This window comes from Amphibalanus amphitrite, unplaced genomic scaffold (assembly GCF_019059575.1).
Source record: "Amphibalanus amphitrite isolate SeventyFive unplaced genomic scaffold, NRLGWU_Aamphi_draft 000459F_arrow, whole genome shotgun sequence".
Taxonomy (NCBI): domain Eukaryota; kingdom Metazoa; phylum Arthropoda; class Thecostraca; order Balanomorpha; family Balanidae; genus Amphibalanus; species Amphibalanus amphitrite.
Window position 1 is genome coordinate 45,187 of NW_024881953.1, and position 60,948 is coordinate 106,134.

General features: G+C 48.8%; 4 protein-coding genes across 7 annotated transcripts; 3 read left to right on the forward strand and 1 right to left on the reverse strand.

The window, feature by feature from the left end:
• The first annotated feature begins 9,080 nt into the window (after window positions 1-9,080).
• On the forward strand, window positions 9,081-35,614 carry LOC122391875 (histone acetyltransferase KAT2A-like). 4 transcript variants are annotated; one of them, XM_043386185.1, is made up of 16 exons: window positions 9,081-9,265; window positions 25,750-26,062; window positions 26,570-26,696; window positions 27,187-27,332; window positions 27,812-27,946; window positions 28,190-28,320; window positions 28,665-28,856; window positions 29,053-29,147; window positions 29,384-29,583; window positions 29,958-30,163; window positions 30,956-31,076; window positions 31,446-31,545; window positions 31,936-32,096; window positions 33,220-33,328; window positions 33,978-34,184; window positions 34,478-35,614. In XM_043386185.1, the coding sequence occupies exons 2-16, from the start codon at window positions 25,898-25,900 to the stop codon at window positions 34,669-34,671; spliced, it is 2,289 nt and encodes a 762-aa protein (XP_043242120.1). In that variant the 5' UTR covers window positions 9,081-9,265; window positions 25,750-25,897; the 3' UTR covers window positions 34,672-35,614. The 4 variants fall into 4 exon arrangements, with proteins under 4 accessions (XP_043242120.1, XP_043242122.1, XP_043242121.1 ...); XM_043386187.1 differs by having other exon boundaries at window positions 29,408-29,583; XM_043386186.1 differs by lacking the exon at window positions 9,081-9,265 and adding an exon at window positions 14,684-14,721.
• A 141-nt stretch (window positions 35,615-35,755) lies between these two features.
• On the reverse strand, window positions 35,756-39,938 carry LOC122391877 (pyrimidodiazepine synthase-like). The gene is made up of 6 exons (XM_043386189.1): window positions 39,774-39,938; window positions 38,503-38,608; window positions 37,987-38,209; window positions 37,449-37,538; window positions 36,552-36,728; window positions 35,756-36,227 (listed from the first exon to the last, which is right to left on the reverse strand). Exons 1-6 carry the CDS (start codon window positions 39,808-39,810, stop codon window positions 36,093-36,095), a joined length of 768 nt encoding a protein of 255 aa, XP_043242124.1. The 5' UTR covers window positions 39,811-39,938; the 3' UTR covers window positions 35,756-36,092.
• A 1,073-nt stretch (window positions 39,939-41,011) lies between these two features.
• Window positions 41,012-43,485, forward strand: LOC122391884 (dnaJ protein homolog 1-like). Its single transcript, XM_043386201.1, has 2 exons — window positions 41,012-41,166; window positions 41,949-43,485. The coding sequence occupies exon 2, from the start codon at window positions 41,979-41,981 to the stop codon at window positions 43,065-43,067; it is 1,089 nt and encodes a 362-aa protein (XP_043242136.1). The 5' UTR covers window positions 41,012-41,166; window positions 41,949-41,978; the 3' UTR covers window positions 43,068-43,485.
• Window positions 43,486-47,075: 3,590 nt separating this feature from the next.
• Window positions 47,076-58,947, forward strand: LOC122391865. Its single transcript, XM_043386167.1, has 5 exons — window positions 47,076-47,224; window positions 56,543-56,668; window positions 57,645-57,722; window positions 58,212-58,331; window positions 58,658-58,947. The coding sequence occupies exons 1-5, from the start codon at window positions 47,158-47,160 to the stop codon at window positions 58,705-58,707; spliced, it is 441 nt and encodes a 146-aa protein (XP_043242102.1). The 5' UTR covers window positions 47,076-47,157; the 3' UTR covers window positions 58,708-58,947.
• Window positions 58,948-60,948: the final 2,001 nt, after the last annotated feature.

Here is a 60,948-nt window from a genome sequence, read left to right on the forward strand (position 1 = left end):
GTGCATTGGCCCCTTAGAATCCGAAAACTGCAGACTTTAAAATTTAGTATCTCGGTTTTAAAGCATTTCTCGATGTTTTGAGTGCCCAAACCGGTAATTGCAAGCCAGGGACCCCAATTTGGCTATCTCAACTAAAAACTAATGGTAAGTTGGGATGGTCACTTAACCCGCGCGGGGCTGGGGTCTCCAGCCGAACGCGCGGGGCTGGGGGGGGGGGGGGTAAATTTTACCCCCCCTGTTATCTCCCGAACTAATGGTCCGATTTGGAAAATTCAAACGCCAATCGAAAGCTCTCATCACGAACTACTAAAATCATGTACTTAATTTAAAGTTTGAGGTCAAGGTCAAGGTCAGGTCAAGGGTACAAATTGCAAGTTTCTACAGTATCGGCCTTGCACCGTAGTTGCCGAAGAATGGAGTCATGGACTGAGACTGATCGCCCAAAACGTGTTCTTAGGCTACCAAGACAATATTCGTTACATACAATATCATTCAGAGGTCAAGGTCAAGGTCAGGTCAGGTCAGGTCAGGTCACCAAAAAACAAAATATAGAAAAGGGCATGTGCGACACATGTTTTATGGGTCATTTTACTCATAGAATTCAATAGGCACACTCAATAAGTGATATGGACCACCTCTGGATGAATTTCAGGTCGAGGTCAGGTCAAGGTCAGGTCAAGTGAGGTCAAATTTTGAAGTTGGTTGTTAAGGCCTAAAAAGGTGTCTATCTGATGCAGTTTTTCACGGCAAATCGAATGGTGCTATTTTTGTTTCCGTACGAGGTCTAGAACTTCCAAAAAAGTCATTTTTCAAAAAATTTCTGCGTCGTGACGTCATAAAATTTTGAATAACTCCCACATTTTTGAACCGATTCTTCTAAAATTTGGTATGTAGGTGCACATAGACCACTTCTCTGACATATATTCCGGTTTTTTCGATAGACTCAAAATTTTGGATTTTATAATGATTTTCCCAAAAAAGTCAGTTTTTTGAAAAAAATTTAGGCCAAAATTCAAAATTTTCAAAAAACCGAGATAGCCATTTGATAGACAAAGTAAAATTACGTATAACCTTTTTTTGTTACGTCTTGATTCCTTTAAAAATGAAGATGTTAGCGGCGTTTGAACTTTTGCCGTTTTTGAGGCGAAAATGGCGAACATGACGTCACTAAAACGTCAATTTCTCAAAAATTTTCCGACGGATTTCGCTCAAATTTTCAGGGAACGTGTCAAATTGATGTAAGAAAAGGTACTGAAAGTTTGGCGGCGCTGCGCGCCGCCATTTTTGAGATATCGCAAAAATTCGCGAGGGGGGGTAAAATTTACCCCCCCAGCCCCGCGCGGGTTAAATGACTCTAGAGTACCGTATGAAACAGTTTACGTTAGCCAATCACACGTTTGGTGCTACATTTCATAAAATGACACATATCGATGAAATATTTCTACAGAGTTCTTCTGCGAGAAGCATTTTAAAACGGTTGGTAATATTCAGCGACCTTTCCTTTACAATTGGTGTCATTAGTTTACAGAAGTAGGGATACATGCTATGTCTGCTTGGTCAATCGCATGTGAAATTGACGTAAATATTGAGGTATGTAATCACTGGCGGATCTAGGGGAGGGGTATTTGGGGCAAATGCCCTTCCCTGCAGCGCCCGAAATCGACGAAAATGTGCGTTTTTTCGAAAATCAAATAAAACAAAAACTAAACAGCTTTTATGAACAGCTTAATTTAAATGCACAGCAGTGCGTAAGGAATCAAAATCTGATGAGTTTTAGGGATTCGGAGAAGCTTTTTTGGGAGTATGCCCTCTTCCTGCAGCGTCCGAGACTGCCTTTCTGGATCCTGCAGTGGACGTCATAGTTTTTTTTTTTTTGCTTCTATAAACCTATTTTGCTTCTATTTTTTTCTTCTATAAACGGCGTGGCGGCGCGGTCGCTGCTGGTGCGGCGCGGGCGTGCGTGCAGTGGTGAGGTGATCCGACTCGGGCGATAGCACGTAAGAGCCGAAAGGTGCTGCGATTTAAGCAAGATTGCTTTTGCACCAATTGGCGATCATTGTTTTGTACGTGTTCTGATTAATGAAATAAATTTATTCTACCTCTTTGATATTATTATTATTTCATAGTCGTATTGGTATAAATGGGAAATGCAAAAGGAACGTGTTGCTTTTATACACTGGCGGATCCAGACTTGCGTTTTGGGGGGGGCCAACTCCTGCAAGTAACCAAACCTAGGGTACCCCCAAATCCTGTTTTCTCATCGGATTTAGGCCACTTATTTTTTCGTCACAGCCCTGAAACGATATTTTTTTAAAACTAAAAATAAAAAAATATAGAAATGGTAGCCCACCCAACCCGAGCCTAAATATTACTTTGAAAACACTTCAAATTGCTTTTGTCGACCAATTAGCCCGCTCCGGGTCGGTGCGTGGCGCAGCCTTCGCGGGCTGGGAGGTGTCGGTACTCGGTTGGACCCCCTGCCGTTCTTCGGCCCCTGATTAAGCTAGAGCTCGCGGAAAAAAAACCAGGCGTGTTGCCCGTGAGTGACGAGACGAAGCCGATGATACCAGATTTTAAAGTCCTTGGTCATTGGTTGACCTTCCAGGGCGGTGTTTCACGGTCGTGCTGACAGCCGCTGACAGCGCATTCCGCGAGCTAAGGTCAGCCTTCGGTAGTGTTGTGGGTATAGGCTTGTTGATGTCTCCATTGAAACCAAAAGTGCCATCAGCGCTGGCAGCGGCTGGCAGCGTGCCGTGAAACACCGCCCAGGTCAGGTCACAGACCCAAAAGACGGGAAAATCAGGACCTGTCAGAACCTCCTAAAGTAAGGCTGTAATACTTTTTTGTGCTGATCACAAATTTCATGTTAGTTTGGATCATAGATAATGTCTTCATGCGTTTAGGCCATGTCGGGGCAGGTCAGGTCAGATCAACCAGTAGGGGTACTTATGGGCGTCCGTATAGCAGGTGTCCACTACCACTGGCAGCTACGTAACATGATACGAAGGCATCAAAACTACTTCGTAAATGTTCAAATGGCTGCAAAATGCTAAATTCAAAATCAGCTAAACGAAACTATCCTAGAAACATGTTAAACTCGGAAAAGTGCACCGAGGTCATCAAAGGTCAATGACCTGACTTGACCGTAAGGTGGCATTGGCATCCGCCCTAATGCGTGGGAGCAACATCATATCACATGTTTGAGCGTTTTAAACCACGAAAAGACTATAAAAGCGCGGATAATGTGAGCCGACATACGCCGAATCGCTATTCCGGCCAAACATGGCCTCCAACATGGCCAAACATATGGTGTGTTCGGAGAGGCACATTCCACGTGGAATCCGTTGAATATTCCATGCGCGCGGAATATTTCCGGAGATTAGCCGTTCAGAGAGATACGCCTCCGAACGCGGCACGGGGAATATTCCCGGGGACAGTGAATATTCCATGCTCTCCAAACGCACGGATAGTCTCGAGAAATAGGCCACAAGTCAAAGTTCACTTGGGTCAGGGTCATGAAATTTTCAGACTTTGTCACCATGAGGGTACGAAAGCTTCGTCGCGATCGGCTTCATGATACCTTACACGATAACTTCACACGTCGATCGAGAGTTAAAGCATGGATGAAGGAGAACCTGGGGATGAAGGTTCTTTCATCCATGGTTAAAGTGTGCAATAAGAACTTCTTGGGTGAAGACAAGACCAACACTTTTATCAAGCTCACAGATTTTTAATGATACGGTATTTTCTCTCTACCTACTACGCCCTTCTCACATTCATTTTTCTTAAGTGTTTTTGGGGACAAAAAATATATGTTGTTCCCCTTTCAGGCTTGGGGGCATGACCCCGTGGCCCCCCTGGATCCGCTAGGCCGAAACTAACTAGGTCGTTTTCAAACGGTCTGATATTTCAGGTCATAGTTTGCAAACGGCCGGTGTTTTCAGGTAGTTTCATATGGCCTGACTGGGCCAGGCCGTTTGCAAACGGACCGAATTTTCATACGGCCTGTAACATATATTCAGATTTCGACATCTGTCGTAGCATCAAATGCTGATGTGGCGCACTCAAAAGCCGGAATTGGTCCTTGGATGCCGTAAGGACCCTTTTAAGAAATAAGTGACCCGACTGACCCTTAGAGATTGGCCTGAGCTGTGACCGAAATAAGTCTTTTACCGTTTCGCAGGAAGGGACAAAAAGGTCCCTCATATGCTTCTTGTACAATTACGAAACAAAACAAGTTTTTTTTTCAACGAAAACTCAGTGAGTTTTCCTAAAAAATTTATTGCGCATATTCGGTATTCCGTGAATGAAAAGTTGCCGGGTCATGTCAGGTCAGGCTGCCACAGCAAGTTTGTTAACTTGACAGCTCAATCGATATTTATGCAATAAGACCTTCTCGGGTGACGATAAGACATGACGACACTTTATGAAGGAAGCTAGTAAACCCGGTAGTTTCTCCATAGGCGCGGGAACCGGGGGGAGGGGGCAGTGGTGGCAGCTTGCCCCCCCCCCCAACTCTGGGGCCGTGCGGGCGGTGCCCCCACAACTTTCAGACAGAATACCGCTCCTTTTTGCAAATGTTTTCTTTTTTGCCAAGGGATGAAAAATAAGTGGCCTAAAACCGGCGAGAAAACTATATTTGGGGGATCCTAGGTTGATCTCTATCATGGTGTGACCTCCCCCCCCCCCCCGTCTAAAAGTAGTTCCCGCGCCCCTGGGTTTCTCTACGCTATTGAATCACGCTGCTGATTCTAGTAAGTATCTACTACACAACCTTCTCACATTAATTTTTCTTCGAGCGTTTTGGGGGGCCAAAAGATATGTTGGCCCCCTCTTTCAGGCTTTTTGGGCCCATGGCCCCGGTGGCCCCCTTGAATCCGCCAGTGGGGGCGGTGCCCCCACAACTTTCAAACGGAATACCGTCCTTTTTTGCAATTGTTTTCTTTTTTTGTTGTTGAAAAAACCAAGGGATGAAAAATAAGTGGCCTAAAACCGGTGAGAAAACTAGATTTGGGGGGGGGACCCTAGGTTGATCTCTATTATGGTGTGCTCCCCCAGTCTGAAAGTAGTTCCCGCGCCCCTGACTTTCTCTACGCTATTGAATCACGCTGCTGATTCTAGTATCTACTACGCAACCTTCTCACATTAATTTTTCTTCAAGCGTTTTGGGGGGCCAAAAGATATGTTGGCCCCCTCTTTCAGGCTTTTGGGGGGCCATGGCCCCGGTGGCCCCCTGGATCCGCCAGTGGGGGCGGTGCCCCCACAACTTTCAGACGGAATACCGTCCTTTTTTGCAACTGTTTCTTTTTTTTGTTGAAAAAGCCAAGGGATGAAAAATAAATGGCCTAAAACCGGTGAGAAAACTAGATTTGGGGGGACCCTAGGTTGATCTCTATTATGGTGTGCTCCCCCAGTCTGAAAGTAGTTCCCGCGCCCCTGACTTTCTCTACGCTATTGAATCACGCTGCTGATTCTAGTAGGTATCTACTACGCAACCTTCTCACATTAATTTTTCTCCAAGCGTTTTGGGGGGGGGCCAAAAGATATGTTGGCCCCCCCTTTCAGGCTTTTGGGGGGGGCCATGGCCCCGGTGGCCCCCCCCTGGATCCGCCAGTGCTTTTATATTAAAATTGTTTGCACATGTGTTTCGGGAATTACCCTTGATCACACCATATAAAATAGCTATATCCAAATACAATCGAGGTCAAATACAATCGAGGTCGAACGAGGTCCACTCGACCCCGTTCGACCTCGATTGTGTTTGGATTTAGCTATCTTTATATGGTGTGATCAAGGAATTAGTCCCGAAACACATGTGTAACCAATTTTAATACCAGTACTAGAGGGACAGCATTACGCGCAGCGTAAAGAGGGACAGCATTACCTGCAGCGTAATAAATCAAGTTTCAATAAAATCGGCCCAGTAGCGGCCGAGTTATGGCCAGAATAAATTTGGCGTCTCCTCCTGGCCGGCGGTGCTCTGTTCCGGTATTCGTTGCCAAAGGTCAGTGACCTTCCGGCTCTGATTTCGCTCAGTTTCGCAAGCGAAGAAACTGAGGCTAAGGCGCGTGCTCTCTGATCGGCGACGGCCGCGGCCCAAAATCCCGCAAAGATGCGCCCGCCACGTGCAAACCGGCGAGCGCACCCCCACCAAAATTTAATACGACAAACAGATGCACGCGTCCGACTCGGCACCAAAGTTTCACCCCCGTAGCCCGCACCGTTCCGGAGCAATAGCCCGCCAAGCGTGACTGACGCGTTACATACATACATACATACGGACATTTTGATTTTTATATATGTAAACTAGAGGGACAGCATTACGCGCAGCGTAATAAGTCAATTTTCAATAAAATCGGCCCAGTAGCGGCCGAGTTATGGCCAGAATAAATTTGGCGTCTCCTCCTGGCCGGCGGTGCCCTGTTCCGGTATTCATTGCCAAAGGTCAGTGACCTTCCGGCTCTGATTTCCCTCATTTTCGCAGCGAACAATCTGAGCCTAGGGCGCGTGCCGTCTGCTCGGCGCCGGCCGCGGCCCAAAATCCCGCAAAGATGCGCCCGCCACGTGCAAGCCACCGAACCCACCCCCACCAAAATTTAATACGACAAACAGATGCACGCGTCCGACTCGGCGCGAAAATTTCACCCCCGTAGCCCGCACCGTTCCGGAGCAATAGCCCGCCAAGCGTGACTGACGCGTCACATACATACATACATACATACATACGGACGTTTTGATTTTTATATAAGTGAATAACGCCTTTTGGGGCGACTAACGGAGCGAGCGAGAGGGTGAGCCTTGCACGTGCGAAATTTCGAGGGGGTACCTCCATCTGACTTGTGCACGGCACCCTACTAACCGGTTTCTAGCGATGTGCCAAATTTGAGCACAATCGGCCCAGCCGTTCTCGAGATCTGGAAGCGGCACCCTGCACGTGCGCACGTGCAAAATGGGTCCCAACTGACTTTTGCACGGCACCCTACTAACCGGTCCCTAACCATGTACAAAATTTGAGCGCCATCGGTCCAGCCGTTCTCGAGATCTGGAATCGACCCCTGCACGTGCGCACGTGCAGCAGCACCCCAACTCTGGCACATGGATATGCAGTGCCTAGTGGGTGCCTACCTACATGCCAACTTTCAGCGCAATCGGCCAAGTAGTTACCGAGATATTGCAACAATTACAAAAGTGACACCTCTTCGTTTTGCACGTGGCACGTGCATAAGGGGTCACCCACATGCATCGGGAATAGTCCAATACTTGGTAGAAGGAATGATGCTACCCTACAAAAATTACCGCATGTAAATCGGTCAAGTGGTTGCTGAGATATAAGCGTCGCAGAATCGTGACCACGGCCGGCCGGCCGGCCGGCCGGCCGGCCGCTCATACTCAGAAATTTCCGTTATTCTACGTAAGACTCCGCTCGCCTCGCTCGCTCCGTAATAAAAACAACACGTTCCTATTGCCTTTCCCATTTATACTTCTTTGATAATGAAGGAAAATATAAATACATCTGCGCTGGCTCATGGGAAGAGGTTTTCCAGAGAAGTTGGTGGGACAAAAAATCGTCAAACCTACTATGCCGGATTGTTAAATTAAATAGGATGCGAGACTGAATCAATTATTTTCTTTACAGATATAATATTTTGCATTACCTACACAGACATTTCAAACCTCCCCATTGCGAAAAAATTATTTCCCAAAGCAACGAAGTCCTACAAATAAGCTAAAGTTTGAAGGGGGGGGGGGGCAAAATGCCTATAAGTGGGGCAAAATGTCAAGTTGGTGGGGCAGCTGCCCCACCAACTCCGCCGTAACTCAACTCCGTGTACAACTCCGTGTAGGAAACTCCGCCGCTGAGCTGACTTCAACCTGAACGCCATTTTTGTCCAACGGTGATCAGCATTTCATACCTTTGGACGTTTCGCTGCCAGCAATAGTACAGGGTGGCGCCGGTAAATAACCACAAATGTCAAACCTGTGTTACGAGGAAACTGTTTTGTGCATAGCAATATTTTTTTGCATTCATGTTCCATGCTTTATGTAAATTGTTGTCCATAGCAAAAGGGAACGTTACAGCTGAAGATGATAACGGAAGAGATGAAAAGACACGCGGTCATCGTGGCGCTTCACGCCGGCAGCGAGGCTTCCGAGGTCGCCAACTTCCTCAAGGTCGACAGAAGCCATGATTATAAAGTCGAGCGGAGCTTGAATGAGTCTGTGGGCGACGTCCCGTCTGTGGCAAAGCGGAAGAAACATCCTCGACGATCTGCTGCCGTCGGAGACGACGATTTCATTGCCAAAGTCGAGCACATCGTCGACGATGACACGACGTCGACGTCACCGTCGATGACGGTGACGTCGTGAAACCCTAGATCGACCGAGTGGCTGAGGAAGGCCCTATGTGTCCCAACAAGACTCTGTAACCGCCCACAAGGCCAGGGTGACGCAGGAGTGGATGAGCGGCAACGTGCACAGTCACATCACGCCCGAATTCTGGCCGCCAAACTTCCCGGACCTGAACCCGCTCGACTAAAACGTGTGGGGCGTAGTCGAGAGGGACACTAACAAACACCCACACAACAATATTGACTCTCTGAAGTCAGCCATCAAGCAGATGATGGTCAAGATGGACAAGACCATGCTGACCAAGGCCTGAGCCCGGTTCAGGCCGCGCATCGAGGCCGTCATCGACGCGGAGGGGGATTCATCGAGTGAAGTGTGCTCGACAGGTCGCCATCAGTCACCCCAGTTCCAAGCTTCCATCCAATGTACTGACTTTTGCCAAAAAATTAATGTTTTGTGTGGAGCACATATTGTCTTCATTTATCGTCGCCACCCTGTAATGCGAGAACGGCAGCCATTTTGGCATACACATTTGAAAAGATATTGTTTTCTTTCTGCATCTGAGTGGTGCCGCGATACCTTCACAGCCTGAGCCGACCAGTGCAGTGGCGCTCGGCTGTGCCCGGCGGCAGCCAGCGCCCAGCGATCGTAGCCCCGGGCGTCGTGACCTCACCGGCGCGGCGTGACCTGTCAGCGGAGGGCGGGGCACAGTACGGGCCGGGGTGGAGGTAGGGCAGGGCGCTCGGTCAAATGACAGGGCCGAACGAGACACAGTCGCTTTTCCAGCTTGTTTCGTTACTAAGCGAAGTCACGGCGGACTTCTTAGTTATCGGGCCAGCCACATCCTGATGGAACGAAGAAACGGAGGCAGTGGATCAAAGATCAAGACGGACACGGAAGACAGCTGGAATCTTGCATGGTAAGTACGTTAGTTATAATCGCCGTTCTACAGCCAGACGTTTCTGAGTTTCACTGAGAAATGGCAGAAATGGGAAGGGGAATATTTCCGTTGAAACGGTGATACAACTTAGGTACCATATTAATTGTCAGTGATTTTTTTAGTCCTATTGAGCTTATCATAGTTACGATTTTTAACACTTCGCTAAGCTTTTTTACCTTAGTTATTATACGTAGTAGGTCTCATCCTATGTCGGAAGTTTTTGCCTTCTTATCCATTCCACCAACAACATTTGATCACACAAGACATCTCTCTGCAGGATAACCGCGACAACGCTGGTCTACCTGCATAGCGCAGCTTGCATAACGAGTATGAAATGTGACGAGCTTTATCATTATAATGAACTGCAGAGTACAGATTATGCTTGCTTTTGTGGCTAAGCTTCGCATCAGGTTTTGTGCCGGCGCTAACCAGCCTGCGGCTTAGAAAGCAGAGCCGGCTGCAAAGAGTGTGTGTGATGTTGGCTTAGGTATACAAGACATGTTCGCTTTTAGATAAGTAATACGACAGTGCGCGTCTCTACCGATAATTGACGTTTCGACTGATTGATAGTCACACAAAATTGAGAGGTTATGACAAAGGAGGAGCAACGCGTATCGTGACCGTCTATAATTTTGACCAAGGAAATTGGGCACTGCTTCTCCGGCCGCGTTTGCATTGTTTTCCGGCATGTTGACACTTTGACAACTTACGACTTTTCGACTTTTATTTACGGCGACACGATAGGGAAATTTTCCAGAAGCATAGTGATTCGTGTTTTAATCCCTTTTTGTCTTGTTTTGACTGCTTTTGTATAAATAAGAGAGGCTGGTAGGACATGTTCTCGTGCATCTCTCGACTATCTCGCTGTCGTGGCCGGTGGCTGCCGTGCGAGTATGTGTTTATTTAGTGCTGGCATTCGTGCAACAGTTTCCTATAATATCCGTCACATGTGGTGGCGATCGGGCGTCATTTCCCGGCGCGTGGCACCTCGCCGGGGACCAATTACGGCCCGTAATGAGGCAGAGTAATGAGGCGACACGGGGCGTCGTGACGGGCGCCGGCCCTCTCCCACCGGCGCCGAACCCCATCGGCAGCTGTGTGTCGCGTGCCGAACCGTGCGCGGAGGAGTGTGAGAGAAGTATACCGACTAAATGAGTCGTCGTGACGGCTCGGTCTCATCAGGAGGGCCTCACGATAGGGAGGGATGGACACTGGACAGGCTGCGGGAGATGCATGCTGGATAAATGAGATCACGAGGCGAATGTCATCTGGTAACCGTTCGGCCTGCACGATAGATAGGTAATACTTTTACGGAATGTAACTGTTTTCGTCAGCAACAATCAAAACAGAAACGAGCCTGAAAAGAATGCATTGTACTCACTAACGGAGTTAATTCGTTTAGAGTTTCAAACCCATGTTTATTGGCAAATGTGTCAAACGACTCAAAGATTGTTACTTTTCATTGTTGCTTTTCATTATCCTTCGTAAAAGCGGCGTATTGCGTGAGAGGCTTCATCGGATCATCACTCATCAATGCACATCGCACAGTATTGCTCAACCCATCTGCACTCCCAGTCTGGAGTCTGAACTCTGAGCCGGCCGGACGCACGGGCTGCAGCGCGAGCAGCGCCTCTTGACGCCCGGCCGCCGCCGCCGCCGCACGAGAACGCCGAGACAGAAAAATGCCAAAACCGGTAAAACGGGTCGGTAAGCGGCTTATGAAGCCGGCCGTACACGAACAGGCCTCGCGAATCATCCGCACGCCAATCTGCCGACTGCAGTGGACTACAGTCAGACTCTGCCGGCCGCTGTCCGAAATAACACTGCAGAAACACGCCCGGCAAAATAAACGTGCTGCAAAACAAGTGAACCTTTCCACTGTTGTAGCTAAGAAAAGGAAACGGAGATAATTGTAATAACGCTTATTTCTCTGGTGTTCCGTGTTCGGCTCACAATATATTCGTTAGAAAACATGAAGAAAATGAAAAGTTTCTTTTCAAATGTGTGACGTGGCAATCGAAGGTCCGTATAATCGAGATGACTGAGCGGGCAGGCGGAATACCATGGATGCTGAAAATTAGCGCTTGGATCTCGATGAATGGTGGACTTTCTCTCGCTGTGCTTGGACAAGGCTGAAGTCTACATAAATTTGCACTATATGTTTATCACATGATATGCATAGTTATTATTTATTATGCTTGCGATTCATGCCTACAGTAGGTATATTTTAGAGCATCTTTATATTATTTCTGATAAAACATTTTGTTGATATATGTTTTCTGATAAAACATGATAAAGTTACAATACTACATGTCATCGTTCTCCATTGTAGGTAACCCTTTCACATTTCAATGAGTAAATATCGCACTTCATAGCACGGCACATGACTGGCTGAAGCTGGGTAAATCCAAGGCGCGCTCTTTACAAGTCAGTTTTCCTGCGAAAGACCAGGGGAACAACTATATAGGTAGATATTGAATGGGTGGGTACCTACTTTGTCGTCACATACGCCTCAATCAATTTCACTTGCCTTTGCCCGTTATAATGTGTTGTTTCTTTTCATTCCACAAGCTGTGGTAATCAGCTAGCTACGTGCTTTTTCAAAGCATTGACAATTATCTGATTCCCACTAAACAGTGTTGTTACGGTCACGAGTAGCACGTTTACTGTCATAAAACCATCCTCATCAATGAGGAAAACACGGCAACTTCACCGGCATTATGGTATATGACGGCCGCTGGCTGCTGCGGCACCGTGACAGAGCAGACTGCAACAACCAGGTCTCCTGCATCGGCCTGACGTTGAGACAGACGACCGGCGTCATCTCCACGATTTTGACTCGGCCCGGACTTTCATAAGTGTCTCATACCTATGAAACTTGACGCACATGACCAACGTCTTCCGTATCAGTGAAATGCCGACTGCGTCAAGCGTTTTTCCCAAATTGACGTAACGATGTTCTAGCGTCTTTTGATGCAAAGGCATGTGTACCGGCCGACCTCACCATTTGATAGCCTCATTCCTGGTCACTGCAGCATCGTCAGGGGAAACCTGAACCGCAACATTGTGCCATCGCAACCGGTAATGCCATTTTTTCGCCTGTCTTCGCGTGGAGCTGTGCTGGAAGTGCCGGGGGAGCAGCATCGGCCAAAGACCCCTCAAGGACAGCGAGTCTGGCGGCGCTGCTGGTCCATCCGCGCGGCGCGGACTTCTTCAAAGCTGGAACACACGCGGGCTTATCGCATTCTGCGGCGGCTGAGGAGCGTGCAGCGCACCGCGAGTGGCGGACCTGCAGGTCGCTGAGTGCGCCGCGCAGCTAAGACTCTTCTGCACGGCGGTCACGGAAGGCGGCCACTCATCAGCCATCGCGGCCAGACGCAGTCACGGACTCACAGTTTCGTGAACTTTTCACTGTTTTGATATTTTCGCACAGGCTTCGAAAAGTGACTGTAATTTTGTTCAGAGTCGGAAAAGTTAATCAAAGGTTAGATAGGTACTGCCGTTACAGCGGTTTTGCAAAAGGAGGTGATGGGTTTAAGACACTGAAATGAAAAAGCCGAGATGAAATTTATTGTGTAGGCTGTCATTCTTTTCGATTGGTTGAAGGCGGGCTGAGCCACCTGACACCTCGCAACTTTGCGTAAGGCCTCATATGCGACGTTCCCGTCTATTTCCCAGATATTGCACGTCTTCTTATCAAAGAAAGTTGCGCTATTTTGAGCGAGTTCTGTCCGTTTCATCTCTCCCGATATGCGCAGCGCTCGGCCGGCATAGGCGCCATCTGTGGGAGGCCGGAGCGGCCCCGCAGGTGGGCCGGCCCGTCGGTCGGCGCGCGGCGGCTGGGCCGGCGCCGACAGCCGGTTCCTGACGCCGTGCAACCGGTCGTCGGAGGGCGGGCGCTTTTTGTCTGCGGCGTGTATGAAAGATGGCGGCGATTGGCCGGCCGAGCGGCGGCCTTATCGGCGTGGCCAGCCTTGGTCCGCCGAGGGCCGGCGGCTTTTTGCTGTGGGCTGCCGGACAGCGTTACCTCCGCACCGTCACCTGTCAGCCGGGGATGCAGCCGAACCGGGAGAACGCCTCCGCCGGAAAACAGGAAACGAACTCTGCGAACTACCAGCCAACGACCGGGGTTGTTGGGAATAGGCAGGTATGGTATAATAGGCAAGACGCACCTTCGACGCTGATGTTGTTGACGGATCGTTCCATTGCACTGTTTAGCGTCCCGAGCTGCGGAACTTTGGAATTGTAAGATCAGTACCTACCTACTTGGTGCCAGGAAACACTGTCATTTGGATTGGCTGGACGAAGATATTTGAGCAGATATCGGAAAAGGCAATCACGGTACATACCTATAGTGCGTTAGTATCGGCTGCAACTAGAGTTGCAAAATTTCCCTACCGCACTACCGGCATGCCGGTAATTTTTCACTACCGCAGGTTTTTTCGTGGTATTTGGCATATCCTGCCGGTAGCATGCCGGCATTTTTGATTTTGCACCAAAAAAAAATATCAGCATATGATTCAAACTTTGGACACTAAAAGGCTATTGAATTGTAATAACAGCAATCTTAGCCACTGCAAAATACATTTTGTGGTAGAAGTTCCATTGCTAAGGGTAATTGTACACATGAACCTCAGCATTTCACAGGTTTGACTCTAATAAGAATTGTCAAGAATCTACTGTGGTCTATCAAAGGAAGAATACTCATTCATGTTGCAAAAGCACAACCAATTAGTAAGTCTAATGGTAGGTAATAGGTATAATACAATAAAATAAATTAATGTTAATGGCAACATTCCCTAGGCAAAAGGCAGAATCAAAACAACACAAAACACATTGTTTGTGGCCTTGAGTCCTGAGATGTGGTCTGAGATACTCTACAAAGAATTTGACACTGAAAATCCAGCTGAAAAGGCAGGTATTAGGAAGCCCTGAGCCTAACTTCGGTCCCAAAATGAAATAAAAATGAATTAAACTGGCATTTTGTCTTATCTTTACAAGAAAACACAACATGCAGACCAAATGAATACAAAGTGGCGCAATATGATCAGCTGATCAAGCAACCAAGGATTGACTTTAAAGATCCTCCGTCCCCTAAAAAAAGGATGTAAGCTGATGACGTAATATTTATTCATATGCCCTTTTGGTTGAATTACTCAAGAGAAGTGGATTTTCTTGTAGTGAATAACACTCACAGTGTTGATTTTATTGGATTTTTATATCGTGTTGGATGATTTTTATCCAAAAAAATCATTCACGAGGCAGTAGTTTGCAGTCCTAAAACTTTTTTTGCAGTGTTTTAATCAGCTAGTTAAAAACTGTGTTATGGCGCATCTGTTTCGATCCTTTATAACCTTGTGTTTGTTCCCGCGTTTGAGATGGGAGAGGATATTATATCGTTTTTATACATATTAATTGGTGACTTCTCAGGACAAGTGAGTTATTAACACATATTTTTACATGATTCGTATCTTACTCACGAGCCAACAAGCCATGGCGGATAGGAAAAAGCAGATGTTGATCTCGCTTCCTCAGTTAGGAACATGGCCAAATCTGTAGTTTTTTTTTATATTGTGATTTATGACTAGCTATATTTCATTTTAGGGCAATGTGGAAAATAAGAACGCTTGTGGTAAATGTGATTGCTGCTCACTGTGCAGTCTTCAGGAACACATTTCAGTAATTCAAGTTCTTTTTGACCTTGCTTTTTTAATTTTTGATGAATGTGTGTAGGCATTTTGTAGGCAATACCTCTTTGATTACAGGTGATATTTTAACAGCTGTAAACTGGAATTGAGTTTCAAAATTGTGGTATTTGTGGGGCCAACTCAGCCAAAATCAGGCTGCGAGTTTTGGTTGCCAAAATGTGGCATCTCATGTAGGGGTAAGCCAGAATCAAGAATGCAGGTTTTTTAGTATGCCGGTAATTTGGCGGTGTTTTTGCTTGGGGCGTGGTAGCATGCCGGTATCCCAGAAAAATTTTGTGGGGCGGGGCGGTGCCGGTAGCAGCCCATAGGGAAAACTTTGCAACTCTAGCTGCAACTGTGAAATTAATCAACAAAAAACGCTTGATTCAGCAATCGTCTTTCTAAACCCTCGCCGGACCTATTGGTTTTCTACATAACTACGCGCCGGCCGAGGGGGGGGGACGGGTACGACCCCCTCGCCATTTCACCCCTGGTGGAGCTAGCGCATCGCGGAAAAACGAGCGTATGCGCCGTTACGAGACGCAGAGATTGATACCCGATTTGAAGGTCCTAGGTCACCGGTAGCCTCTGAGGTCAGGCAGGTCAAGTGCTCCAAGGTCCCAAGGTACGGTTCCGTTTTTGGCTACTGCTAGGTACTCTCATATCAATCGAGTAAAGTTTCAAGGTGTAGCTAAAGCAAGCCTTTGAACTTTTTCTGAGGTAAGGTCACTTGACAGTTGACGTGACCTGGTGACCTGACCTTAAACGTCCCATGTCACAGCCCCGCCATTTTTGACATATTGACGAAAAACCTGAGGAGAGAGCGTGAAAACGCCCCCCCCCCCTGCACCCAGCATGGCGTGGGTTAACGAGCTTGCAAAGGAAGTGAATTGCAAAAAACGATCTTCAACTGAAGTTAACTGCAAACATTTGACCAAGGTCGACAAACGCAAGACAATGCATTTTCATTTACAATCTGCCGAATCTTATCGTAAATTTAGGTACCTACTGCTTTTTTCGACATTTTCTATTTATTTTTTACACCAGGGTAGGCAGTCGCTGTGGGGCCCGGGGCCCCTATGAGCTGACCCCCGGGCCCTTCTCGGCTGTCGCCCCTCCCTGAGCGAAATCCTGGGCCTTGTTTCATAAAGCGAGTCCGTAACTTACGCAGGTTTTTGGTCTTGTATTGCAAGTGCATGTGATTTGTGAAGCGATAAATTTGTTTACCATTCTCCCTTCTATTCTTGCTTGCAATATAAATAAATTCAACGATTCAAGCTAACGTTATCGCTTCACACGCACTTGCAATACAATAGACCAAAAACCGCCGTAGGTTACGGACTCGCTTTATGAAACGAGACCCAGGGGCCAGGGCACGCAGGGGTGTAGGATCGCAAAATAGGTTGGGGGGGGGGGGCTGAACCACGGACGCCGGTGGGGGCGGCGACGAAAGGTGCTGCCCGGGGGGGGGGGGAAAGGGAAAAATCAGCAGTGGAAAAGGTGTTGACCGGGGGGGGGGAGCATGGACCGTGGTGGTGAAAAGCGGGTCTATGACTTGAGTGATATGACTTAATCTCTCCCCCTGGATCAGTTCAGGCTTATAAAATAAGGCGAAGGTATTTATATTCCGGCTCAACGTTTTACAACCACATGTCCACATTTATGCAGTGTATGTTCCCGCTCTTTTTAAATGCAAAGTGATGCCACTAAACGGTATATGTATGCTCTTCTTATACTTAACCCTCGCCCCGCTGGGGGGGGGGCAATTTGCCCCCCCTGTGTTTTTTCCTGAATAGCAAGAAAACGGCGGCGCTGCGCCAAATTTTCAGTACCTTACCGGGCATCAATTTGACACCTTCACACAAAATTTCAAGTCTTAGGTCACCTTATAGGTCAGGGGTTATTGAGGTCAAACTGAGGTCATGTTCGAGCAAAAATGAGCAAAAAACATGAAATCTTGAAACGGTCACAAAAGCTACAGTTACTAAGCAATTTCAAAGTTCTTTATATAGTCATGTAGAGAAAAAAACGGCGCTACAAAACTGCAATCTCGGATTTTAAAGTTTTGAAATTTTGACCCCTAAAATTCAAAAAGTTGATTTTTTAGAAAAACGCAAAAATCCCAAAAGTTTTTTGGATTTCGAAAAAACGGAATATATATGATAGTCCCTGCGCTCTTCCCAATTTTAAGATCAATACCTCTTTTTTTTTGGCCAAGTTATAGCGAAAAAAAAAAAAACGTTCAAAATTGATGACGTCAAATTTTTTAACTCAATTTTTGGCAATTCTAGAGCACGAAGCGCAAAAAAGGACCACCATTGAGCTCCCGTGACGAGCTGCATGGAATAGATACCCATTTTATGCAAAAATATCAACTTTGAAATTTGACCTTATTTGACCTGACCTTGATCTGACCTTGACCTGAACTTGACCTGACCTTGACCAGAACATAATCTAAACTGACCCCAAAGGCTGACTGACCCACAAAATCACATTTGGCATATAAAATGGACCATAAAACATGCATCACATGATATTTTCATATTGTGACCCTCAGTGACCTTACCTCTGTGACCTGACCTGGTATCAGTGACCTTAAATAGCAAAATATGTGTTTGACAAACATTACTCCATCGATGATTTTCAATGAAAAGCACTTTACTCAATTTTACAACGCATTTCTTGAAATGCCTGTAAACGGTGAAAATTCTACATTTGACCTAACCTGTGACGTCATCGGTTTGACCTAGGTCAATGAAATTGGGTCACAAGGTAGTTCCCTGTTGGGGCTATCCAACGCCGTTTGCTGCTTGTCGCTATGTTCCGTGGTTCTCGAGATCTTGGGGGGGGGGGGGCAAATTGCCCCCCCCCCCCCAGCAGGGCGCGTTGCTCGGCAGACCCCAACGGGGCGCGTGTTAAGGCTGATGAGAGATTCAATTTATTGATTGATTCAGTATTGATATTCCTATCCCCTAGTTTGGCAAACTGTTTAAGGGGCTCCTTAGAGGGACCCTCACTTTCCTAAAATCTAGGTACTCATTTTTCACCAATCACCCACTTCATTTCGGAAGAATCAAGTTTTTGTGTACCTTAAGATTGTAGACTGTTTAATGGCTCCCTTTTGGCTGTTTCAGGGACCACCTCGACTACTTCTAGGGCCACGATAGCGGTATCGACAAAGTAGGCGATCGTGATCGGTAAAGCACAGAACAATTTCTGTTGTAGTATTTCGCAAAACCCCCGCATTCTGTATATCATTGGAAGCATAATTTTATTTTTTAAGTTGTAGGTCGTGTAGCCACACGAATACTCCCAAAATGCAAGAAACAATTGCAGGCACGTACCTAGGATTTGGCCGGGGGGGGGCGGAGGCAGGGGCGTAGCCAGGATTTCCTCCAGGAGGGGGCCAAGCTTACAGGGGCCCAAGGTAAACCCCCTCAAAATCCAAAAAGTCATCGGATTTCACCCACTATTTTTTGGAGGGGGCCCCCGAGGGGCCCTTACGTTACTTTTATTGTGCCCCTTACCGTACCTACTTATGACACCGCGATGGGGGCCCTTTTGGGCTCCAGGGGGGGGGGGGCATGGCCCCTATGGCCCCCCTTGGCTACGCCCCTGGGCGGAGGATCCCGGGGGGCCTCCTCTCTACAGGGAGCCTCCTCTACAGAGGGCAAGGGAGCATCTAGGCGAACGTTTTGTGTGTGTGTGGGGGGGAGGGGGTTACAGGTTGGCCGACATGCCGGGTCTAATGGATGAATTCTGACGACCGGGGGAGGGGGAGTGAGTATGTCGAGATCAAAAGGCATTTTGATAGATTGATTTCGTCGTTTCGAAGATGAAGCTTTATCGTTATAAGTCACTCGGCTCAGTAGTTTTAGTTAAATTCACCTATACAAGTGCGTCGCCACGGATTTCTTACTGGGGGGGGGGGGGGGGCGTATCGACCGACTTAAAAACCCAGAAGTTGATAGGGTAAGGTGCCTAATTAGCGACCCCCTTAATTTGAACCGTCGTTGCTCACGCTCTGTGGGTGCCACTGTATTACTGGCTTGATTTTCGGAGAGATCGTTCATTTTTTCTATTAAAATATAGTCATTTTCTGCCCCAATATTCACTAACTTATTTGTAGTGAGCATTCTGGCAAACCATTGCAAAAAACGCTAATAGGGAACTCTTCCCGATTAGCGACTGGGGAGGGTCGCTAATAAGTCTATGGGTTTCCCCATATAAAAAATGGCAAAAAATGCGACGCCTGAAAAGATGAAATATGATCTCAAAAAGGTAACCTAAACGCAAAGCACTCAATCACTCGAACAGGAACGTCTATCCAACACATTTTGCGTAAGTAAAAACTGACAGAGGCGGATCCAGCTCAGAGGTTTGGGGGGGGGGGGGCAAACCATAAAAATTTATCGATTCTTTCCATGCATCGTCCATAGGCGTAGGGGAGAGTGGGGTGGGTTGTATCAGTTTTTACTCCGAGACCCATAACCTCGTAACTATCCGTGATAAACTCATTATTTACATACCATCCCCTTCCTTGATTCTTCTGCTTTTTTGTGCAAAGTAACTTTTCCGCTACCTCTACCAGTTTTTCTTCTACTGTCTCCCGAATAGAACAACGTTTTTGATACAACTTGCCCCATGGCTTGGGTGAGTTGTATCACATGGTGGGGTAATTTGTATCACTATTTCACGTTTCAGGGAGTGTGCTTGCTACTGGTTTTGAACATAACAACAACATTAAATGGGGTTAATACAATGTATAGGTATGCTCAAAGGCTTCACTTTATTAGACCAAACTTAGGTCAATGCAATCCGAACAAAACATCAACAGACTAGACGCAAAAGTGGCCCGTTAAGAGCAAAGAAGCCAACACATTGTGCCGAAATGGAACGAGCATTGACTAGCTACCTGCAAACGCGAGCCAGGGCTTAGCTTTCGCGATCAAAAGCAACATACCCATACATACATACATACATACATGTTACAACATACCCCACCCGGCTCTGATACAACATGTACCTAGCCGCCATCTTGGAAAAAACATCCTCGTGCTAAAAAACAGCGGACAGCTGGAGAAATCCGTTTTCACTCACGCAGCCTTAGAACCTACCCTCACCACCGCTATGGAGATCTTTCAAATTCGTGCACATCTAAATGCCCAGAACACACATTTTCTTACAACTTATTTTTTTAGAATGACATTAAAAAAACATAAAATCGGCTCTCACCTCGAGACGCGTCCACTCAGCCACAAGACAGAACAGGGAAAGATGGCGCCCGGAAAACCTCGTCGGCTGGTTGTGTCGCGAGCGCCATCCATTGGATAAGTTTGGCACAATTCGCCCTGATACAACTTGGACATGATACAACTCTCCCCGCTCTCCCCTAATGTTAAAATCATGCCGTTTGGGGGGGGGGGGCAAATGCCCATTTTGCCCCCCCCTGGATCCGCCACTGAAAACTGATCACGTGATGCACCGAAGGCGAAACGAAGGCGGAAACCCAAATTTTGCGGGCTATCTCGTATGATATTCGAGGTCCGCGCTAAATTCGGCACCCCTGCAGTCGGTGACGACATTTGGCATTCCCTGCCACACATTGCAAACTTCAGCAACACCTCATTTTCATTTCTCTCTTTTCCCCTTTCTTTCCCTTCTTAAGCTATTTGCGACCATGTCAGGCGCAAATAGGAAATATGAGTTGCGACACATTTTTAACCGCCATGCTGTGCACAGTTGAGCGATTCACTATGGGAAAACGGCAAACAATTGAAAAAGGAATGTCGATTCAGAATAAAAAAGGTGCATCATCCTAATGTGCATCGCTTTTCATCATAGAGGGCCCAAACAGACACGTTTTGGATAAGAAAACCGTCATTTTTATTTAAACTCACCTGAAACGATCAATAAGATTACCTATTGATTGGTGTAAGAATCGGAGGCGTGGAGCGCCGAGAAAATTTGCAAGAGCATTTATCAAAACACAGCTCCAAATCACAAAATTTACAACACTTTTAGCAAATGTTGGGGGGGGGCTGACTGGCAAGTTGGGGGGGCTGACCAGCCAGTTGGGGGGGCTGAAGCGCCCCCAACTGTATAGGATCCTACGCCCCTGAGGGCACGTGCCTGGTCGTATCCCCCCCCCACCATCGTCGTCTGCGTTATGAAAAAGGCCCCGCCTCGCCTGTTCACGACGAAATGAATCGAATGACGCTTTGCCACACTGAAACCGGCCTTGTGTGCCTCTTCTTTGATAGTTTCCTACCTACATATCTATGTACAGTTACACGTCCCATTTCCAAAGAATACCTAAGGAAGGGGGACAAAATCCGCAATGCGCTTCCCACTAGTTGATAGCTAAACAGTCCTTTGATGTGTAACAATTTTATCCTTTTACTTTTTTACAGAAATATTGAAATAAATGTTTCGGGTTGGTGCTCAGTAGAACATATCAGGTGATAATTTAGTCCTTTTAGAAATTAGTGACGGATTCTGAGCGTTTGATATGCTTGATATGGCAGCAATATTTTTGACAAATCTAGCGCAACAGTTACGTTCATTTTACGCTGTCAGCTGCTTATGTATGGTTTCATTTATATTTTTGCGAAATTTCATTCATGAAAGAGAGCGAACGACTTTACTGACGTGAGTCTCTGAACATTATATTTTTCTTGGGAATCCATTCTGCTGAATGCCGCGTCGCCCGCAGCACGGCGCGCGGTAGGGCCTTGGGCGCGCGGTGTCGCGGTTTTCCGTTTTTTTTTTAATCGATTATGGAAATCTCATTACAATTAGTGAATAAGTAAGTTTTACATCATTTGTTAGTAGCTTTGCATTTACTTTGAACGTTGTAGTATTTTCAACTCGTTTTTAAAAGCCTGCGGTCATGCTAGGCTAGCCGCCTCGGTAGGTAGGGCCCAATCAAGATTACCTACTTTCACTTTACTACTCCATAACTAACAGCCAATAACAGCCAACATTTTTGGGATTTCAACAAAAGCCTTATGATGCTGCATGATAAGAATGTTTTTGTATCCTCTAATTTGACATAAGAGTCCTAATTAATTTCGCAAAGTGACGCTCATGCACCGTCATGGAAATGGAATGTGAATGGGTAGTAGTAAGGGTAAAGAGATACCATACTCGTATTCTTTGGAATCAAAATATGGAGGCATCAAAAGATTGATTCTTTATGACCATATTTGGTCATAAATGCAGACCATTTCTTATCATATATGATCTTGTTGATTTTTATATCAGTCGGGCACACTGTGGTAATTCCGTTCCATATATAAAAATGTTTCTATATTTGGAAACAATGTTCCATATATAGAAACGCTTGTTCCAAATATGGAAACGCTGCATTTCTATATTTGGAAACGGTAGGTGCACGCTCACCTGTTTGACGATCTTCGCAAGCTCTGGCGAAATTTCGCACAAAACGGTTACCACCATGACCAGTGACAAGCCAACATTTGAGTTTATAATCGCAAGGAGGTCCGAAGAAATCCATGGTGGGCCATGGTAATGACGACGATTTGATTTCCGGTTTGTGTAAAATGTAGAAGAAATTGTGAATAAGAGAAAAACTTCCATTAACCCGGCAGGCGGTGGGCCTACTAGCCACCTTCCGCGCGGTGGGGGGGGGCACTTTTTTGCCCCCCCCCGTATCTCCGAAACTACTGGACGGATCCGGAAAATTCAAACGGCGTTCGATAGCCCTGTCAAATTTGTCGAGGGAAACCAAATTTCATTGACCTCGGGGTCACCGATGACGTCACAGGTCAGGTCAAAGATAAAATGTTTCACCGTTCACGGGGCTTCTAGGGAAAGCGCTATAACACCGAGTAAAACGCATTTTGTCGAAAATCAGCGACAAGGCGTCAGTTGTCTAGTACATATGTTGCTATTAGAGGTCACTGGTCATACCAGGTCAGGTTACAGGTCAGGTCACCAAAGGTCACCAGGGGTCACCACATGAGCCCAACTTTACTAAGGTTACGCGATGCATGTTTTATGGCCAGTTTTTCATTTCCAACTCAATGGTGTTGGTTATAAGACCATCAGGTACGGTTTAGGTCACTTTCTGGTGGAGGTCAGGTCAAGGTCAGGTCAAAAAAGGTCAAATTTCAAAGTTGATATTTTTGCATAAAATGGGTATCGATTCGATGCAGCTCGTCACGGGGAGTCTAATGGTGCTCTTTGTTTTGCGCTACGAGGTCTAGAATTGCTAAAAATTGAGTTTGAAAATTTGACGTCATCAATTTTGAACAGTTTTTTTCGCTATAACTTGGCCAAAAAAAGAGGTATCGATCTCAAATTTGGTATGTAGATAGAAGGCGATAGGGGCTATCACATATATTCCGTTTTTTTCGAAATTCAAAAAACTTTTTGGATTTTTTGGCTATTATATTCAAAAAATCTATTTTTTTATTTTTGGGGGTCAAAATCCAAAAAATTCGAAAAACCGAAATAGCAGTTTTGTAGCCCTTTCAATTCCACACCTTTTATGTTAGAAACATTTTTCTGTATCTCTAAAGCTGTAGGCCTGACAGCTCTTCCCGCGAAACCTTTTTTTGGGTCAAAAATGGCAAAAATGACGTCACTCTGACGTCATTAGCGGCCAACCTATCATAGCCTTTGGAAAAATTTTTGGTCACCATGTGCGCTAGCTGCTCCCGGGAGGGTACTGAAAGTTTGGTGACGATCGGCGCAGCGGTTCTCGAGATATATCGAAAAAACCAAAGGGGGGGGGGGGCAAAAAAATGCCCCCCCCCCACCGCCTGGAAGGTTAAGGTTTCCCTTCAAATATGACATCCAGAACCTGATTTGGGCTGATTTTTGGCAGAATATTGGCTAATTTGGGCTAAATAGATGTTTTAAGTTTTGGCGAAATTGACGTGTCATTTTCACCTGAGTGCTTTCTTGTTGCCACTAGATGGCATTCCACCATCTAGAAAGTTATATAACGCATCTTGCTTTAAAATAAATCGTCCGGAATGATCGGTGCTTCTGAGCGTTTCCATTTATGGAACGCAGCGTTTCTACATTTGGAAACGTTTCCAAATATAAGCAACGTTTCTATAAATGGACCGGAATTACCACAGTGCGCCCGACTGATATGATCTTGAACAGAAATGCGGGAACTATCTACTAAGCAAAATAATATTGCTCCTATCATAACAGTTTGAATTATATAGGTAGCAAAAGGCAATCAACGAATTGATTCACTGTGAACAGATAATCATAATATTGATTCCCCATCAGCTGGCTAATCAATTTTTTGAGTCACACGTAATGTAAACAGATATGCAGCAATGGCTTCCAAGAAAACAGCATTTATTTTGCTATCATTTGCATTTAGTAGCATTCTCATCACCACAACATATGCCATAGCCTTGTTGCTCTTTACCTTCACTACATTTGATAACAACCAGTAAAACGCCTTTTGGGCGACCAACGGAGCGAGCGAGAGGATGGGCCTTGCACGTGCGAAATTGCGAGGGGGTACCTCCAACTAACTTGTGCACTGCACCCTACTAACCGGTCTTTAGCGATGTGCCAAATTTCAGCGCAATCGGCCTAGCCGTTCTCGAGATCTGGAAGCGGCACACTGCACGTGCGCACGTGCAAGCGGGGTCCAAACTGACTTTTGCACGGCACCCTACTAACTGGCCCCCAACCGTGTACCAAATTTGAGCGCAATCGGCCCAGCCGTTCTCGAGATCTGGGAGCGCCCCCTGCACGTGCGCACGTGCTGTAGCACCCCAACCTTAACACATGCAGATGAATTATCTGATGGAGACCTAACTGTGTACCGAGTTTCAATTCAATCGGCCCAACCGTTGTGCCGTTCTTGAGGTTGCAATTTTGGGGGTTCTTAAAAAATGTCCAACTTTACCACGCGCCACGTGCGGTGGTTGGTAAGAACGCATGGTGGCCATCACACCACATAACTTTTACGTCCAAGTGACATTCAGTAAAGAAGACCGCTTGTCAATCGGATGTCCCGTTCCTAAGATATTAGCTTTTGAAGAGCGTTCCCACGGCCGGCCGGCCGGCCTACTCAGGATTTTCCCTTAATTCAGTATGAGACTCCGCTCGCTTCGCTCGCTCCGTAATTAACAATTTTTTTAAATGTCAAGAATACAAAAACATAAGTAACAGGTGAAACCCTTACAATAAACATAATTGCATAATAACAACAAAAGGTAAGGGCTTAAAAATTTAAATTTGTTATTTTAAACAAATACCTATTGATATGTATGAGATTCATGATACAAAAACAGCATACACTGTGATATTCTCAAAACAGCTTTGACGTGATGGAGAGTGGCTCTGTCTTTTTGCCATTTACAAGGCCAAAGTGAAAATTTCTTGGTTTGGATTGGAGGTGACACTTTTTACGTGCCTTCTACATTTTTCTACCTATTTAAACACAAATCTCACCATCATGGGCCCTTTTTCAACCGTAATGATACATTTGAAGTTAAAAGTGTACCAAAATGAATCATAAGATTGATTCCATGCCCATTGCCCATATATAGTCATGGCTTCTCTTACCAGAATCAAATTATTGATGCCTCCATACCTATTTTGATTCAAAAATCTAGTTTGCCCAACTGGACTGGCAATTCCTTATTAACATACATTAGATATGTATCTAAGATCCTGTATTGACAGTGGCACTTTCTGTTGCCACCTATAGAGTTTATCAGAGTGTAATGCACATTTCCAATAAACAGTGACAGTGACTGAATTTTGTTACAGGTGAGACCATACAGTACAAGATTAGGTATATCATACAGATTGAAGAGTTGCCAGTCACTACCTACCACGCCACTCTGAGTTACTGCCGACCCAGCCTGGCAATAGACAGAAAACACAGGCGGCCTCCACGGCTGGTATCGGCTGCAGGATGGCCAGCGGCGGTGAGGGTTCGGCCAGCGGCGCGGCCGGCTCGGCAGGCCAGCGGCTGACCCTGGCCCAGCGGGTTGAGGTCATCCAGCAGCGCAAACGGCAGGCGGCCTCCCTGCCGCGCGCCAGGAAACTGGAGAAACTCGCCATCTACTCGGGGTGTAAGGTGAGCCACCCCCCCCCCGCTACTGAGCTTCACATCGAGCCATCCACAGTCGCTGTCCACTCTTGGCTGCTTGGTAACCCTGTAAGAGTTTAGGCCTGAAGTTTGTGCCATCCCTCTCCCACTGGGCTATAGGTTGAGCCCCCTGTCGCCTATGGCCAGCCACTCTGAGCTGTGTTTATGCTGGAGAGCCTTTACTTGAGCTGTGCGACTATTTTTAGATGTGTCGGTGCCCGGTGGACGTGGTATGATCGATTGTCTTTGCTGACTGTGCGTTGTCGAACACAGTCGACGAGCTGTCCAGCAACTCTGCTTTACAAATGCACTCCAAGTAGAAAAAGCATTGGACTCTAGCTTGTAAAAAGCAGAACGATAACCTTAAAAGGAATGTTGGAACTTAGAAGTGCACTTACTACTAGTCAGTTAGGTACTCTGTTGCTGTTCTAGCAGGCCCCGCTAATGCGTTTTTCGTTTTTAGTTGTTAATTTTGCTCCCGCTTGCCCCTTCCAGCCGACAGATGGCTCTGAGTGCAGCTGTAACGGCTTCAAGAGCGCGTCCGGCCAGGCGCCGGCCAAGGATGGCGTGGAGCCGACGCTGCAGCCGTCGGCCGCCTGCCGCTCGTGCTCCCACACGCTGGGTGAGTGTCCCCCGCAGCTCCCGTTTCCTGACATTCTCGGTCCCGCTCTCCTGCACTCATGCCTTCGGCGGGTGTTACGCCGTCCATTACCTCCCCTCTACTCTGTCCTTGATGGGGTGCCGCGCCTCCTGCTGCTCGCGCTTACACACGCTGGGTAGGTGTCGCTCCGCTCGTTCCTGTTCACACTCCTCTCAACTTGCACTAGGTGCGTGTCGCACCGCCCATTCCCCCTCCCCCTCAACAGCTGTCCTGGGTGGGACCGTATCACGCCGTCCATTTTCCCCTCCTTTCTACCCTCGTTGAGTGACACGTTAGATGATGCAGCTCTACTGTGCATAAGCAACACTGGACTTTGTCCCTGGCGTTCGCAAAATTGTGTTTAAGGTAGACACTGTATTGAGACGAAACACAATTACTGTCTAGTGTGTCTGAGGTACGCCACGCTGCTGCCTCTCAGGACGCATGATTCAGACGCTGCTCTCTGCCGCAGGTACGCACATGTCTGAGCTGGAGAAGAAGGGGGACGAGCAGCTGAACCACCTGCTCAGCATGTCACTGGACGTCGAGAGCCTCTTCTTCCTGGTCCAGAAGGAGGAAGACACAGACACCAAACAAGTGCACTTCTATCTGTTCAAGGTAAATAATTTACTGGCTGCTGATGACGTGTGCTCAGTATGCTGTTGGCATCACTTTGATAGCATAGAAACGTGTGGATACATAATATGCTCCTCATGGACGCTGTGTAACCTTTGTGTTGCCTCCCTGTTAACGGTCGTTCGACCATTCTTACGACCGTCGGACCAAAGCCTTTCTATTGTCCTTCAACTGACCGCATTACTGTTGTCTGACCCCCTGGCATGCATCTTTCTGGCAACTGTTCCCACATCTGCCTACCAGCTGCTGTCTGGCAATGGTTATGGTGTTGTCTCTTAGCGCTCTTTGACAGTCCAGTGTCCGCTGTTAGACTGGTGTCTGACCCCGCCTTTCGCCTCCCGGAGTCCGGATGGAACGCTGTAACTTGTCTTATTATCTCGAACCAACGTTTGTATCTGACCATCCCCGACTAAACGTTTGGTTGCCTGCTCTCTAACCATCTCTCCCGTGCCCATGCTCAGCTGCTGCGCAAGAGTATCCTGCAGATGACTGAGCCGGTTATCGAGGGCCCGCTCGGACGACCGCCCTTCGAGACGCCCACCATCGCCAAGGCCGTCTCCAACTTCGTGCTCGCCAAGTTCAGCTCCAATCCAAAGGTGCGTGCGAGATGCAAGGCGCACCAAGCGTCGTCGGACAGTCAGTGCCGGCGACCGCCCACATTGGCTTCACCGTATGGACATTGAGCGATAATTGTGCTGAGTTTCGTAAGTTCTCAGGACGGTGATCCGTCTTGTGTTTTGCTTGCTTGCTGGTGAGTCGCTGCCAACTGGTGCATAACGTTATATGCACAATCAGCTAACCGTGGTCCGAGTCTGATGGCTCCCTATCTTTATCACCAGGAGCAGCAGCTGAACTTCGACCTGGCCAAGGCGTTTCTGCACTACCTGAACCACTGGCGATGGGAGACTCCCAGCGTGCACGTAGGCGCCCAGCTCAAGGAGAGCACCCTGTACAAGGTGCACTTCACCAGGTCAGTCCCACCGGTTCCACCGACTGGTCCCATGGCCACACGAAGCCGGGAATGAAGTCGGTACGTTTACCCTGTGGCAAAAAAGCCGCTCATTTGTACGAGGGGATTGCACTATGAATCACTTGATCATTGTATGTGTGGTCTAGGTTTCCAAGGATTAATGTCTGGCTACATTCAGACATGAGCTTGACGCTATCCATATGCGCTATCTGTTCGTGGCACTTGCTGATTGTGACCGGCGTTGTGACCCATTCCCACATGTGGATGAGCCTCTGCCACGTACACACAACGTGTGGGATGCTTACGCGTGCAGATTGTGACCGGTGTTGTGACCCATCCCGCAGGTGGATGTGCTACTGCCACGTGCCCACGATCTGCACCTCGATGGTGCACTGGGACCCGGCGGCAGTGTTCGGCCGGTCCGTTCTCCGGCTGCTGCTGCGAACTGTCAGCGCCCGGCTACTGCAGAAGATCGACCTCGACAGGGAGAAAATGGCCAAGGATAAGAGGCTCCTCATACTGGCACACATGCCCAGGTCGGTGGTGGGGAGGGATGGAGGGGAGCCTGCTTCGTTGACGAAGCGCCATGAGTTTCTTAGGCGTATATCGGACATATTTTGCTGTCAGCTCGGCTCAGCATGTTTTATGGCTGATCTTGCAGTAGTTGTTACCAGGCGTACTTCTTGATGCTCACGATGTTCTTGTGATTCACATGTTCACTATTTTCATCAGATTCCTGTCATTACTGGAAGAGGAGGTGTACGGCAACTCGACGACCATTTTCGATGTCGACTTCAAGCCACCGACTCAGCCGCAGAAACCCATAGGTAACTAAATGTCTTGATCAACCTCTTTGTGTTCTCCCGGTAATCTTGTGTGAGTTGTGTGTATTGACGATTATGCCAAATTTCTATTCTATATTAACGACATTGTTGATATATTCTAAGGATATAAATACATGAATCACCTCTGTAGCTGTGCTTCTACTGTTGCACTGCAGCCAACTGGTTCAGTCTCCGTCTGCCGTCCCCCTGACGCCGATTTCCTGTCCTCGTGCTCCCAGAGGTGAAGTCGGAGCCGTCCCCAGGTCCGGCGGCGGCGGAGGACACGGCCGGTCGCCGGCGGCCCGAGAAGCGTGCTGCCGCCGACGAGCCGGACCGGGCCGCCAAACGACCCCGGCCCGAGGATGATGTGTCCGAGGAGCAGGTGCAGCAGATCCTGGAGGCCATCGAGGACCCGAGCCGGCGCTCCGTCGGACAGGAGGTGGGTCCGGTGCCGGGACGCTCTAGCGGGGTGGGGAGAGTCCGGCCCTCTGGCGGGCGATCCATCCTTTGTTTGAAGTTTGATAAATTGCCACTCCACTCAAACTGTCAGTGACGTGGCGCGCAGCTCATACCCCTACAGCCTCAAATGACCTGCTCCATAGCCACTCATGTGAATTCTCACATTGGTTTTTACCACTCACTCACCACTCACTCAACGATCAGCTCAACTGAGTCCCACTTCAGGGTCTCCAGTGAGACAGGCATAATTATACCGCTCCCTCTCACTTCAGTCGTCTCATCTCTCAGCGACCCGCCCCGCAACATGCCAGGCCTTCCCAAACGGATCTTAGACACCCTTACCTCGTCCTGCAGTCTCTGTTCTTGGAGAACGCCGCCCGCGACGAGGCAGCCAAGGCGGAGGAGCGGGCGGGCCACATCAGCTTCCACGTGGTGGGCAACTCGCTCAGTCAGAAGGTCAGCAAGACGACCATGCTGTGGCTGGTGGGCCTGCAGAACGTGTTTTCCCACCAGCTGCCCCGGATGCCCAAGGAGTACATCACCCGACTCGTGTTCGACCCGTGAGTACTGAGTGGTGCTTCTGAGTTGACAAACGGCGTAAACTGCTCGGTTCTGGACATTAGCACTGTTCTGAACATTGGCACGGATCTAGGGAAGGAGGAGAGGATTTGAAGCAAATGGCCCCAAATCCAACCATAGGTCGGATGGTTATCAGCCATAAAAGCACGGAATGAATCCTTATGAGCTGTAGAAACCTAGCCGACTCGGCTTGTGCCGGTGGCTCCCTCAAATGTCTCTTTCTACATACTGGGTGATTTTTTTGCAGGGCAAAAAGTTTTTAAGCCTAGAGATAGCAAAACATAAAACAAACGCGAAAAAAGTATATCCATGTGAAAGGAAATTGTTTGTCATTTTGTTTTCAGGACCTTTTAGGAACTTCTTGGGACTCATTCTGTTGTGAAGCTCCGTGAAAATGGCGCACAACAAAATGTTTTCCCCAAAATCGCCAATTACTCCAGGCTTGCGTGCATTAACACTGTGCTAACTTCGAGCACGTTCTGTAAGCCTAAACGGAGCTCAAACTCCAAGTTTGTGTGTGCAAATGAAATGTCAGAATGTGCTTATTACAATGATATACATTTGAGCTGTCAGTTGATGTGTTTTCTGGTAACGCCATTGCTCTTTACTTTTTGCCCTGTATAAAAAATCACCCTGTAGATACAGATGTGTGTACGTCACACGTGCAGTGTCTGCCTCTGTGAGTATGAGTCACCCCTCGTTTGTCAGTGCCGGAATATCTGTATCCTCGCCGTCCTTCTAACACAGTGTCTCCATTTTGTCCGTGTCGGCAGTAAGCACCGCACCCTGGCGCTGGTGAAGAACAACCGTCCGATCGGCGGCATCTGCTTCCGACTGTTCCCCAGCCAGGGGTTCACAGAGATCGTCTTCTGCGCCGTCACCAGCAACGAACAGGTGCGGTCGGGTGACCTGCGCCCGGGGTGAGGAACATATTTGGTGCTGACAGACGTGCATAGGAAGTGGAGTGTGTGAGCGGGGAATAGACTATAGGAATCCGTCATAGCTGATAAATTTACAACATTTGGATGGAACTTTGCATATTTTCGCTACATGCAAGTGTTCATTGTTTTTAGTTTTCGGCGATTGTACCTTTGATATTATATTAATGAGATGCCATGACATTATTCGGTATGGTGTGTGAGCACTGAGCAGTCACACGCTATTCGGACATACTTTGGATTTTCAATCGTCTGCCGGCGCGTGGCTATCCGCGTGCCTCCCATGACTGACCTCTGACCGCCCCACGCTGCCCCGTCCTCGCAGGTGAAGGGGTACGGCACGCACCTGATGAACCACCTCAAGGACTACCACATCCGGCACGGCGTCCACCACTTCCTCACGTTCGCTGACGAGTTCGCCGTCGGTGAGTGTCCGGTGTGGAGACTGGAGAATTAGCGAGACTATACGGGATGTCACGGGACCGGCAGGGGTCCGTTCACGCACTGACCAGGGCACGGGCTGGGTGGGGCTGTCCCGGAACGAACGGTTGTGGCCGGCGCATACTTTCACACGCTGATACTGTAAGGCAAACTCAGCCATCGACAAACATTCATGTATAGAAAAGCTCCATTGACAAGTGTAATCTCGCAAACAATCGTACGTTCTCAACCAGATGCATGGTGCATGTAGGAGAGCAGTTAAGTAGATGTCGCCACCGCTATATGGGGTCTGTCCGTGAACAGAGTGGCAGTGACGGCCATCCAGCTGAAGCATGTAGCGGCATCTTCACCGACAGTCCTTGTCAATCCCGCAGGCTACTTCAAGAAGCAGGGCTTCAGCAAGGAGATCAAGCTGAGCCGCAAGAAGTACCTGGGCTACATCAAGGACTACGAGGGCGCCACGCTGATGGGCTGCGAGCTCTCTCCCAGGATCATCTACAGGGAGTTCAGCTCGGTCATCAGAAAACAAAAGGAGGTTTGTACGCGGACTGGCAGACAATCACGTTGGGAGGTGCCTGTCGTGTGGTTTGTGAATGGTGCAACTGATTTGGCGACTTGACTTATCTAAATGGTTTTAAAACAGCGGGTGGTACGATTCGCCTGTTATATTTGTTTACACAAGCTTGAGTGGTTAGTCTGAACTACTGTGATGCTCTATTTGTTATCAGTGATCACTGTGACTCATGATGACTAGAGATTGTTAGTCATGCCTACAAGCTTCTGGCATTTTCTCGAATCATTGAACATGTGAACGTACAATTCATCATCATGTCACCATCTGTTTGCTATGACGCTGCCATATGCACAGTGAATGTTACTCAATGTAAGGTATGCTGCGCTATCATGTTAAAAATACCTTAAAGTGACCATCCCACCTTAACATTAGTTTTGAGTTGAGATAGCCAAATTGGTGGCCATGGCCTGAAAATACCGGTCTGGGCACTCACAACATCGAAAAATGCTATAATTCGGAGATATGGAATTTCAAACTTGCAGTTTTCGGATTCTAAGGGGCTAATGCGTTGGTATGCCCCCTTAGAATTTGTGACGTCAGCGGAGATCTAACGATTTTTAAATCTTTTACTAAAACGTTTGGTAGCACGCGGTGGTATATGCTGCTTTGCGCGCAACAAATGCCGCACTTTCAAATAAAGTCGCTAGGATATAGCGGAGATTCCAAAAAGTAAAAAGTAAAAGTCTAATATCTTGAAAACCGGTGAATATTTTTCCATGAAATTTGGTAGATATTCGTTTTCGCTCTTTCTGAACCGAGCGACATCACTTTCATGTCAATTCATTAACTTTTTTGAAGGTGGGAGGGTCCCTTTAACGCTGGCGAATGCGTGGCTGGATCTAAACGCAACGTGCTTCAAAAATAGTATCAAATAGATACTGAATATGAATATCCGCTCGGAATTTCGTCGTTTTTTAACGTGATGGATGGGAAGTAACATTCTTTTTCATATACTATTTGACATGACAGACACCTCGGGAACACGTTGTGGGATCTGCCAGGTACTATTTATTCACTGTTTGTTCTTCGCTCACTCATGGTGTTTAGTTGACATTGTACCAAATCATTCGTCAACGTTTTTCAGATCATCAAGCGTCTGATCGAGGCTCGCCAGGCGTCCATCCGGAAGGTCCACCCGGGCCTGAGCTGCTTCAAAGAGGGCGTGCAGGGCATCCCGATCGACTGCATCCCAGGTGCGTTCTACGCCACTCGTCCGGCGTCCACCCGGCCGTCCGCAGAACTGGTTGAGAGGTTGCGCATACGATTGAACGCTTAGAGACGGCAAACGTTTTGTTTTAGCCTTCAGCGTCACTCTAAGCTCACTAGCCCGCCGCGCTGCCGTCTATCATTGTTCTATTCCGCGTTTGTGTTTGAGCCATCTTCCCTCGGCCAACCAATGCATCCTTCTGACGCTAATAACTACAACTCTGTGTGGACCAGCTCAACGTAACCAGTCCGACTGGTTTGCTGCCTTTCGGCCAAAGTATCGCTCGCCAAACAACCCTCCCCCTGGTGCGTTCACTCCCCACCCTCGCGCCGGATCTGCCGCACACAAAGTCGAGAACAGTCGGGAGATTACACAATCGCCCTTACTCATGCAATGTAGTATGCAGGCTGCAAACACACAATATTAGTTTCTGTCGTTTATAATTCTGAGTCGCCTCGACTGCCACCATTTCGACACCAGGACTGCCGGCCGGACCATGATACCGCGCCTCGACCATTATCATTCACCACCCTTGATCCATGATCTTGGAGTGACTCTGCTTCCGGCGTCCCCGACTAACGGCGTCCCCGGACCGGCGTCCCCGACTAACGCCCTCCCCCCGCCCCCATCTCCAGGTATCCGCGAGGCCGGCTGGAAGTCTCCGGACAAGTCGTCCCGCGTGACGCGCCACTCGGACGAGCTGGGTAACGCCGAGCTGCTGCAGGGCACCCTGCGCACCCTGCTGCAGAACATGCGCCAGCACAGCGCCGCCTGGCCCTTCCTCAGCCCGGTGGACCCTAACGACGTGCCCGACTACTACGAGTTCATCAAGTACCCCATGGGTAGGTGGGCGGCCCCAGCCGTGGTGATGGGGTGGACGCACACCGGGGCTCAGGGAGAGTGGTTTGCGTGAGGTGGAGTCTGGCTCTGCAAAACGATGCAAGATTTATCAAATGGTACTTTTTCTGACGACCATAATTGTGTGGTCTATGAACATGTCCGTTGAGCCTGAGTCAGTCTTTATCTACCTTACGTTTACGTTTGCATGAAAATATGGGTCTGTACTCGCGATTCGAATTCCTTACGGCGCTGATTTAGGGCTCAATGTATGACCAATGTCCGTTTTTCCCCGCAGACCTGGAGACGATGTCAAAGCGTCTGAAGAACAAGTACTACTGCCACAAGCGGCTGTTTATCGCCGACGCGACGCGCATCTTCACAAACTGCCGGATGTACAACGATCCCGACACGGAATACTACCGGTGCAGCACCGTGCTCGAAAAGTACTTCCAGAGCCGCCTCAAAGACGCGGGACTGCTCGACAAGTGAGCCGCACAAGTGAGCCCTGCCTGACCGACCGCACGAGGACGTACAGGGGGTCGGGGAGGACGATCATAGACAGCCGGGCAGTATGGCTTGTGCTGGGATATCCAGCTGTGCTTTCAGCTGGCTTTCGAATGTTTGTGCGTGGGGGGGGGAGGAAGGGAGGGGGTTCACGGATGACGCGACAGAGAAGCCGGACAAGTGTTGTCATACGCGACTGCGCTTTGGATGGCAGGCCTCGTCGCAGATCAGACGGCCGTGGAAACGTCCACAGGCCGCTGTGAGCTCTGACGGCTTGATGGGGCGGCATCATGGCAGGACGTCCTGTCTGTGAGTGACGTCATAGCGTGGGCGGTTCTGAGAGGTCAGGCCAACAGACTGTGTGCTCAGACACAGACCGTATGCCTTTATCTTCTGCAGGCGACCGACCACACTAACGCGACAGAACGTTGTGTAATGCTAAGCTAGCGTACACAAATGAGTCACTGCGGTAAGTTTCCTGCAGCTAGGTCATGCTTGTTGGATAGGACCGGACGGCAGCGTTTGAGCGTGCCGTCTCTTTTTGTCTATATAACCCAGGTCGTGGGTTTGCGTTCTTAGAGCGAGAGGCCGATGTAAGCTGAGCTGGCCCGGCATCTCATTACTGCCAACAGGCGCCATCTTTAGCCGAGACGGTTCAGTGTTTATTTTGCCGAGAAAACAGCAGTATCACCCGGTGCGTCCTCAGCTCATCATGCTACCATTGTAGAACTGACTTCTATTGTTAGCATCTAACAAGTTTCATCCTCAATTCATCGAAACTTTCCCACTTTATCACCAATGCCAATGTCATCAATGTATATAATTAGTTATGTAATTTAGTACGCTGTGTGACCGATCTCGTTTGTAAGAAATGTCTTATTTTGCCTAGCACGTAATACATTGTGGCATTTTTGTGTCAAACGACAGACAATACGTGTTTGTGCCGAGTGCTTGTGTTGCTTTTGCGGCATTTCAGTGCAAAGTCCCGTAGTCTGGTGCGGAGCGTATGCGAGCTAGCCGTCGGACTTATCCGTTCACAAACATGCATCTTGTCTCTACTGCGTATACATTTCTGTTTAAATTGCTGACTTTATTTAAGCAATTCTGTATAGTTTCACACCGCACGAAGACGTCTTGACACTCGAGTCACTGGCCCTAATCAGCAGAGAAGTAACAACGATACACAGCGGAGTATTACGACAAAACATCCATAGAGATCAGACATAGAACAACTGGATATTATAAATGGAATCGAGTTACAGTTCGTTCGGTTCACACTAAGAGTATATGGCCGTGTGGTCGCTACTGGCACAATTCACGGGGTATGGACTGTGCTCCACATAAAAAATCAAAACCACCCACTCCAGCCCCGAAAGCCCGCTTCACATAACCCTGGGCGGCGACGATTATACGGACGAGATTTCCATATCGTAGTTCGGGTTGCCGGCGATGAAGCTCTTGATGAACTTCATGTGGTCCTCGGTGGTGACGCTGCAGCTCTTCACCTGCGGGTGCTGGGTCATCCTCATCACCCATTCGTGCTGTGAGAAGAGAGGGGAGAGCGTGAGTGGGCGAGGGAGAGCAGAGTTAACCCCTCAGGGACTCACTGGTTTAGAGTTTCATTCACGTAGTTGGCAGGGTGAAAATAGTTCCGCGTGTCGTCAAAGGCGGTCTCATTACTGTAATGACTAACATCATCTGGATAGGGACGGCAAACAGATAGGCACTAACTGGGAACAAAGCCCAAACCAACACGCTAGAGCACTCATCACAGTCATAAGGGCAAGCCACAATGGGAGTCGTCCTTGGGTATTGGCCGTGAAAGACAGCGTCTGCTGATAGACAGCTTTATGCTAGAGACTCACGAAGTGTTTGATCTCGGGGGGCGGCGGCGGCATCTCTCCCGTGGGCAACGAGGTGACGCCCAGTTTGCGGGCCGCCGGGAACCGCTCCACCCACGGCCAGATCATGAGGTCCAGCATGCCCGGACGGTCGCCGAAGAAGAACGGCGTGCCGCGCTCCACCAGCTCCTTCTCAAAGATCTGTCGGCGGACACGGGGAAAATGTCAGTGACGGATACGGCTGCGGTTACCAGCGGACAGGACGGTCAGCGATAGCCTGTCAGGACACGGGAAACGGGACACATGTCGGTGGCGGACATGCGAGTCGGCAAGCGTCGGTCTTTTGGACACGAGGACACGGTCAGCGGGGGACAAGGGCTGCAAATCCCTTTCCACAGGGACGATAACCGGTCAAGGGATGGCGACGAGGGCAGCGCCCTAATGAAAAAAAAAAAACAACACCGAGTGGTGTTAAGTTAACGTTCACGCGTTCATCGATCCCTAGTTCGCTCCCTCCTACCCCGCCCCTCCCCTGCGCGAGAGAACTTATCGGCGATGACTGGGACGAGATAGCGGGAACTAATGTTTGGCCACGGTGGGCTGTGGACGGCAGACTGCGGGGCGATAACCAGCACTGCGCTCACAGTACCTCACTGTGGACGAGCACGGGCCATGTGCCGCTGGAGATATTAGGCACACGACAAATTAGACCCTGTGGACATCGAACTTAACTGTCATGCTGGTCTCACCATGTGAGCTGTGGCATTTTCCGCGTGGATGCTAGATTCAGTCGTGTCGCCTCACTTCTTTGACACACAACCTGGGAGTTTGTTATTCGCCCAGTATGCTGTTTGTTAATTGTTATCCTTCTGTCTAGTATTCAGTAACGATGAAGATAAACTGCCGGGCGATCAGTCTCACCTGGAGCTTTGTGTTGAAGTCTTCGCTGATCTGTTTGATCTTCTGGGCGTCTCCCATGGCGCGGTACATCTGGTAAGTGAGGCTGCTGACCTGCCAACAGAGGGTGCTCCCTGAGACCCCGGGATACAGCACACTCCCTCAGTCCCTCACCCGGGCCAGGCGTATCGGCCGAGTCAGTGTCGCGGGCGCGACAGTCGATGGGGAAACACGCGATGACAACATATCCTGTGTAAGCGACCGGGGAAACACCGCAGTTCCGGGCTCTTAGCTGATGCAGGCTAACACACATTTGTTGGATAAGCTCAGTAAGGATTCCCGTACTGTGTGCATAGAAGCCGGGCGCGAGTCTTGACAAAATGTCTAAACGGAATTATTTTATATAAATCACTCACCTTTTTATCGTCTCTGTGGTCACCGTTCATACACACTCCTTTTGAAACCTTATCATACCTCCCTCAACGCCTCTGTTGACTGTTGACCCCCCCCCCCTCCCCCCTGGTCCCCTCCGACCGCCCATCGTCTGCCTGCCACCACTCACCGATCCAAAGAGCTCGACCATGAGGCGGTCGCGGGCCTTGAGCCACGGGTCGGTCGGGTAGAGGGCCGGCTGAGGGTACAGCTCCTCCAGCAGGTCGCACGTGATCAGACTCTCCGTCGTGAAGCGGTCGTCCAGCTCCAGAGCGGGCACCTTGCCTCCAGTGGCGCTCTTGGCGAGATACCACTCGGGCTTGGCCTTCAGGTTGATGTTGACGATCTCATGGCTGAAGCGGGAGGAGAAAAGGTCACAGCTGGGAAATGGGACAGGAGAAAGGATCACATCTGAGCCGTGTCCGGTGTCGGCGACAGCGATGTACGATGCAAACATCAGTTGACTGAATTAACTCGATTTGGCATGTTACATCGTTAGCAGCAGTATCCTTGCCCAAAGTCGCGTCATTGTACTGTCATTGTACTATTAAACGGGTGCTCGTAACTCACTACCAGTCGCTAATTGTAATGGTTTATATCGATTTAGTTCACGATAAATATGTATGCGCTCAAACCGTATACTTACGGGACGCCCTTTGCGGCGAGCACCAGCCTCGTACGCTGGGCGTACGGGCAGAACTTCATCGAGTAGCATCTCAGCGTGCCCGGCTTCAGCGGAGGGCACTCCGAGCCTGAAACACGGAGACGGACCGCGGGTCAGCACAACTGCGAAACCGGGTGTTATTCTGTGGAGTGAGTATGACGAATGATCAGACGGAACTTCACTGATTACTGGGCACATTTTTGTAGGCAGTTGAGCAGTAAGAGCTCAGAAGTCTCCCGGCCTCCGACTGTGTTTAGATTCGTCAGATCCAGTCCAGAGATGTCTGCTGCTCAGCCTGCAAACCCAGTTGAATTGCAAGATACATCTGACGGTTGAGCATTCACAGGTCGCCTGCGGGAACTGGATCCTGGGGACGTGTTCTGTGTCTGGTCCATAAAAGGCTGGCGGACCCCTCTGGTCTATGGACCATCGGAAACCGCAGGATCGTAACTCTGTATCGGATGGCACTGGACCGGAGCGTAATTACCGGCTGGTCTGGGACGGCCGCCGACAGAACATACAGGCACAGCGGTACAGACGGCCGAGGCGGAACACACACACGACGGGTGCATCGGACAAACAGCCTAATGTTGCTGATGGTTGCCACGGGGACCGTTAAACAGTATAGACAGCCTCGGGAGGTTTACGTCTGTTTTATGTTTTCATATTCGGGCTCGATAGGACGTCGGCCTTTGCGGCCGCACTAACAACTATTTCCCACCTGCCCTCACTGGACCGGCTGCAGTTCGGTTTGCACCAGTCCTGCCGCCTCCCGCACGGCGGGGCCGACAATAAATAACGCTCGTAACGCTGACTGCTGGGTTTCAAACGGCCCGGTCGACAGCGGGGCGGCTCGTGAGGGCCGGGGTTCCAGCCAGTCACCATGACCATCACGTTCTGCCAACTCATGGTGACTCCCGAGTCCTGAGTCCTGACTCACAGAGAAAGGCTAAGTCTAAGGAGAATGGTAGGTAGGTATGTAAACTTATTTTATAATCACAGTTTATTTCCGAAATGGTGGACTGAACGGTTACTGAATGACTAGGCTCACGTAACATACATTCGGTATGGCTTTTGTTCGGCCATTATAATTGATCTGGAAGTCTGACAGTGGAGCAACCACATCTACAACCATGTCCACGTTCCATACTAAATCAGTCATTACATAAGCCCTCTGAGAACGAACCGTTTCGCAAAACTGCCGGGACCGAACAGGGTCTGTAGAAGACCCGTCTGGCACCAGCCGTACCTACCTGTAGTCAGGTGTTTGGTCTCGCTGATGACTCCCATGCTGCCGCTCACGTGTCCCGCTCCTCTCAGTTCAGCTCTGGTGCAGCTCAGACGGGCGACTGGCGCGCGCTGCCGGCTGCCGGCTCACGTATAGCCGGCGTGCAGCCGCCCGGCTCACGTATAGCCGGCGGCGGCCGAGCCAAGGCCACGCCGGGCCGGGGCCGCCTCTGGATCGATAGTGGACTGCATCGGCACCGTGACTAAGCGGACCGGTAGGAGTCCGGGGCAGAGGTGCGCAGTCATGGCGGTGAGAATGGAAATGTCTCGACAGGATGAGATGCCACGGTGGTCAGAGGAGCCCGAGGAACGGTGCAGATGTCCCGGAGTGGCCCTGATTGTGGGAGTTGTTCCAGGGCTGTGGGAGACGTTTCGTGGTCACGGCGGTGAGGTTGAATATGATTTACTGAAGATATAAGGGATGACATTTCGATTTTTTTAATGGATTTTTTTCCCAACCACAAATTTAGTCAGACAGATGACTAATGGTCATTGACCAGGAGGTTGCAGTGTACAATACTTAACTGTCCGAATAAATACGCTCTTCTACGCTTTCAACGCATAGGCGGCGGAACGGGAAGGCCGGAGGGCACCGGGCACCGTGCCCCCCTTTGATTTTGGCATTTTAACATTAGCCCTATGGGCGTTGCATGGAAAAAGAATGGGACCAAAAGTCGGCAGTGCACCCCCCCCCCTCCCCTTGATTGAAGGTGTTCCGCCGCTACTGTTTCAACGTGCAATACAGCAAAAGGCATGCCAAACATGCCAAACCATCAATCACCGCATAATCCACAAGCACTGCTGCGCTGGCACAGCTTGGGAACTTGGGCACAACCAGGACACTGGCAAGGACACTGGCACACCGCACAACTTGAGCAGCAGTCTTCCGCGACATCTAGGACCAGGTGTGGGTGAACCTATGTTACTTAAAATTGACACTAGATGTCAGGACCAGCCAGAGCCACCTCACTAAACACCTTACACTGAAATGCTACTCAGTTCTAGTCTATATGACGTCATAATTTAATCTTTTCCTTTTTATGTCAGATTTTCGGTAAAGTATTGCTGAATTACTAAAATTTTAGAGATATTTTAATCTTATTTTCTAATTTAAAGGAGATTTAATCACGTTGGAAAGAATAGGAATTAATAATATTATTTAAACGTCATAAATACAACGACTGAGAGGCAGCACGAGAAGTCTGGAGCAGCGGTGAGCATTCTAGAACTCGAGGTCATGTTTATATACGCGCTTGGCAAATCCGACGCGATTCATTTGAGATTTTGAGATTGGGGTACGGCGGAGTTGTGGGGTGTATGCTGTGAGAGATTTTGATTTCCTGAGTTTTTCGACATAAGGTGAGCAAAATCAGGTGGGGTGTGTTTTGGTTATTGGTTTAACGAGCGATGGTAACAGGGGAAGGAAGGAAGGAACTTTGTAAGGAACTTTGAAGAGCACCTGCCTTTGTTGGAGGCGTTAAAAGGCAAAAGTGGTTGGAAGCTGTATTAAATAGATTCTATTCATCTCAAATTTTTCATCTACTTTTCTCACTATTTGTACTTTCAGTTGTATAGGTCAAAGTATACATTAAGTCCGAGTGACTGTTAAAAGATAAAGTTTTCATATTCATACATTATTTGACATCCTGAATCCAAAAATGATATATGTCCTGGAAATAAAAGAAAAACATAATCAAACCTGACCTAACCTTACCTATTTACCTTCAACCTACCAACCTACAACCTACAAACCTACAACCTAACCTAACCTAACCTAACCTAACCTACAAACCTACAACCTGAAACCTAAAACCTACAAACCTACAACTTAACCTAACCTAAAACCTAATTTTTTTGCTGTTACATATTTGTATCAACAGCGTCACAATTGTCCACTCGGACCTAATATATACTAATACCGTTGTATATGCCGTATTAGCTGCAAAGATCTTCAAAATGTGGATCATGCTGCTTATCGTTTATTCATAAGGTGTGATGTGCAGATGTGCATATTCCTGCTTGGGTTGGGGCTTATACCTACTTTTTTTGCTACAGGAGTAGACTTGTTATTCCTTTATGCTGCCCATTTTCCATTGGTGCTCATTTGCATAAGCCTCACGACATCTTCTCATTCCTTTCAGGTTTGTTCGTGAGCTATACAGACGAGCAGAATGGGCAAGGACTTCTACAAGGTATTGGGCATTGGCCGCAATGCCTCTGAGGATGAAATCAAGAAGGCGTATCGTAAGATGGCGCTCAAATATCACCCAGACAAGAACAAATCACCTGGAGCTGAAGAAAAGTTCAAGGACATTGCAGAAGCATATGAAGTTCTAAGTGATAAGAAGAAAAAGGAGATATTTGATCAGTATGGAGAGGAGGGCCTGAAGGGGAACATTGGCGGCGGCGGTGGCGGCGGAGGCGGAATGGGCCAGGCAGGCGGCATGGGCGGTATGGGAGGCATGCCGGGTGGAGGCCAGAGTTTCAGCTACACGTACCACGGCGACCCTCGCGCCACCTTCGCCCAGTTCTTCGGCACCAACAACCCGTTTGAGACCATCTTCTCGGGTATGGGCGGCCAGGGTGGCGGCGTCATCTTCGACGAGGAGATGGACGATTCGCCCCACGGCGGGATGTTCGGCGGCCCCAGGTCTGGCACGTTCCGGTCGCAGTCGTTCGGCTCCAATCCGAACCCACCGAAACACCGCCACGGCAAGCAGGATCCTCCGGTCGAGCACGACCTCAGCGTGGCGCTGGAGGACATCGCCAAGGGCTGCCGCAAGAAGATGAAGATCTCGCGGAAGGTGCTCAGCCCCGACGGCCAGTCGCTGCAGCGGGAGGATAAGGTGCTGGCCATCGACGTCAAACCCGGCTGGAAGGCCGGCACCAAGGTGACTTTCCAGCGCGAGGGAGACCAGGGCCCTGGCAAGATCCCAGCCAACATCGTGTTCATCATCCGCGACAAGCCGCACGCGACCTTCAAGCGGGACGAGTCCGACATCCGTTACGTGTGTCCGGTGACGCTGAAGGACGCGCTCTGCGGCACCACCGTGATGATTCCCACTCTGACCGGAGAGAGGGTGCCTCTCGACCTCACCCGGGAGGTCATCAAACCGACCACGACGCGCCGCATCCAGGGCCGCGGCCTGCCCTACCCCAAAGAGCCCAACCGCCGCGGCGATCTGATCGTCAGTTTTGACATCAAGTTCCCAGACAGGCTGTCCTCGAGCGCCAAGGAGATTATCTCGAGCGTATTGTGATTTGTTTTCGGGCCAGTGCTCAAGTGTATAGGATCGTCTCGCCGTGCTTTGTGTGCGTTCTAAGTGCATAGGAGTGATGGTGTGTTTTCGATTCTGCTTATGTGCTTATCTCATGTCATTGTATGCTATTCATTTCCATTCGTGTGCCGTGTGACTTGTGAGTGCAGTGGGGGCTCCAGTCAGGGCACACAAGGCCAAACCTTGGCTTGAAGTCGGTTTGGAGCCACCGTGATACGATATATGTGTACGCTTGTCGCTTTGAGAGTGTCGTTGGCGTGCCTCTGAGCTTGTCGTCCGTGATTCTATTGTCCTGTGCGCAGTGTGGTCTAGATATGTGCGTTATGGGGCTTAGATAATGTGTGTTATGGAATGTGATTGCCACTGGTGTGTTGTGCTGTAAATATATGTCACGTTATTATACTGGTCCTTTTTTACGCCGACGGCGTACCGATTCAGGTGGAAGGTTAGGGCTAGGGGACGGTTGGAGTGTTCCTGACGTTCTACGTCGAGGTGGAGTTCATTGGGTACGGTCAGTGGGGACGGGCCGCCAAGTTGGCACCCTACACAACAGGAAGTGAACGCGCGATATTTGGGGAGGTGGCCGGCGTCGAAAAGAAATTTAACGTTCTCGGTGCTGCTAGTAGTTATATAATGCCGTCTATTTTTATCTGTCTTGGCTTTAATGTGGTTATTTTTATCCAAGGACGAACTGAGATGGATTTAGCACGAATTACCTACTAAAAATCAAAATCACGAATCACGATGCTCAAGTGAACAATGTGAGTCCAGGGGTCGTATTCACGTCGATCATTTTCGTAAGAATTGTCTTAAGTTTGACCTACTTCTTAAGTAATTTTTTTTATTCACGTGAACTCCGTCGATAAAAACTTAAGAAGTGTCGACGTGAATACCAAATTATACTTACGAAAGAAAATCGACTTACGAAGTCGACGTGAATACGGCCCCTGATATTATGCTTAGCCTATTAGACATGTTTATATAAGCACTGCGTCGCACTCCGGTCCGTCACCGAGCTGTGGGCGATACGGGCACGGCATCGAAGGTTCTCGAAAGGTGGGTCAAGCGCGGTCGCACACGTCGCATAGGAGTTTGAAGGCAGAACAGCTGGCCTCGAAAAGACCATAAGTGATTCACTTCTTGTTAACACACGTGGCAATTATGCTTAACATTTTGGTCAATTGATTTCAGTCATTAGCCATGGCAAAATCTGAAGGGGAGGGGAGGAATACAGGCTCGCTGCCACGGCCAAGCCTCTCAGAACAGGGCTCTCACCGACACGAGCGTCACCTATAGTAGGTACTTAAATGGCAGAACAGCCGACAGCGTCATCTGCACGGCCTGAGTTGTCCCCGTGCCCTCTCGACTCTATCACCCTTGGCCTCCTCTCCTCTACCTATAGCACATCCTAGTGTCCTTCCTCTAATCAGCATCCTGATGCTCTATATCCTCTGCTCTCCTCTACCTCTGGCCTCTGCAGCTACGCAGGGCCCCTGGGTGCTGCACATCATAAGAAAAGTATGAGAGTTTTATACGGACCACACAAAAGACGGATGAGCTGGCACATTGGAACGGCACACAACACCGTTTAATGACGGTTAGTCGGCTCCAGACTCCAGTCGATATAAATTGTACGTATATGTTTGATAGTTAGTCACCGGGCCCAAATACAATAATTTATGGTGGCTCGAAAGTCAGAAAACAATCGAGATTGTTACCTACAGTCGTTACGTACCGATCACCGCCAACAGTATATGACGGCTGGTCGGTGCTGGTAGAAAACGACCATCACCTTCTCAGCTGATCACAGTAGACCAATTTTTACGGGCAAGTTAATACCGGCCAACACCAGATCGCGATGACGGTTCGGTCAGTGACGGTTGGAGGCAGGAGTGACAGTCGACAGCGTGACGGGTCTTTGGTGACTGCTCGCTGCTGCAAATGTTATCGCTTTGCACCCCGACACGTGACGTGGGGCGCCGACACTCGCGACTCGTGACATTCACACACGTGTCGTTTACAATGCCCACAGCCAAGGCTTATGGTCGGCCAATCCCGATATTTGTGTTGAGTTGGTGAAACGATACAAAAATATATGGCCGTTGAGTTTGTACTAACTATACATAAGAATCAAACAATATGTAACATAACCTATTTGCTGAATAATTAGGTAAAAGTGAAACTATGGCTATCAACGGACCCGTCCTTTTTCTTCATGTACCCCAGTGCAGCCGAGTAGCACGGTGGATAGGACCCTTTACCTACCGTTTCGCCTCATAACTGAACATGAAGTTCACAAAAAACTAATGCGTTGGCCATCACGAAATTCTGCTCCATACGACATTGTCTGCTCCTATAATCTGCACCAAATGTGTACCAGTCACCAGATGGCCGTCATGAAAACGGCTAGTCTTAACCCTAGAACGCCTAGGGGGGGGGGGGCGTTGTATCAACCCCCCCCCCCCTGAGGTTTTTTCGAAGTGCACGCTAAACGGCTTGTCGTAGCGGGCTGAAATTTTCAACAGCCTCTGGGGCAACCTTTGCGCATCTTTTGCCGAAAAAAAATTGATCGGGTCATGTCAGGTCACGGAGTTATGACGTCATAAGAGGTACAGCCTCCGGCCGGATTTTCACAAACTGAGTGCCAACGCCCGAGGTTTCCTGCCGGTGGTACGGACATCGGTTGATGGATCGTGATGAAACTTCCCATGCATGTTGGGGCAAGTATTGGCTATCATATGGTATAAGAAATTTGACCGGGTCAGGTCAGGTCACGGAGCTATGACGTCACAAGAGGAACAGCGTCCGGTACTATTTTTGAAAAGCGCCCGAACCACTATTTTGCTAATTCTTGTCACCTCAATGGGAATATGCAGCAATATTAGCTTCTATAGGGAGCAAATGGACCTCCCAAATCCAAAAATACAATCAGATTTCAAAAATTTAAATTTTGATTTTTCGAATTTCTGCCGCCGACTGTGACCTTGCCGACTTCCGGCGCTCCCAACGCGCCATTTTTAGAGCTAGGGAAACGAAATACATACCAAACGATAGAGAATTGATCAAGGAACACGATAGTGAAGGTTTCAAGTCGATATCTCCCACCGTTTTGCCGCAATCGCCGCCGAAAGTTGAAAAAAAGTCTATTTTTCCGAAAATTTGACCTTTGACCGGTCAAAAGTAGGTCAAATGTTGACCTAGGACCAAAAAATATACCACCAATCGCGAGATCTCGTTGAGAGCAATCCGTTGGTTTTTTCCGCTAAGCTCTACGACCTTCCGTTTCGAAACGCCAGGGGGGGGGTCGTAACAACCCCCCCCCCCTGGTCGTTCGTGTTATGAGAAATGGCCTGGTCGTGCGAGGGTTAACCGGGCCGTGCTGAGGCTTCTGAATTTCCGTGCTCGTTGCTGAGCGATATCTGAACACCCTCCCCCGTCGTCTACGTGCTGATGACCGTCCGTCCATGACCTAACATGACCTTAGGGGTAAGGTGTAAGGTGCAAGCACAGGTGCAATCTGCCCTTTCAGCATTCGATACTTACCTGTAGAAAACAATATTTGGCATACATAACTCGGGTCCGTTCTATTCTACTGACTGTTCAATGTTCATGGGCAGGTCATAAAATTGACCTGTCCTTAGGTCACAGATGTAACAAGCTATAGGTAGGTAGGTAAGTATGGTATGTGTTTTCCCTTCAAGACAGGATTTAAACAATACAAAAAACCAACTTCTTTTACTAAAGCTTTGCTTTCAAACATGGATGACAAAGAGTTGCCGTAATAGCGACATGAACGATTTAGTAGAGCTTAAGTTTCCTGACATCCATTTTTTGCGATCTTTCTAAATGCCAAAGTCTTTGTCAAAGTGTCGACCACCGTGACTTCTTCGAAATAAGGCACGATGAAAATGTCAAAAAGGCCCAATGCCCGATTCTGACAGCCGAGTATAAGAGTGACGAGGACTGTCGTAACCGGCCTAGTTCAGTGCCACATCGACATCTATAAGGGCCAGTTCGTTCTAGTGCTCATTTCTCTCTTGTGATCGGCCAGAAGTCAGAACTCCTGAGTGCCATGCTATCCAGAATCAGTATCATTCTTCTCATCCTTGTGTTGGCGTCAGTTGCGCAAGCACTTATAGGTGAGACGAACACTGAAAACAAAATGACACAAAAAACGACTAAAAACGCACAGGCAGAGCGTGTTAACTAGGCTTTCTTGTGTACCCTGCATCATGCATTTTTTGACCCGTCGCAGACGTGTCAATTTACAAATGTGTTAACCCAGTCGTGTTGTGTCCTTAAACACAATATCATTGTGTCTTCAACACGTAAGGCTTGTGTGAATACATTTGCAGAATAAAAGGTAAATGTGTTACTAAATTTAACACAAATCGCAAGTGAAAGAAGGAAACACGTGGTGATTATGTAGCTTGTTGCCGGGGCGCAGTTGATGGGACTTTGGCTTGGGCTGGACAGGCTGACTGCCAATGCCGGGCCCCGAGTGGAATCGGGCGCTCGGGTGCGGTCAGGGCTGAGCACCCGGCCGGCCGACCCATACGGTCAGGGCGCGGTCAGGGCTGAGCACGCGGCCGGCCGACCCATACGAGGCCGCCGACCCATACACGAGTTGGAGTTGCGCCCGGTCGGCCACTTCAGAGCCGAAGGGTGAACGCGTCACGTGGACGGCTCACGCAAAGCGCCAAGTGACGATGCCTCAAATTGGAAGACTACTGTACTTACATTACAGTTGTCCAGTCATCCGGGATAAAGTTACGGCCACCGATTTTTCAAATATATCCTATATAGACTGAGGAGTTTCTTCCTCCAAGCAGACATCAATTAGCTATGCTTCAGCTTGCCCTTGATGTAATCAGCGCATATTGCTCTAAACAATTTATCATGTATCGACTCCCTCGGCTGTATTGTGCATTTTGACCTTTCTCAAAACAATTTGGCAATTTTTTACAAAAACCCAGCATAAAAGTCGGTGCTCGAAAAACGCCCTCTATTATCCCCATCTGAAGTTAAGGTTCAGAGGTCGCTCACTGGTGGATGACACGGTGTATTTGTGCAAGGGTACACGTCTACCATCCCCGACAACACATGATTTCGATACACTGATGCATTACATTCGTCCAGCGTGCTTGGCACGAGAAAACTGTGTCATTTTTCTGTTTTATGTGTTATCAAACGTGTCGAAGGTCCCGCCAAGCGTGAAAATACTCAGCATTATTGTGTTTTGGGTGCGATTAACACATGACTGATGTGTTACCAGTACAGAACATGCCCTCACTGTGTCGATTTGTTTTCAGTGAAGCGTAACAGAAGGACGTCTTTTGGTTGGGCTTACACTGAAAACAAAATGACACAAAAAACGACTAAAAACGCACAGGCAGAGCGTGTTAACTAGGCTTTCTTGTGTACCCTGCATCATGCATTTTTTGACCCGTCGCAGACGTGTCAATTTACAAATGTGTTAACCCAGTCGTATTGTGTCCTTAACCCTCGCCCGCACATGCCATTTTCCCATCCTAGAACGCACATGGGGGGGGTGGTTGCCACCCCCCCCGCGCAATTTCGTTCCTGTTGGAGATAGAGCTTAGCGGTAAAGACCAAAAAGATTCTTTGGGAAGAGACGAATCCAATGATACCCAGTTTTACCTTCTCAGGTCAGTCATTGACCTTCCAGGTCAGGTCAAACTAAAAAATGTTGCTGTTTTGGGTCACCGTTGGATATCAAGTGCGCTGCTTATCAAATACCGATGACGATGCTGTTTTCTGGTGCCAAGCCAGCTAGAACCTCTTTGTCACACTACCCGACCAGAATTTTGCTGCTGAGGTCATTTCAGGTCAAGTTAGGTCAAGGTCAATTATATGTGTTTGTATGTCTGTGTGTGTCTGTGTGTATACTGATGTGTGCACCGATTGTTTTTGGGTCCATATTACATGAAATCATGATCTGAGAAGCTTTTACCAAAAATGCAATCAAAAAACTTCACAAAAAGTAAATTCGGCTTGCCTAAAACGCAATTATCTTAGATGACCTAGGTTGACCTTGACCCTGACCTTGACCCCTGTACATCGTCGAACAACATGTTCCATGATAGGTGGGAGGTAAGACTGGCAAAAAAGGCCGAAATCAGGGTGTCAAAAGCTCACAAGGCCCATGGCAAACGCAAGATGTTGAGAATTGGCCATTTGGGTCATGACATGACCTGAAAAACAAGGTCATATCTCCGAAACCAAAAATCACAGAAACTTGAAATTTTTAGTGGACATCAAGAAAGGATAGAGGAGCAGCTATACGAAAAATCAGCCTTCTAGCTCTAAAAATGTTGAGTGCAGAGCAGAAAGACTGCCTGGGGGGGGTGGCAACCACCCCCCCCATGTGCGGGCGAGGGTTAAACACAATATCATTGTGTCTTCAACACGTAAGGCTTGTGTGAATACATTTGCAGAATAAAAGGTAAATGTGTTACTAAATTTAACACAAATCGCAAGTGAAAGAAGGAAACACGTGGTGATTATGTAGCTTGTTGCCGGGGCGCAGTTGATGGGACTTTGGCTTGGGCTGGACAGGCTGACTGCCAATGCCGGGCCCCGAGTGGAATCGGGCGCTCGGGTGCGGTCAGGGGCCGATTCGAGATGGCGCACTAGGAAGCTAGTAAGACTAGGCGGCCAAGTGACACTTGAATGTAGTGACACTAAGCGGTATTTTACACCAATCGGCTAGTGGCTCAGCGCGAACCGAAATCGCATAGTGACGCTTGAAATCAAGTGTCACTAGGGCCTTAGTGCGCCAACGCGAATCGGTCCCAGGGCTGAGCACCCGGCCGGCCGACCCATACGGTCAGGGCGCGGTCAGGGCTGAGCACGCGGCCGGCCGACCCATACGAGGCCGCCGACCCATACACGAGTTGGAGTTGCGCCCGGTCGGCCACTTCAGAGCCGAAGGGTGAACGCGTCACGTGGACGGCTCACGCAGAGCGCCAAGTGACGATGCCCCAAGTTGGAGGATTACTGTACATTACCGGCCACCTGTAGAGGAACACAGCTGTTCGGTCTGCCGGTCTATTTCAGAATGCCGCGCGGGCCAACTGACCCGCGCGGACGATGACACTGCGGTACAGCATAACAACCAGGCGCGGTGCGCACGCGCACCGCGCACGCGCGCCGCCGCGCGGTTCCCGCGCACGCGCAGTCGTCGCGCGGACCACGCCCAATTACCGTACATTACTTTCCCACGTAAAAGTTTGGCTTGTTCCTTACACGAGTCAGATAGCGACGCACAAGTTCACTGCGAGTGCCCGTAGACACAGGCGCGTCATCGGGCCGCGACGACGGCCCGATGAGGTCAGCCGTCCGCTGGGACTGCAACAGCGGCACCCGGCCAGATAGTGGCGATGACGGAACGGCAGCGCCCGAGACCTCGCGCGGAGCCGGCCCAGCACCAGCACCAGCTGGCTCGCCAGACGACCCAGCAGGCGGCTCGGCAGACGACTCAGCAGCAACACCAGGTGCCGGCGGCCGAACGTGCGCCGCGGCGAGCGGCCGTTGAACAGCGGCGGCGGCAGCCGGTAGCCAGCCAGAGGCAGACGTGTGACCTCCGTCAGCGCTGCCGCCAGGTGTCACCTCTCCGCTCCGGTTCAGCTCAGGTAGCTGACGATATCCTGTGGACAGGGGTCTGCGTCTCAGTTCATCGACTGGGAGATCGATCTCTTTTGAGTCTCGTTCCCTTTCACGAAGTTGATCGATGTGGCGTCTCCAGCATCTCCCGTCTTCTAATCGTACCACATATGACAATGGTCCATCGATCGCACAAATAGTGCCGGGTACCCAAGGACGACCCACATAAAAATTTCTTGCATAAACCTGGTCATCTATATCAAAAGTTCGAAGCGTACGCTTACCGTCGTGGTTTTGTTTCTGTCTCACTTGACCTCTGACCACCGTCGCCCGGATGCTCGGCCGTAGAAGATCCAGCTTACTCCGCAGCCTCCTGCCCAGCATCAGCTCTGCGGGCGGAACACCAGTTGTTGACTGAGGGACAATGTGTTGGTGAAGCAGCCAGTTTGCGAGACACAGATCCCATTGTCCCCCGCCGGAGCGCTGCAGCGCCAGCTTCACTTCTCTCACCATCCTCTCTGCCAGACCGTTCCCTTGACTGTGTCCTGGTTCTATCGTTTTGTGCTCTACTCCGTTCTCACGCAAAAAATCCTGGAACTCCTCAGAAGTAAATGCTGTTGCATTGTCTGACACGAGTACATCAGGAAGGCCCCAGCGTGAAAACATCTTTCTCAATTGAGCAATGGTGGTCCTCGAGCCAATACTGTGGCACAGTTCAGCCTCTACCCATTTTGAGTGGGCGTCCACCACAACCAATACGTACCGTCCTCTTACCGGCTCAGCGTAATCAATGTGAATCCTGGACCACGGGCGGTCCGGCCAGGGCCACATACTCAGCGGTGCGCGGTCCGGTGCTGGGCGGCTCTCCTGGCATGGCTGGCAGCTCCGCACGGCTTCCTCGATGGCGGCATCGATGCCCGGCCACCAGACGTAGCCTAGTGCCAACGCCTTCATGCGCCTCATCCCGGGGTGGGCGGCATGTAGTTCGGCCAGTACCTCGCCTTGTGCCCTCTCTGGAATGATGACACGGTGTCCCCACATGAGGACGCCTGCGGTGACTGACAGCTCCAGTTTCCTGTCGGTAAATGATTGTGGCACATCGTCACCTTCACTCCAATCACCATACTGCACCATCTGCAGAACGCGGCTCAACGTTCGGTCGGTAGCTGTGAGTCGGGCTATCCTCTTTGCGTCAATTACGCGACTGTCAACCATCAGAACCAGCTCCTCCGGTTCACATGATTTGTTTAAGGGCAACGGAAGACGAGACAGAGCGTCGGCATTTCCCATGCGATCAGTCGGTCTGTGCTCAACGCTGTAACTGTAGGTCGACAGCTTCAGCGCCCACCGTCTGATCCTGGCAGAGGTCATGGTCGGTAAGTCCTGATGTTCCCCGAACAGTCTTAACAGTGGCTTGTGATCCGTTACCAGCTTAAAACGGTTTCCGAGCAGATAGTTGTGAAATTTGCACACGCCGAACACAATGGCTAGTGCCTCTCTGTCAATCTGTGCATATCTGCGCTCTGACTCTGTCAGAGTACGCGATACATACCCCAAAGGTCTCTCTGATCCGTCAGCCTCTCGATGCGCCAGTACCGCGCCGATGCCGACGGGAGAGGCGTCACAGACCAGGACGAGCTGCTGGCCACTCCTGTAGTGCGTCAGGAGAGAGTCCGACGTCAGCGCGTTCCGCGCCCACTGGAAACTCTTCTCCTGCTCAGTGCCCCAGCGCCATCTGGAATCTTTCCGGAGAAGCTCGTACAACGGGGCCAACTTGTCAGCACGGGAGGGCAGATACTTTGCGTAGTAAGTCACCATTCCGAGAAAACTTAGCAGCTCTTTGACATTTCTAGGAACTGGAGCATCTCTGATGGCACTCACTTTGGCTGGCGTCGGTCTGATGCCGTCCCTGTCGATCAGATGCCCCAAATACTCCACTTTCTGCATCATGAACTGACACTTGGATGCACGTACCTTCAGTCCAGCTTCTTGCAGGCGATGAAGGACCTCGTCCAGCGTTTTCAGGTGCTCTTCAGTGGACCTGCTGCTCACCAAAATGTCATCGAGGTACACGGCAACAGATGGCATGCCGCTCAACACCTTCTCGATCTCTCGCTGGAATATCCCAGGCCCAGCTGATATTCCAAATGGTAAGCGCGTGTAGGACATGGGCCCTTTAGCTGTACTAATCGTCAAAACATCTCTCGAATCTCTATGAATGGGAATCTGGTTGTAGGCTTGTGCCAGATCAATCTTTGAAAAAATCGCTCCTCCCGCTAACTGAGCAAAAAGATCCTCAACAAGCGGCAATGGATACTGATCCAGTTTGACGGCACGGTTGGCAGTGAGTTTGAAGTTGGCACATACCCTGATCTCACCAGACTTTTTCAGCACTGGGACCAGTGGTGCAGCCCACTGGCTGTGCTGCACCGGCACCAGTATGCCCGCCTTGACATCCTTCTCGATCTGCTCTTCCACCTTCTCCCTGTAGACGTACGGCAGAGATCTGGGTCTGAAAAATCTGGGGGTCACAGAGCGGTCCACCTCCAGCTTCACCTCGACCCCTTTTAACTCACCGAGCCCCGGCTCGAACACTTGACGGTACTTTCCCTTCAGCTGGTCGATGGCCGAGTTGAAGACTGCCTTGACCTCGCACCAATTGATTCGGATAGCCTCCAACCAGTCCCTGCCCAAGAGACTGGATCTGGTGCCTTTCACCACGATCACCTTCATACCACGGTACGTCATACCATTGTGCTCGACGGACGTACAAAACTCCCCAAGCACAGGAATGGGCTGATGTGTATATGCTCGGAGCTGAACCCTACACTCTTTCAGTCTGGGCCTGCAGTTTAACATGCTGAAAGTATTCTCTCCAATGAGCGTGTACCTAGACCCTGTGTCGATCTCCATAGTCACATCAGTCTGTTGCAGTTTAACATCACACGTGAACGGAGGTGAGCCACCCACCTGTCTTATGTCAGCAGGGCCGGTGTCGGTGGATCGACGGATCTGGCCAACTGCTTCTTCGGCTTCCACCCAGCTCTCCCAGTCCTCTTCGTCGCCGGAGCCGGTGACATTGTTGGCCGACTGACGGCGCCTCCCAGAAGTGGCCGTCTTCCGTGGGCGGCGCCTGCACGCTCTCTGAATGTGGCCGAATTGACCACAGTTTCGACACTTAAAGTTACGGAATCTGCATATATCCGGACTGTGATTGGCACGATTACAACGCCAGCAAGGCTCTGTGTTCGCCTGCGCTGCAGCAGCATGGACAGTGGCGTGGCCCGTGCCCCCGCACTGACCTGCGATGACCTGAGCGTCCTTACTTGACATCTCGAGCGACAGACTGACTTGCTGAGCTCTGGAGAAGTCCAGCTGCGGCTCAGCCAAGAGGTGCCTCTGGATGCGCTCGTCAGCGATGCCGCACACCAGCTGCTCCATCAGTCGATCTTCCAGTGTGCCTCCAAACTCGCAGTGCTCTGCTGCCTTGCGGAGCTCGGCGATAAAGTCTGCAACAGGTTGAGACGGATCACGATGGCACTGGCTAAATCGAAACCTGCTCAATATTTTCGATGGCTTGGGATCTTTGTGAGCTCTCATCACTGCCAACAGCTCTTCAAACGATTTATCATGCAGTGCAGCCGGCGACACCAAACTGCGAAACAATGTATACGCTTTCTTCCCACAAGCAGTCAACAAACGAGCTCTCTTGACGGTACCATCAGTGATTTGCTTACTTTCCAAGAGGAACACAAAACGTTCCTCCCACTCACACCATGAGTCCGTATCGGGATTAAATGGTTCGATCTCACCCATTTTGCTGCTGCAGACGCCTCAGTGTCCGACAGGTTCAATACCAGAGCCGTCCGCGGCGACCGGGACCACGCCCAGTCCAGCACCCGTCCTTTGGCTGTCCGTTTTCCTCGTCGCCAGTTGTAGAGGAACACAGCTGTTCGGTCTGCCGGTCTATTTCAGAATGCCGCGCGGGCCAACTGACCCGCGCGGACGATGACACTGCGGTACAGCATAACAACCAGGCGCGGTGCGCACGCGCGCCGCCGCGCGGTTCCCGCGCACGCGCAGTCGTCGCGCGAACCACGCCCAATTATCGTACACTGTACATTACAGTTGTCCAGTCATCCGGGATAAAGTTACGGCCACCGATTTTTCAAATATATCCTATATAGACTGAGGAGTTTCTTCCTCCAAGCAGACATCAATTAGCTATGCTTCAGCTTGCCCTTGATGTAATCAGCGCATATTGCTCTAAACAATTTATCATGTATCGACTCCCTCGGCTGTATTGTGCATATTGACCTTTCTCAAAACAATTTGGCAATTTTTTACAAAAACCCAGCATAAAAGTCGGTGCTCGAAAAACGCCCTCTATTATCCCCATCTGAAGTTAAGGTTCAGAGGTCGCTCACTGGTGGATGACACGGTGTATTTGTGCAAGGGTACACGTCTACCATCCCCGACAACACATGATTTCGATACACTGATGCATTACATTCGTCCAGCGTGCTTGGCACGAGAAAACTGTGTCATTTTTCTGTTTTATGTGTTATCAAACGTGTCGAAGGTCCCGCCAAGCGTGAAAATACTCAGCATTATTGTGTTTTGGGTGCGATTAACACATGACTGATGTGTTACCAGTACAGAACATGCCCTCACTGTGTCGATTTGTTTTCAGTGTAGAATTGAACCAAATGTGTATGTGCATCGTAGGCAAGCATCGTAGGAACGAAATCAGTTAATTTGTACCACATTTATGTTTAACATATTTTGTCCTTTTCAGGCGATGGTATAACTAATTTGGCTAAGAGGCTATAACGAAGAGGCCAACGAGTTTATTAAGTATCATTGAATTTTTAGCTGCAATACTTAATAAATGCCATCAGTGGAGTTATTACGGAGCGAGCGAAGCGAGCGTAGTCTTTCCTTAGATTAACGGAAATTTCTGAGTTATATGAGCGGCCGGCCGGCCGGCCGGCCGTGGTCACGCTTTTGCGAGGCTTATATCTCAGCAACCACTTGACCGATTTACACGCGGTAATTTTTGTAGGGTAGCTTCATTCCTTCTACCAAGTATTGGACTATTCCCGATGCATGTGGGTGACTCCTTATGCACGTGCCACGTGCAAAACGAAGAGGTGTCTGTTTTGTAATAGTTGCAATATCTCGGTAACTACTTGGCCGATTACGCTGAAAGTTGGCATGTAGGTAGGCACCCGCTAGGCAATGCATATCCATGTGCCAGAGTTGGGGTGCTGCTGCTGCACGTGCGCACGTGCAGGGGTCGTTTCCAGATCTCGAGAACGGCTGGACCGATGGCGCTCAAATTTGGTACACGGTAGGGACCAGTTAATAGGGTGCCGCGCAAAAGTCAGATGGGACCCATTTTGCACGTGCGCACGTGCAGGGTGCCGCTTCCAGATCTCGAGAACGGCTGGGCCGATTGTGCTCAAATTTGGCACATCGCTAGAGACCGGTTAGTAGGGTGCCGTGCACAAGTCAGTTGGAGGTAACCCCTCGAAATTTCGCACGTGCAAGGCTCACCCTCTCGCTCGCTCCGTTAGTCGCCCCAAAAGGCGTTATACTGGTTTATAAAATTTATATGAACTGGTATAAACGGGTTTCTACAGGCCAGATTATAGTCCACACGTCTGCATATTTATTTATATGTTATTGTTATTGTTTGTTTATAATGGTGTTATGGCGTATCATAGGCTTTATGTCGGTTGTCGATGGACTGTCCCGTTTGTATTATTTTCTTCTATCAGCCGCTCGGTGCAGGGTTAGTATACGTTCTGCACATTTTTTTGCCGCAGGATGCAGCTCCCACTGCAGTAGTGACGTCGACTGCCCCAGAAAGGGCTGGTTCTCCCATAAGTGCAATCGCTTCTGCTGCTCCGATTCAAGCAGTTGTCACAGTCATCACTATAAGAAATGCATCAGTAAGTGCTAAATGCTAATCTTGTGATACGTGTAGTGCTGATTGTCGCTATCTTTCTAGTTGAGGTTTATTTGCCATTGGGTCTACAGTGCAGGGATATTTCTATCTCGCACTCCTCTGAGATGCAGAGATAAGAATTTGTTATCTCTGCATCCCTCTGAGATGCAAAGATAAGGTCTCGAGGGTTCATAACGAAAAATCAAGAGTTCAAGTGATGATGGGTCAATAACCGAGCGACATTTTTAATGGTTGTTTATGGATGAAACTTATGAAATAAGAACAAACTACTCTGAATCTATTTTTACATGGATAAATGCATTTAAATATATTATTTTCTTAATTAAGAATAAACCTCAACATAGAAAGATATAGGATTCCTCATGGCTCACTCGTGGAAGATCGGATATCTTTTCCTCGCGTGTTACAGAAAAACCTCGCTCCTTCGTCGCTCGGTTTTTCAGTAACCCGCTTGGAAAAGATATCCTTATCTTCCACTCGGAGCCATGAAGAATCCTCTATATCTCTGACTCGAATGCCTGATAACTAGCTGACCTACTTATGTATCTAGGTTTGTTTTATTCATATTTCATATTTCTTTGGTGCCCGTCGTCGACGGATTGAATTTATTGCCACTTCAACCTCTATTATCAACATATGACACTATTATCTTTGTTCTACTGGCTCCTTTCAAACAATTTAAGAAAGGCGATTTATTAATTTAGTTATTAAAACATCAAATGATACTTTTGTTGAATGTGTCTAATTTTAATTTAATAACGATTTGACGACTAGCAATTAACGATTAACGATTTTATGACGCATCTATGGTAACGATTTACGAAAGGTGTTTGCTGCATTTCTTTTATAATATTTGACCGTCTATGTAGTGTCTGTTCGTGCAAGGATTGCTCAAAATTTGTGTTTACACTTCTTGTGAGATTTGATTTATTATTAGACGTGTCTCGTTATGTTTTCAGCCGTGAGGTACCTTGAGTGCAAGAGTGATAAGGACTGTCCAGGCTATCAGCCCTACTGTGGGAAGAACAAGTGCCGCCGTAAGTGAGCAAGCCATTCAGACTTAGCCATGTCTCCAAGGGGAGAGATTATTTACCGCGCTAGCGTACACAAATTGAACGCGTCATTTTCCACAGCACCAACATTGCACTTTGCTTTAGCAGAACGTAATGGTATCCGTATCCGTTTGATGAGCCGTTGTCGACTGCTACTTCGAGTATGCACTCAATTCAGGTATACCTACCATATTTGGCTATAAAAAGAGTATAACGATACGTTTGAAGTTCGAACGTTTCATTTACGACAGCAGCTCGAAACCCTCGGGATACTATTGGGACTGTCTTGAATGCCTTCCAAGGTAGTTAATCTAGTTGAAGTTAGCCTGTTATTTGTCGCCTGAGTCAGTTGTAGATGACCCAATATGTGTCCAAGTCAGTACCTTTACCATTGACCAGTATCCACACATAACTGAATGCGAAGCTATAGCGAACCTTCTCACTGATTGGCGCTCGTACCGCCCGGTCTTTCAGCGGTGACGGAGACCTGTCTCCAGGGTGAAAACGGCATCGCTGCCTGCAACCGCTGCTTCTGTGTCGGCAACGCCACAAACAGTGGCTGGGGCTGCACCAAAATCGGCTGCCCAAAACCCTGTGAGTGCCTTTCATGTATTCTACCAAGGGGGAACGTTCTGCAATAAGTAGACTGAATCAGGCTACAATTTTGGAAAACAAAACTTTCAATGAGGATATCATAGGCTACACATATCAAATGTTAAGCTTTTTAACTGTTTTCATTTAAACCAAGCACTTGATGATTATTTGTCAGTGTATTCGAGTAAGGAAATGACAAACCTGACAAACTCCCTTTCAAATCACAGTGCTCCATCAACTGCGCTGTAGGTATATATTGCCAGCCGTTTAGGATGCGGACGCTATCTCCAGCGCTGATGGTATCACGAGTGTCGTTTGATTTACAGTCAGTTTTCGCGGCGCGGTGCCCTGTCGGCTGGCACCGGACCTCTGCTGATATACCTGCAGCCACGGGAGGACTGCACCTGCAGCCACGGGAGGACTGCTGGATGAAGCGCGCACCGACACCGGCCTGAGGAGCCAGCCAGCTGGACGGGGGCGTTCCGTCGCAGCTGAATACCGGGAACCCCAGCGCTGTATCTGTACTGAGCTCCGAGAAATGTATATCAGGGAGTTGTGCGTGGATGTGAACTATCAAATCAGCGGTGTTTTGAACGCAATACACTTTCTTAGCACAGCTATATCTTAGCTCTGAGTAGACAGACTGAGCCTAAACCTTAAACTGTTTGGACTCCATGTGTGTGGGATGTTCGATATCCTACGGCGACACACGCATATGGTGGCATCATATTGAAAATTGTGACTGCTTTGGGGAGATGGGGAAATCCATAGTTTGGTATATCTGGCTACTGGCATATGCTGAATCCCCTTTATATGCTTGCGTGTTTCCTGCAGCTATTGATAGGTTTATACACAAAAAATACCATAAAGATAGTAAATAACTGTATATGCAAATGGATTTCAGACATAAAATAAGCGCTGAAGGCGCATACCCGAAATTCCATCCATTTGATCTAAATCGGGCTTGGATCGATATTTGCACGTTCGGTACTACTCGAAGGTGCAGTTATGTATCTCGCGACTCAAAGCAACTAACTAGTGAAGCCGGAATGCCCGTAACAATGCAATGGCTCGGCACGGTTTATCGGAATCCGGCTTTTAACGAGCACGCGCCGCGTGAAAAGGCAAACAAGCTATAGCGCGGAGAGATTATCGATTACTCGCGCATATCTAACAAATGCTATGCATGCAACGTATGTAATCACATATAAAAAGCCAAACTGTAATAATTATAACGTTATGTATGTTACAGACGCCGAAATTTTGCACCTTTGGCTATTGAATTGGCCTGCCTATGCTAGTTTTGTCCTTATCGCTAAATCTCCTATCCATGCATTATTAACCTTCGCCCCAGTGGGGGGGGGGGGGGGGGACATATGTTACTACCCTGTCGCGTTTTTTTTTTTTTTGCGTGTGAATAATAAACCGCGGCGCGTAGCGCCGTGTCGCTTAGAGTAGTTTTTTGTACATCAATTTTGGACAATGTGTGAAATTTTTGACCCCAGGTCATGTCAGGTCAGGTCACCAGGTCAAGTTAACTGACCAAGCCTAAAAAAGTTTGCAATCATGTCCAGCCTGCAGTATTTGTCAGAGAGGTTTTAAACTTGGTAGATTGCATGATGTTATGGGCGCCTACAATGTGTATATCTCGGATTTTTTATATCCGTGACCAAAGGTCAGGTCAGTGACGTGACCTTTCCATTATAAGTCAATGGAGAAAAACGAAAATGCCTCTAGATCCGTGTTTACACATAGGAACAGTCCAAACATTTCAGAATCGCAATGATTTGGACTACCCGTGACGACCAAGGTGTCTTTTTTTTGCTGATAGCCTCTAGAAAGGTCATCCGAAGTCATTTGAGGCTACAAGCATATTTTTGTCAATAACTCTCGATTGGAAAGAGATAGAACGCTGGGGATGGCCTCATTGTGTTTGTCCTTGCCGAGACGCATCGACTGATATGCATCGTGACGTTTTCCCGTTCCGGTCAGGTCATGACCTTGAACTGAGGCCAAATTTTCAAGTTGACCTTTCAAGGTCAAACTATAGTTCATTCGACTCATTCGACGCGTCTTGGCGGGAGGAACACGATTCTGGCCATAGAAATGTCGTGGCTTTTTTTTTAGTCAAAAGTTATTGTCGAAAAACACGTTTCGTAAAAACAGCTATTTTTGGAGTTTTTGCCCTCCAAGGCCGTATAAGAGTTGCCCTCCAGAGGCTAAACCATTGACCTGAGGTCATTTTTGATGATGACCTTATCAAAAGAAAAGTTCAAAAGCTATCGATTGCTTTTCCAAGCGTTTTTCTAGCTATCATAGTTCTGAGATAATGGCATGTTTTCTGAAAAATACAATGACAATTCGCAAATTTTAACCTTTGATGACCTCTGGTGACCCCAATATTGCTCTAAGATAAAAATGACTGAATAATGTCCAACGTACGCATCGCGAGCTATCGACTGCTTTTTACCGCGTCTTTCTAGCCATCTTAGTTTTTGAGTTAGAGGTGGGTGGTAATATATACCCCCACCCCCCCACCCCCACTCCCCCCACTAGGGTGAAGTTGGCTGAGACCGCCACCGGGGCGCGGGTTAACCAGGTATTAGTGGCAGGGGGG

What these genes read in the sequence shown, in the direction of transcription:
- LOC122391875 (XM_043386185.1), top strand. Translation starts at nt 25,898, where the DNA reads ATGGCCAGCGGCGGTGAGGGTTCGGCCAGCGGCGCGGCCGGCTCGGCA. An exon ending in CCATCTACTCGGGGTGTAAG is followed by an intron (nt 26,063 to 26,569) that starts GTGAGCCACCCC and finishes TGCCCCTTCCAG; the next exon opens with CCGACAGATGGCTCTGAGTG. An exon ending in ACCCGACTCGTGTTCGACCC is followed by an intron (nt 30,164 to 30,955) that starts GTGAGTACTGAG and finishes CCGTGTCGGCAG; the next exon opens with TAAGCACCGCACCCTGGCGC.
- LOC122391865 (XM_043386167.1), top strand. Translation starts at nt 47,158, where the DNA reads ATGCTATCCAGAATCAGTATCATTCTTCTCATCCTTGTGTTGGCGTCA. An exon ending in AGTTGCGCAAGCACTTATAG is followed by an intron (nt 47,225 to 56,542) that starts GTGAGACGAACA and finishes TTTTTGCCGCAG; the next exon opens with GATGCAGCTCCCACTGCAGT. An exon ending in AATCGGCTGCCCAAAACCCT is followed by an intron (nt 58,332 to 58,657) that starts GTGAGTGCCTTT and finishes TTTGATTTACAG; the next exon opens with TCAGTTTTCGCGGCGCGGTG.
- LOC122391877 (XM_043386189.1), bottom strand. Translation starts at nt 39,810, where the DNA reads ATGGGAGTCATCAGCGAGACCAAACACCTGACTACAG. An exon ending in GACCAAACACCTGACTACAG is followed by an intron (nt 38,609 to 39,773) that starts GTAGGTACGGCT and finishes TCCGTGTTTCAG; the next exon opens with GCTCGGAGTGCCCTCCGCTG. An exon ending in TGGTCGAGCTCTTTGGATCG is followed by an intron (nt 37,539 to 37,986) that starts GTGAGTGGTGGC and finishes CTCTGTTGGCAG; the next exon opens with GTCAGCAGCCTCACTTACCA.
- LOC122391884 (XM_043386201.1), top strand. Translation starts at nt 41,979, where the DNA reads ATGGGCAAGGACTTCTACAAGGTATTGGGCATTGGCCGCAATGCCTCT.